This window comes from Stegodyphus dumicola, chromosome 7 (genome assembly GCF_044657685.1).
Source record: "Stegodyphus dumicola isolate Sdum_Otavi_A_Nest chromosome 7, ASM4465768v1".
NCBI classification, from domain to species: Eukaryota; Metazoa; Arthropoda; class Arachnida; order Araneae; family Eresidae; genus Stegodyphus; species Stegodyphus dumicola.
This window is the reverse complement of record NC_140774.1, coordinates 7,718,826-7,790,914: the sequence shown is the minus strand read 5'-3', so window position 1 is coordinate 7,790,914 and position 72,089 is coordinate 7,718,826. Positions and strand designations below refer to the sequence as shown.

Here is a 72,089-nt window from a genome sequence, read left to right as displayed (position 1 = left end):
AAACATCAAGGAGCTGAATCCGTGAATTTTCGCAAGGTGGAATTTCAAAATCCTGTACTGCTTGGGGGTGCAAATCAGAGAGGGAAAATTTCTCAATGACAGGGCGAACTCTTAAAAGAAAAGTAGGAACAGAGGATGGACGTGTTTCAAATAGTGTGTTACATTCATTATCAAGTAAGCACAGCTTATTGGGATGTTCAGGTTGGGATAAAATATTAAAATATTGTAAAAGGGACAATTGCTCACCCCTCAGATAAAGTGATGGTTCGTTAGAGTCAACATATAGGCTGTGTACAGGAGAAGTCCTGAAAGCTCCTGAACAAATCCGCAAACCCTGATGGTGAACAGGATCCAGTTTTAACAAAACAGACTAGCGAGCGGATCCATAAACAGCTGAGCCATAGTCCAGTCTAGAGCGGATAAGCGCTCTGTAAATGCGAAGCATGGAGCAACGCTCTGCACCCGAGGAGGTGTTCGCCAACACTTTTAAAATATTTAGTGTTTTGAGACACTTCTTTCTCAGGTTTAAAACATAAGTTAAAGGAAAGTCAATTTCTGGTCGAACGTCACTCCTAAAAATTTTACTTCGGGCGCAACTGGAATAGTGAGTGAGTGAGTGAGTGAGTGAGTGATTATGGCGCAAAACCAGAGATGATTATGACGCGCCAAACAAAAGATGAGATGATTACAATTGATGACATTAAAATTCAATAAATAAAAACAAGTAGATAAAAGTACCAAATCCAGAGGATGAAGTCATATAAACACAGGTTAAAAGCACATATTAAAATTCAAGAGACAGTCTTCAAAACAAATTACATTTGGTAATAAAAGCCAATATCTTTTAAATAATAAAATAAATTAGAATTGACCTCTCTTCCGATTAAACGGTCGAGAGGTAAGTCACAGCTATTAAAATATTTCTGGCGAAGACTATTAAAACATGGACACTCAATTAAAATATGACGAACAGATAAACAAACATTACAGTTAAAACAAACGGGTTCATTTTCAGCTTTTAACAGGTAGCTATGTGTCACTCTAGTGTGACCAATTCTGAGGCGAGTCAAAAGAATTCCCAGTGCTCAATTATAGGCTTTACATGTCTTAATTTATTTTGAAGCTGAACATCCCAAAGTTGTTGCCATTTTTTTCGGATCTTTTGTTTCACAACACAACAAATGTCTGCAAAAGGGATGAGACGACTGGACAGTTCAACAGCACATTTTGCTGTGATATCTGCCAGCTCATTCCCTTTTATTCCCACATGCCCGGGAACCCAGCAGTACAGGATTTCATATCCACGATTCATTAAGTTTATATGTATTTTGAGAATATCCACTATTACTGGATTTTGAGTATTAGGAAAAGCTTCTAATGATTTAAGAGCACTATACGAATCTGTATAAATTATAAACTTTTTGTAGCAGAGCCTTGAGATGTATAAAAGACTATAATATATCGCAGTTAGTTCAGATGTTAAGACAGAGAAATCATTGTGCAAGCGTCTGCCCTCCATGTGGTCTTTAATTACAAATGCCATCCCGACATGATCTTTTGACTTGGACCCATCTGTATAAACTGGAAGATAACTGCTATATTTGTTCCTGTGCTCAGCGAAGAGTTGTCTGTAAATAATCTCGTTAGTGCTTGCCTTCACATGACACTTAAAAACATCAAGAAGCTGAATCTGTGCATTTTCCCAAGGTGGAATTTCAAAATTCTGTACTGCTTGGGGGTGCATATCAGAGAGGGAAAGTTCCTCAATGACAGGGCGAACTCTTAAATGAAATGTAGGAACACAAGATGGACGTGTTTCAAATAACACGTTACTCACATCATCAAGTAAGCACAGCTTATTGGGATGTTCAGGTTGGGATAGTATATTAAAATATTGCAAAAGGGACAATTGTTCACGCCTCAGATAAAGTGATGGTTCATTACAGTCAACATACAGGCTCTGGACAGGAGAAGTTCTAAAGGCTCCTGAACATATCCTCAAACCTTGATGGTGAACAGGATCCAGTTTTAACAAAACAGATGACCGAGCGGATCCATAAACAGCTGAGCCATAGTCCAGTCTAGAGCGGATAAGCGCTCTGTAAATGCGAAGCATGGAGCAACGCTCTGCACCCCAGGAGGTGTTCGCCAACACTTTTAAAATATTTAGTGTTTTGAGACACTTCTTTCTCAGGTTTAAAACATGAGAAAGGAAAGTCAATTTCTGGTCGAACGTTACTCCTAAAAATTTTACTTCGGGCGCAACTTGAATAATTGTACCATTTAGATATAACTCAGGTTCAGGATGGAGACCTCGCTTCCTACAAAAGTGCACGCACACAGTTTTCTGTTTAGAAAAAGTAAATCCCTGTTTTCTGACCATTCTTGTATCTTATTCAGAGCCATCTGCAATTGCCTCTCTATGTATCTCATGTCTGCTCCTCGACAGCTAATCTGTAAATCATCTACATATAGTGATCCCAAGATGGTATGAGGAAGTTCTTTTAGTACAGAATTTATTTTTAAACTGAACAGCGTTACACTAAGCACTCAGCCTTGAGGCACACCCTCTTCCTGTTGAAAAACATCCGAAAAAACAGAGCCAATCCTTACTTGAAAAGTTCTAGCGTTCAAGAAATTCTGTATGAAAATTGGTAGGTTGCCGCGCAAGCCACTCTCGTGAAGATCCCGGAGTATACCGTATCTCCATGCCTTATCATAAGCTTTCTCAATGTCGAAGAATATTGAGACAAGGTGACTTCTTCTGACAAAGGCTTTTCGAATAGATGTCTCTAATAGAAGCATATTGTCTACGATCGTTCTCCCCTTTCGAAAACCGCTCTGATAAGGCGATATAGTATTATTCTTTTCCAAGAAGTAGACTAGGCGGCTGTTTACCATCTTTTCAAACAGTTTGCAAACACAACTGGTAAGGGCAATTGGCCGATAGTTCGAGGGATTCCTCGGGTCTTTCCCTGGCTTCGCAATAGGAATGACAACAGCTCTCCTCCATGCACTGGGAAATGTACGCTCCTTCCACACTCTATTGTAAAGTGTGAGAAGGGCACTCAGTGACTTATAGGACAGATGCTTTAGCATTTCATAATACAAGCCATCTAGACCAGGACAAGACCTATGTGTCTGCAATAAAGCTCTCCTTAATTCAACCATAGTAAAGTCTCTATTGTACGGCTCAGATTTGGAAGAGTTGAATGCGATGGGATTTATTTCAGAGTGTTGCTTGATAGAGAGAAATGCAGGTGAATAGTTTCTGCTTGATGAAACGGCAGCAAATGTCTCACCAATAGTATTTGCAATTTCTTCTATGGAGCTAATCACTCGGCCATCTTTTTCCAGAAAGGAAAGTGAGTGGTCTTTATACATTCCGCATGCTTTTCGAACTCTTTCCCAAACCCGCTTACTAGGCGTAGAGGATGTTATTGAGGACACATATGAAATCCAGGAATCCCTCTGGCTCTGCCTTCTTACTTTTCGTGCATTTGCTTTGGCTCTTTTAAAGGCTATGAGGTTTCGCAGAGTAGGGTATCTACGAAAAATACCCCATGCTTTTTTCTGTTTTTTCAGTGCTTCATGACAGTCGCGATTCCACCATGGTTTCGTATATTTAAGCATTTTTCCTGATGTTCTAGGAATCGAAAGCATAGCTGCCTGAATAATAGTATTAGTAACAGCTTCCACAGCGTCATCGATATGCCGATCTTCTACCATTTGATCTCTGAGCTCTGCAATGGAAGAGAAGAGTTCCCAGTCTGCCCTGTCCAGTATAAACCGAGGGAGTCTCGACATGGGGTTTGCTCCTCTTCGTGCAAGAGATACAAAAATGGGATAATGATCGCTGTTGTACAGGTCACTTCCGACACTAAAAGTGCAAAATGGCAACAGAGATGGTGAACAGATGGCAAGATCGAGAGCGTGGAATGTCCTTGAAGGCTCATGAAAGTACGTATCTTGCCCATTATTTAGGAGACAAAGGCTGTGATCTTCGATCATCTGCTCAATTTGTCTTCCTCGGCAATTTGTATCTTTGCTACCCCAGAGTAGACTGTGGACTATGGCCGTTAAAATCTCCTATTATGATGAAAGGCTCAGGCAGCTGCTCTAAAAGACCATTTAAATCTTGCTGATCAATATGCTCATTTGGAGGCAAATACAGAGAAACGACTGTAACAACAATATCAAAATTTGTTTGAGTAGCGACAACTTGGAGGGATGTCGTCAAAGAAAGCACATTTGAGGGATAATCCAGTGAGGTGAGGAGACCTACACCTCCACTGGCACGCTCACCTGCAATGTTATCTTTCCTGACGAAAGAAAACCTCCGAAGTTTTGCCTGTTGTTCTGGTTTTAGGTTTGTTTCCTGTATTGCGAAGCATACAGGATGATAAGCATTGATTATGGCTTTGATGTCGAGCAAATTTCGGTGGAAACCGCGACAGTTCCATGAGACGAGGGTGGCCATTATGATTGATGTTTGTTGTTCCTGTGTTCCTTTTCAGTTTTGCGCGGAAGCAGATGATCGGGAACTTCTAGACCGTCTTCCACCTCCATACTGTCTGAATCTGCAGATTCAGGAATAATTTTATTTGCAGAACTATTGCTGGGACTTCTATTTTTGGTTTCTATTATTGGAGGCAGAGTTTTGGGTTTACTCGGGATTGCTATTTCTTTATTTTGTATGGTATGTGTTGGATTTTCTTTGTTCTTGCTTACAGGCTGCTGGTTTTTATTTGGTAGAGTCTGTGTACTTATGGAAGTTTGGGTGGCTATTGTGCGGGTTGATTTCACGGCATTGGCATATGATTTGTTTGATATAGGCTGTGTGCTTTGAACTTGTCTTCTGGCTTCGGCATATGAAATGTTCCTGGATACTTTTATGGTCTGCACTTCCTTTTCTAATTTCCATTTCGGACAGGAACGAGAAAATGCTGGATGGTTGCCCTTGCAATTTATACACAGTGCTGCAGCGGTACAATTTTCGCTATCGTGGCCAACCGACGACCATCGAGCGCGCGTCAGGGTCCCACGACAGGACATTTTGGAATGGCCAAAACGCTGGCACTGGAAGCATCGCATGGGGTTTGGAATATAAGGCCTTACGGGGCAGTTAAGATATCCAGCCTTAATATTTTTCGGCAGATCAGGCGAGTTGAAGGTGAGGATTACGTGTTTAGTGTCAGTCAACTGACCTTCCTTACGCATCTTGATCCGCCGAGCACCACAGACTTTTTGGTCAGCTAACTCGGAAACGAACTCTTCTTCTGAAACGCACAGAAGGTCGATTTCCGAGATCACACCTTTACAATAATTCAGAGTTTTATGCGCTGACACAGTTATAGATACATTTCCGAGTTTGGTTTGTGACAAAAGGGAAGCAGATTGGGTTGGTGTGACAGTATCTATAAGCAGGTCTCCAGAACGGAGACGCTTTATGTTCTTTGGTTCACCTATGCAAGAACGGATATATTTGCTTACAACGAAAGGGGACATCTTTTGCAGTTCACCGGAGGGACTCGAGACTACAAGGAAGCGTGGATTATCAGTGATTACTTTGGCATTTGCATCGGTACGTATTTTCTTAGTAAGAGATTTATCAATTATTTCAATACTTTGGTCGTTTTCATTTGATTTGAGAAGAAACATAGAAGCCATATTTAAGAAAGAAAAGATTCGGGTCCGACGGCCCCGCCCACCACGGAGCCCAACAAGGGAACACAGATTCCTGTGTTAGGGCTAGCCGGACCTATACGCAAACTGAAGCCCCACAGTCGGCTTTCCCGAAAGCAGGTACTCCCGAGAGCTTGACCCCAAGCCACTGACACAAGGAGTAGTGACCAGCCGATTGACACCCGTGAGGACGACTAAGGTGCCTCCCGTTTAGCTGAAGCAGAGGCCAAAGTAGTGTGTTGGGGACAGTACCTCGCCCCTCAACTACCAGGACCCTCCTTTCCAGCGACACGGGTCTCCACGCACGGCAAGCACGTGGGCAGTTTTCTCGCCACTCGAGAACTAGAGACAAGGTCTGTTCCAGTCCCTCGTGACGAGCCCCAAACTCCGTAGAGAGAAACCACGAGGGAGAAGAGAAGGGGAAAAGTTCCAGCAAAGAGGAGAGGAGACGGAAATAAGGATAGATCACTGGGGCTCCAGGATCGTGACACCCGTCTCATCAAGAAGATGATCCCCTGAAGGGCTAGGGTACCTCGGGATTGCCACACCCGTACTCACAAAAGTGAGCCCCCTGAGGGTGCACAACTGGAATAATTGTACCATTTAGATATAACTCAGGTTCAGGATGGAGACCTCGCTTCCTACAAAAGTGCACGCACGCACACAGTTTTATGTTTCGAAAATGTAAATCCCTGTTTGTCTGACCATTCTTCGATCTTATTCAGAGCCATCTGCAATTGCCTCTCTATGTATCTCATGTCTGCTCCTCGACAGCTAATCTGTAAATCATCTACATATAGTGATCCCAAGATGGTATGAGGAAGTTCTTTTAATACAGAATTTATTTTTAAACTGAACAGCGTTACACTAAGCACACAGCCTTGAGGCACACCCTCTTCCTGTTGAAAAACATCCGAAAAAACAGAGCCAATCCTTACTTGAAAAAGTTCTAGCGTTCAAGAAATTCTGTATGAAAATTGGTAGGTTGCCGCGCAAGCCACTCTCGTGAAGATCCCGGAGTATACCGTATCTCCATGCCTTATCATAAGCTTTCTCAATGTCGAAGAATATTGAGACAAGGTGACTTCTTCTGACAAAGGCTTTTGGAATAGATGTCTCTAATAGAAGCATATTGTCTACGGTCGTTCTCCCCTTTCGAAAACCGCTCTGATAAGGCGATATAATATTATTCTTTTCCAAGAAGTAGACTAGGCGGCTGTTTACCATCTTTTCAAACAGTTTCCAAACACAACTGGTAAGGGCAATTGGCCGATAGATGGCAGGATTCCTTGGATCTTTCCCTGGCTTAGCAATAGGAATGACAACAGCTCTCCTCCATGCACTGGGAAAAATACGCTCCTTTCACACTCTATTGTAAAGAGTGAGAAGGGCAGTCAGTGACTTATAGGACAAATGCTTTAGCATTTCGTAATTTATGCCATCAAAACCCGAAGAAGACTTATGTGTCTGCAATAAAGCTCTCTTTAATTCCAGCATAGTAAATGCTCTGTTGTAAGGCTCAGATTTGGTAAAGTTGAATGCGATGGGATTTATTTCAGAGTGCGGCTTGATAGAGAGAAATGCAGGTGAATAGTTTCTGCTGGAAGAAACGGCAGCAAATGTCTCACCAATAGTATTTGCAATTTCTTCTATGGAGCTAATCACTCGGCCATCTTTTTCCAAAAAGGGAAGTGCGTGGTCTTTATATATTCCGCATGCTTTTCGAACTCTTTCCCAAACCCGCTTACTAGGCGTAGAGGATGTTATTGACGACACATATGAAATCCAAGAATTCCTTTGGCTCTGCCTTCTTACTTTGCGTGCATTTGCTTTGGCTCTTTTAAAGGCTATGAGGTTTCGCAGAGTAGGATATCTACGAAAAATACCCCATGCTTTTTTCTGTTATTTCAGTGCTTCATGACAGTCGCGATTCCACCATGGTTTCGAATATTTTAGTAGTTTTCCTGAAGTTCTAGGAATGGAAAGCATAGCTGCCTGAATAATAGTATTAGTAACAGCTTCAACAGCGTCATCGATATGCACATCTTCTACCATTTGATCTGTGAGCTTTGCAATGGAAGAGAAGAGTTATCAGTCTGCCCTGTCCAGTATAAACCGAGGGAGTCTCGACATGGGGTTTGCTCCTCTTCGTGCAAGAGACACAAAAATGGGATAATGATCACTGTTATAAAGATCATTTCCCACACTAAAAGTGCAAAAAGGCAACAGAGATGGTGAACAGATGGCAAGGTCGAGAGCGTGGAATGTCTTTGAAGGCTCATGGAAGTAAGTATCCTGCCCATTATTCAGGAGACAAAGGCTATGATCTTCAATCATCTGCTCAATTTGTCTTCGTCGGCAATTAGTATCTTTACTACCCCAGAGTGGACTATGGCCGTTAAAGTCTCCTATTATTATAAAAGGCTCAGGCAGCTCTATAAGACCATTTAAATCTTCCTGATCAATGTGCTCATTTGGAGGCAAATACAGAGAAACGACTGTAACAACAATATCAAGATTTGTTTGAGCAGCGACAACTTGGAGGGGCGTCGTGCACGCTCACCTGCAAGGTTATCCTTCCTGACGAAAGAAAACCTCCGAAGTTTTGCTTGTTGTTCCGGTTTTAGATTTATTTCCTGTATTGCGAAGCATACAGGATGATGAACATTGATTATAGCTTTGATGTCGAGCAGATTTCGGTGGAAACCGCGACAGTTCCATGATACGAGGGTGGACATTATGAATGATTTTTGTTCTTTCTGTGCTCTTGTTTGATTTTTCGTGGGAGTAGATGCTTGGGAACTTCCAGACCGTCTTCTATTTCCATACCGTCTGAATCCGCAGATTCAGAAACCATTCCATTAAAAGAGCTATTGCTGGAACTTCTATTTTTATTTGTTTCTTTTTGTGTGGTAGTTTTGGGTTTGCTTTGAATTACTATTTCTTTATTTTGTACTGTATGGGTTGGGTTTTCTTTCTTCCTGTTGTTTGTAGTCTGTTGAGTTTTGTTTGGTGGAGTCTGCATACTAACTGATGTTTGGGTGGCAATTGTGCGAGATCTTTTAAGAGCATTTGTGTAAGATGTATTTGGTCGTAGCTGTGTGCTTTGGACTAATCTTCTGGCTTTGGCATATGAGATGATCCTTGTAACCTTTGCAGTCTGCACTTCTTTTTCCAATTTCCATTTTGGGCAGAGGCGTGAAAAAGCTGGGTGCTCACCCTTGCAATTTATACAAAGAGACGCAGTGGTACAATTTTCAGAATCGTGGCCAATCTGTGAGCATCGGGCGCATGTGAGGCTGCCACGACAAGACGTCTTAGAATGGCCGAAACGCTGGCATTGGAAGCATCGCGTAGGGTTGGGAATATAAGGTCTTACAGGACAATTTAAATATCCGGCCTTAATATTCTTAGGCAGATCAGGCGTGTTGAAGGTAAGGATCACGTGTTTTGTATCGATTAGCTTACCTTCCTTACGCATCTTGATCCGTCTAGCACCGCAGACATTTTGGTCGGATAGCTCGGAAGCGACCTCTTCAGAAGCATACAGAAGTTCGAATTCCGATATTACGCCACGACAATAATTCAGTGTCTTATGTGCTGTTACTGTGACGTTCGCTAGTCCAAGTTTGGTTATTTTAAGTAAAGATGCAGACTGAGTTTCCGAAATGGTATCAATAAGGAGGTTTATTTGTGAGTTTGCCATATTGGAAAAGTATAAGATTCGGGACCCGACGGCCCCGCCCACCACGGAGCCCAACAAGGGAACACAGATTCCTGTGTTAGGGCTAGCCGGACCTATACGCAAACTGAAGCCCCACAGTCGGCTTCCCCGAAAGCAGGTACTCCCGAGAGCTTGACCCCAAGCCACTGACACAAGGACTAGTGACCAGCCGATTGACGCCCGTGAGGATGACTAAGGTGCCTCCCGTTTAGCTGAAGCAGAGGCCAAAGCAGTGTGTTGGGGACAGTACCTCGCCCCTCAACTACCAGGACCCTCCTTTCCAGCGACACGGGTCTCCACGCACGGCAAACACGTGGGCAGTTTTCTCGCCACTCGAGAACTAGATGCAAGGGCTGCTCCAGTCTCTCGTGACGAGCCCCAAACTCCGTAGAGAAAAACCACAAGGGAGAAGGGAAGGGAGAAAGTTCCAGCCAAGAGGAGAGGAGATGGAAAAGAGGATAGATCACTGGGGCTCCAGGATCGTGACACCCGTCTCACCAAGATGATCCCCTGAATGGCTAGGGTACCTCGGGATTGCCATACCCGTACTAACAGAAGTGAGCCCCCTGAGGGGCATTAAAAATTTTAATCCACCTACAACCAAAAAAGGCATTAAAATCAGTGTTGGGAATATATAATTACTATAGGAAGTATATTTCGAATTATGCAAAAATAGCTAGGCCATTAACTGATCTTACGAGAAAATCTATACCTTATGATATACCTTGGGGTTCTGAAGCCGAGAAGGCATTCAAAGTATTAAAGGATGCATTGTGTGGGGCATCGTCTTTATATACGCCGGATATACGGAAACCTTTTGAAATTAATACAGTTGCCTCACTAATAGGTATTGGAGCGTGTTTACTGCAACGAGATGGATATGGGAAAGTTAGAACTATAACGTTTGCTAGCCAAAAATTAACTAGTGCTCAGTCCAAATGGAGTACTATAGAAAGAGAAGCGTATGCAATTATTTGGGCATTAAACAAATTTGAAACATATGAAAACAAAATTTTATTACATAAAGACCATAACCCATTAAAGTACTTGACTGAAGGGATACCCTGGAATGCTAGATTACAGAGATGGGCATTAGCTTCATCTAGATTCCAAGTTACTGTATTGCATAAACCAGGAGCTAAAAACTCCGATGCAGACGCATTGTCTAGGATCCCTCACGAATGTATAAGTGAACAACAAAGATGAACTAAAATTTAAAAAAAACGGAAGCTAATGTTTGGTATCATATATATATTTTTTCTTTTTTTTGTGTGTGTGTGTTTGTCATTGTAACATCATAAAAGATAATGTTCACTGCTAATATGTCAAAGAGTACATGGATATTGTAACGTTCATTTTTTTTTGGTATTATTGTGGTTACTCTAGAACAGGTAATATCACTCTAATATGTCATTATTGTTTTATTGTATTATTATGGTAGCTCTAGTAAAAGAATTATTCATTACAGAAGTGTCAGAGAGTTGTTTTCATATTGCAATGTTTTGTTTGTATTGCTATAGAAATTTGGACATGTGCAGTTTTGATGTTTATATGTGTTATTTTTTTGGTTGGTGTTTATAACTGTAGCATGACACTTTTTTTGCTCTCTGGTTACACTGTGTTTACCTGTGCACAGGGATCACCTGGTAAGGTTCCAAGTAATGATGGTTTCAAATTTTTCGACTAAGTCGGAAATATTTATAAACCAGAGGGGAGGTGTGAAGTTCCTTCCCCTAACGGAAGACTTTTCTGAAACATTTTCTCCTCCAGGCTGAAAGACAATTAAAGGAAGTGACATCGCTAACTGGAAAAACCGGTCGAGTCAGACTGGGGGGTGACAAGGGGACTGAAGAACTTTTGGAATGGACCGGCAAGCATGCCGTTTGAAAGGAGATAACTGAAACATGTTTTTCCGCGCTTTATATTGTACATAGTATTTTGTTTTCTTATGGATAACAGTGATTTTGTTTTGTGGAATATTATGTACGGTTATGTGTAATAAATTAGTGGATAAAGTTTCAAAGCTGATGAAGATCATTTTCCTATTATGGTGTATGCACGAAAAGAACCCGCCTCGTGTCTGAACGGGCACGAGGTGTGACAGACATCTAAAATGCATCCCCTGTATCTTCACTCAGTTATCTCAATGGTTTATGCACTACTAAAACTGATTGAAAACACCGACCCAAGTTCTTTGATAGTAATGTGCTGTTTCTAATGAATAACCGTATTTGCACAATAAGTGTTTGTCACGGGTTGATGAATGTTGTCCACATACTCAACAGTAACAATAGCATGTATCCCCTTGTACTTATTTTTAAATATGACATTGATCATCCTATTAAATACATTATAAACAACCTGCTTACATTTTAGTAAGTTGCTTTTAGTAATATCATCTTTTGCTTTGCTTCACAAGGCAGTTTGAGGATCGAATAATGTGTATACATTTTATTATTTTAGGTTATCCAGTAGCTAGTATGAGAGCCACTAGCATGAGTTATGTAGCCGGATACTTAATACGTGCAACTGAAGAAAATATTGATTGTGATGATTGCAAGAATCTGTTATTAGCACAATCAACATCATCTTCGTCATTAGCACTAATTTGAAACTTAGACCGAGGGGCATTATTTTATCCAAAAATCAATTTTGTAAAATTTGTTGTTATGTCTGGATGATATTCTTAAAAGTTATTCTTCCAAAATGATCCAAACGCCACCTATCTACCGAAAAGACGGAACAGTATGATCCAAAATATCAAAATGAAAAAAATATTTTAACAAAGATGAGAGCCCTTTTTTAAGATAAAATGTGCAATAAGCTAATAATGCAGTATAAAGAACTGTCCATACAGCATACCAAAAAGTTAAGTTTTCTTCCTTTTAACACATTCACTGCCAATCACGCGCCAGCGCGTGATGTGGGGTGATACAAGGCCCTCTTGAGGAGAAGGCCCAATCCAAAGGGATTCTCCCCCGCTGTGACGTAACGAGCAAGGGCAATCGTAGTAAGGCCATTTCCAAAACAGTATGTGATTGGTGTCTCTTCATGAGTCATAATTTCAAAGTTGTTTCGTTTTCAAAAATCAGGTTGGGAGAACATTAGAATTTGCAATCAAAACTTCAAGATTTCACAGAACACAGAAATAACTTTTATTAACAATAAACTTAAAGATATAATATATTACTTCCGCCTATAGCGGCCATGAAAACATAATCAAGCATCAAAAAGGTATGACATCGTCATTCTTCATGTTCAAGCGTCAAGTGGAATATTTTTCATCGGCGCACATCAAGAGCGCCACCTATCTACCGAAAAGACGGAACAGTATGAGTATAAGCAGAACGTACCTACGATTAATCTAGAAGGTACGTAGCATTCACTAGTCCTTAACTGTAGTAAATTTAACTTTTAGCAACATGTATCGAAAGTTAAGTATATTTACTAGCTCACTTTAATGTTTTATTTTAATTAATTCTGTTTCACCTGTACTTTTCAAAATTAGGTAATTATTCAAAATAAACACTTTTATGATAAATGAAAGCTAAAGAGATTCCCCATTTTTATTCGTTGTCTAATACATATTTATTACATACGCCATAACACTCATGTTAAATATTATAACAATCTTGTAAATTTCTCTTGTATCTTTCATTTTCAAACTATGCATCAAACACGAATCTCGTAATGCTTTATTGGAATGATTCCTTCTTCTAAATTAGACAAGAATAATAGTATTAAAAAAAAATCTTGAAAGTCAAAAAATATTGAGCTCAAGTTTGTACATATATTTTGTACACTCACTAAACTTTAATAGGAGTGCATTAATAATTATAGTCTACAGTATATTTATTATATAGCATTAAACAATTCACTGTAATTCCTTTCCCTTTAGTTTTTTATTTAATTAAGGTGCATCATACAGTGTTAATTGAATTTTTACAGATGCCGCGAAAATGTAGCGTTCCAGGATGCAAGTTAAATTACTATGCAAACGAAGATCATATTACAACTTTTAAGTTCCCCAAAGATGATATGCTGTGTAAAACATGGATTAGTAAAATTAATAGGAAAGACTTTGTACCTGGATCATGTGCTTGTGTATGCATTTTGTATTTTGATGAACGTTTCATCATAAGAGACGATATTGTAAGAGACGATAGAGCAACACGACCTGATGGGACAGTATTAACAGTTCAAAGAAAAGTGCCAGTTTTATCGAAAGATGCATATCCTACTATTTTTTACGGTCAACCTAAATATTTATCTTGTCTTTTACCACAAAAGAGAAAGACACCAGAAGACAGGACAAGAGAAATAAACGAACGGCATGAAAATAATTTAAAAAAACTGTGTGCTGCAGACAACATTGCCTCCTTTTCAGAATTTTTGAAACTTTACAGCAATAAATTACCAAATACATGGGCAATAATGAAAGCATGTGATTATATACTTTTTTTGCGTATTGAGATGGAAGATTGTCCATCAATCACTGTGTCGTTTAAAGTCGAGCATGATTTAACTGTTTCAGTTTTTCGTGAAGGTTTAAACATAACAAGTATGTTTGAATGGCTTTTGGGAAAAGATCTATTATGAAATAAACGGTCAAAATTTGAAAACCTTTCAAATAATCTGTACAGTTATGAGAAAACCAGTCGAAGAAATGCTGGATTTGGTAACTGAAACTCTTCAGAAGTGTTCTAAAAATACATCAGAACAGATTATGATCTACCGATTAAATTTTTTAGGGAACAGATATCATTACTGAAAGCTAAACGCCCAACCTACACAGCTGAAATGATGATATGGGCTTGCAGATTAATTTATAGCAGCTCTACATGTTATTCTCGAATACGAGAAAGCTCATCCTTGATTTTACCACATCCATCCTACTTAAAAAATTTAGCATTAAATGTTTGGTCGACAACGGGGTTAAATGCAAAGTATTTATCTCCTAAATCTTCACAACTACAAAATCATGAAAAGGTTGTGAATCTTTTACTTGATGAGATTTACATTAAACCTACTGTTGCATATAAGAATGGTAAAATTGAAGGCTTGTCATGTACAGATATGTCTCAAGAAGCTTCTACAATTCAAACCTTTATGATTTCTTCAATCTTATCTTCAAATAAAGAAGTTGTTGCAATGTTTCCTGTCCATAATCTCAAGTCAAACGATTTAAAAATTTAAACTTTACAGGTGTTAAAATCTGTTCATGATTGTGACTTTGAAGTTGTTTCCATAATTTCCGACAACAACTATGTTAACCGAAAAATGTTTGAAATGCTATTCAATGGTCACATAGTCTGCTATTGAAAATGAATTTCGTTTGGGAAAAAAAAGATTTTTTTATTATTTGATTCAGTTCATTTACTGAAATGTATAAGGAATAATTGGCTAAACCAAGCTGAAACCAATCAAACCTTTAATCCATCTTTTGATGATACATATAATAAGTTCTACTGTGCAAGTCTATTGCATCCGAAAAAAATATATAACATAGAGCTACAGCATTCTATAAAAATAGCTCCAGCTCTTTCGAAAAAAGTTCTATATCCAACTTCTTTAGAACGGCAGAATGTTTCTACTGCTGTTAAACTTTTTGATGAAAAGACTGTTGTAGCATTACATGTCGAATTAAAAGAAAACAAAACAGGATATGGAGAAACTGTTAGAGGAACAAAATATTTCATAGAAATAGTTTTGAAATGGTGGAGTATTGTCAATGTTAAACATCCACGCAAAGGACTACATTTAGCAGATCCGAATCGTGAACCAGTATTTTCAATTAATGATGATAAAATTAAATTTCTCGAAACTTTTTGTACGTGGTTGATAAAATGGAATGGTGATGACAGGAAAAAGTCTGGAAAAACTGTTGGTCGACTCACCAGAGAAACATATCATGGCACTGAAACATACAACCACAACTTTTATCCAGCTTTCGGATTACTTATTAAAGAATTTACAATTTCAGTATGTGCTGTATGGAAAATTTCAAACAGACAATTTGGAAGCAAGATTTGGACAACATCGCCAATTGAGTGGTGCAAATTACCATATTTCACTGACTCAGGCTCTAGAATCTGAAAAGAAACTCCAGTTAATTAGCTAGATGAAATTGAATTCTTCAAAAAACGGGGAGTTCACAATAAAGACATTACAAACGGATAATGATGATTTAGACAACAGTATTGAATGTAGCACTGAAAAGTTTAATGAAATTATTTCCTTTTCACAAACATTTAAAATAACGGGAAAAGATATGAGAGTATTAATTTATATAGGTGGATATGTGGCTCGAAAAGTCTCTAATAAAACAAATTGTTCAAAATGCAAAAATATTCTACATTCTGATAAGGTTTTAGAATGTGAAAATAATCTTTCAGATTATTTGGAGTGCATCGATAGAGGGGGGTTATTGTGGCCTACTGAATTTGTTGTATATATTATCGCAGTTACATTACAGATATTTCAGGGACTTATTTCAGAACATTATGAAACTGACTTTTTATGTGCCAACAACCAAAAACATTCATTGATACAGCTTTCTGAAGAAAAACTAGATCTCATGAATATTGGATCTATACAGTTAATATGTTCACGTAAAATGGAAATTGGTAAATTACGACAGTTATGTTTATCCTCAATTTCAAACATTTTATTGAATAATTATACTAAAGTTCGTAATGATCGTTTTAAAAAGCAAGCAAAACCCCAGAAAAGGAAAAACCAATCCTTATTAATACAGTAATTTAATATCAGTAATCTGGAGTCACTTGTTTAACATGCTTCGGTGAGTATACATTAATAAGGTTAATACTATAGTTACAACGTTTTTTCATAACCTATTATAATAAAAATATTAATTATGTTAGGCAAATTATTATTCATTTATATTAACTTCAGTTAAATGTAATATCTGAAATTTATGAAACAAATGTTTTGTTATGAAAATGAGTATTTCTTAACTGTTGCAAATTTTTACATAAATATCTTTCTATATGTGTCTATAAACAAATGCAAAAAGAATCAATATGTTTTTAATATTTATTGAGCACGCGTAAATAAGCTTTAAATTTTTGTATTTAGTGAAAATTATTCAAGGATAAATAACTGGCGTGTGTTTTTATTTTGATATTCAGTATGAAGTAATAAGTATATTAGATTTTAATTTTTTAATAATATACGTATATTTACTATTCTGGAAAACATATATATGTGTGTGTGTGCATATTTCTGCTTGCATTTATGAATGTCATAATTTGAAGAAATGAGAGTGAGTGAGTGAGAGATTATAGCGCGCCAAACACGAGATGGGATGATTACAATTGATGACATTAAAATTCAGTAAACAAACAAGTAGACAAATGTACCAAATCCAGAGGATGAAGTCATATAAAAACAAATTAAAAGCACACATTAAAATTCAAAAGACACAGTCTTCAAAACAAATTACATTTGGTAATAAAAGCCAGTCTCTTTTAAATAATAAAATAAATTACAATTCGCCTCTCTTCCGATTAAATGGTTTTTGAATGGTGCAGTGGTTTCGAATACAGACAGCCAAGCAGCTATCCACTGGATCAACTGTGCCAGATCTTCGACGAAATCCAGACACATGACACGTTTCCATTCCATGAAGGACTTGTTAGAACAACTTTCATTTCATTATCTCACCACCACATGGCTGCACTATGCAGGAAGCAGTTTATTCGTAGTTTCGAGGATGGCTTGCCTCCTAGTATGAATTAGTAGAAAAAATAATAATACATTATAAAATAATGATTTATTGGAAAGATACTGGTTGTAAATTTTGCAAACTAATTTGCAGTTTTTTTTTTTTTTTTTTTTTTTTTTTTTTAAATTTTTCTAACTGTTTATTTAATTGTCTAAGTTTGTAATTTTTCATTCTTGTGTTTTTAACTGTAATTCAACTGTAACTTCGAATAGAAGAGGGAGTCTGTCTGTCTCTGAGATGATATGTTGAGAGTACATGTGGAATATGTGTAAATAAACTCTTGCATTATTTTTGCTGATTTATTTTACTGTAACGGAATCATTATTAATATTGATTAAACGATTAAAATAATTTATCTCCGGATATGGACATTTGATATCGCCAGAACATTCATAACACGGACAGACTTAATAAAAGACAATATGATTAAGTTAAAATATTCACAAACTGATAATATGATAGGAGATTTTCTTACTAAGAGTGTCAGTGAAGAAAAATTAATGTATACATTGAAAATAGTTTCCTTAATTTCTTTAATGTGTTATGTATTGTTTGTATTTCTTTTTTGAATTGAAAAAATGCTGCTCGTAGGAGGGGTGTGTTGGGTAGAAACGAGGAAACGTTTTTCTTATGCGCATGCGTATCAATTATGCTGGCGCGGCTGTCTCTTCTCCCGACACATCCGTCATTCGAGCGTACGGAGATGGTGAGATAATATATGCTGTCTGATCTTTTTATTCATTATTCGTGTAAATGAAGTATGTTGGCCTAAATTGATGGCTTCTTTACTCTAAATATGGGCCTCTGAACCACAGTTTTAATTTTACTTCGATTTTTTCCAGACGAATTTCCATCTCTTCTAAATCCGATTCTGCTTCACTAATATCCACTTTTACAGGCAATTTGAAGTAATCCTTTTGTAATTTAGCTATACATCTTTTGACGGTGCATACAGTTTCTAATTTTACTTCTAATCTGGTTATAATATTTTCACTTATGGGTTCAACCACCGATTCTAAAAAGGTTTCTAAACGGGTGATTTTACCCTTTAGGGTAGTTTTTTTCACGCTTTAACGAATTCATTTTTTTCTTCCATTATTATGAACACAGGTTACACAACACAATTGCTTCGGAAGAAGAGCACACTATCGTTTTCACGAATTTACTATTTATATGTCGCTGATTCGTTTCTAATTCGGGCACCTCGACCCAGATATTCCAAACTATAAAGATAATGAGATAAATTCCGGAAGAGAAGAAGAGGAAAAAGTGGTCCCGTGATCTAGTGACAACAATCTCCGCACGTGCGCTGTTTACGATGGAGTCTATAGCAGATGCACCACTAAAATTAATTGATTTTTCTAATCTAGAAATTGACAGCTATTGTGAAAAAATTTAAAAAGTACTCTTGGAAGTAATTTCTCTTTTCTTGATGTCAATAAAAAGGGTCTTCTCTTGTTCAAGGAAAACCATGTGAATAACATTTATTTTGAAGTAATGTCAGATAGTAAGGTATTTATAGTAAGCTGCGTTAAGGCACAAATGAAGAAAACAGTTAATTATAAAACGTCTGTGCAAATTTCTGCAGAAAATGATTTAAGATTCATAAATTTTCTTTTACGCATAATACCTACCAATATTCATGTTTTACTTTATTAGGAATATTAAGTGTATATCAGTAATTGAAAAATATTCCCGAGACCTTGAATAATGTTTTCCAAGCTTTAAAATGCAAACATAATAATGTAAATATTTGTTAATAGTTTAAGCATAGTTGTTCTAAATTATTGAAATAGTTGAATTCACGCAAGATCTCCTTATTTGCAAAAACATAAACACCAATCCAATTTTCTCTTATTAATTGCAGTGCCATAGAGAACATATTATACCACTGAATTTTTATTAATTTCGTCACGTTGTGTTTTAATAATGTGGCTGTTATAATATAGTTTTAATCAATACGCATAAATGTAGTATTTTTTTAATCGCTTTCTACTATAAAATAAAGAAATATCTATGATCAAAAAATTATTAATTTCATAGCTAGAATTACAGCGAACTCAGTTGTGCAAACCAATACAATTTTCTTTTTGACATTTTTACTGTAATATAAAAAATAAATGTTAATCTGAAGTTCATGCTATCTATAGATTTAGTCAGTTATGAACAATTAAATTTCAAGGGGTACAAAATTATGTATTAATTTTGAACTGTGTATCATATTAGTATCACTACCGTCACATAATTTTAGGGCAACTGTATTTATAATGTTCCAGACATTTGAGTCTAACATTTTTTAAAACCATCTTGTGCTTGTCAGGCTGATAAAATTGTGACTTAAAATTATTATAGTAATTACATTTTTTTTTTTTTTTTTTTTTTTTTTTTTTCAGTGTAGAACAACATACATGAACATTATTTTATGTATTTCCTATTGCAGTATACAGAATTATTGCAAATGATTTATAAGATTTTAAAAAAGTACTGAAAATCATTAAAAAACTATTAAGTTAATTAATACTATTTTAAATCAAGTAGAAATATTCCACATTTTACTGATAAAACTATAAATGTTCAATGTGTGTTGTTCTGGTTTAATGATGTACATAGAAATGAGTATCCCAATCTTCCCAACATGTATTGTAACTTTTTCGACACTGTTTCTTTAGAAATGCTTGGCCATCTAAAGTTGTTGCCTTTACAAAGGCAAGTATTATTCTTAAACTGTCAATACCATCTCATATTCTGGTGGGTTTTTGGAATATACAGTTGCATTGTGGTGCTTTGAAATAATTTTGCATAGTAACAAAAATATAAATGTTGCATATTTCCAAAACACAAAATACAGTGGTGGCCAAAATTGTAGACACTTTTGGAAATTTTTATGTTTTTGAACTTTGTATGCTTATAGAAAATGTTACATTTCGCAAAATGCAAACTTGTATATGTCATTTTAAAGAGAATTTATTACTGAATTCAGTACAAAACACAAAATTCAATTATTTGCAATAAAAAAAATATTATGTACTTTAATATAAATAAAAAACACAATTATGAAGCGGTTTGTAATGTCTAGCTTTCCTGGCCAATCACTGTCCTTGTTTTGAGAACCAATCAAATGTTAGTAACTGCCAGTAGAAGCTGACATCATGTTTACACTTGAAAACAATTCATTATTTTGCTTTGTTCTGTAGAAGGACCTGTTTCTTATACACTGCAATTACAAGAAGCAATGACATCAAATAAAAGAGTAGATTGGACACCTAGAAAGAGATGTAATATTATCGTGTTACGAGAAAGTGGTCTTTTCTGTGATGAAATTGCAAGACAGGTGGGTGGTTCAGTGACTACATCTGGAGTCCGAAAGTTTTGTTTACGATATCAGGAGACAAATTCAATATAAAACAAAGAAGGAAAAGGCCGAAAAAGGTGAACCACATCTATTGATGACAGAAGAAAGAATAAAGGACTATGTCTCCAAGATAGAAAAATGTCATCAGCGGCCATCAGAAGTGATCTGAATGATGCTGGTGTTTCTGTCAGTTCAAGAACAATCAGGACAAGATTAACAGATGTTGGACTGAGAGGTAGAATTCCACGAAAAAAGCCTTATCTTAATTTTCAGTAACGAAAAAAAAAAGACTACAATAGGCAAAGGAACACATTAATTGGACAGATGATCAGTGGTCACAAGTTATATGGAGTCATGAAACTAAGATATCGTTATTCGGTAGTGATGGGCGAAAATATGTAAGACGTAGAATAGGAGAAGAGCTACATCCTGACTGCATTCAAGCAACTGTGAAGAACCCAGTTAGTGTTATGATTTGGCCATGCATGTCAGCAGATGGTATCTATCGGTCGCCTTCATGTCATCTATGGGACACTGAATGCCAGAAAATACATTGACACTATTCTAGAACCAAAACTTCTACCTTTCATCAGAGATCTCTTTTCCAACAATGCTTCGTTTATTTTTAGCAGGATTCTGCTCCTTGCCACACGGCCAAAAATCGAAAGAGTGGTTTCGTACAAAGAGATTAAATTCTTGTCATTGCCAGGAAACAGTCCTGACCTCAATCCTATCGAAAATTTGTGGCACCGTTTGAAAACTCTTGTCCGAATGAGCTGCCCATCAAATAAAAGGGAACTAATTGAGGCTATAATTGTTTCCTGGCATCATGTAATAACGAAAGGAGAGCTTAAAACTCTTTTCAGCTCAATGAAACGTCTATCGAAAATTTGTGGCACCGTTTGAAAACTCTTGTCCGAATGAGGCGCCCATCAAATAAAAGGGAACTAATTGAGGCTATAATTGTTTCCTGGCATCATGTAATAACGAAAGAAGAGCTTAAAACTCTTGTCAGCTCAATGAAACGTCGATGTGAAGCTGTAATCAAAAATAAAGGGTACCCTACTAAGTACTGATAACTCACTGCAATCATCACTATCTAATGGATATCGATAACTATTATCGTTTAACTTTTTTTGTATTGCAAATAACTGAATTTTGTGTTTTGCATTGAATTCAGTAATAACTTCTCTTTAAAATGATATATACAAGTTTGCATTTTGTGAAACGTAACGTTTTCTATAAGCATACAAAGTTCAAAAATATAAAAATTTCCAAAAGTGTCCACGATTTTGGCCACCACTGTACTTCCTCAACATTTTCATAAATGAACACTAATTGGCTGCATGAGATGAACACAAGAATGTCTCTATATGTAAACTTAAATATTTAACTTATCTGCTATTGTTATATGAATGTGTGTGTGATTCATAACTTAAAAATTATTGGACTTTGAAACACACTGAATAAATTGTAACAACTTTGCATAGTTGGTCTCAGAATTTCATTAATTTTCATATATTTTATTATAGATTCAGACTGCTATTTGTGAGTGTCCTGGTGGATCTAATCCTGCAAGTTGCAAGCGTGTTTTTACACTGCTTTATGCACTGGTTGATTATAGTCAAAAAAATTATATGAAGCCCCAACTAAATAGCTACAAAAACGGCATCAACCAAGGCCAAACCTCTTATCACCAAAAAAGAGTTCAGATATATTTAATCCACATGCTTCCAATTATTCAACCACGAATTCTGTTAAGTTTTCAGCACTTTTTGGAGAAAGCTGTAATTTCCCTATATTCTCTGTACTCGAATGTACAGACCATCTATTTAAAGTCGGAACAATTTCCCTACCTGCATTGGTATGTACCAGGCTAAATATTGAAATGCCGACTTCTTAAATATACAAGAGGTGCTTTACTTTCAGTGAAACATAAAGTGAGTGAGTGAGTGAGTGGGGTTTTTGGCGCAAAACCAAAGATGATTATGACGCGCCAAACACAAGGTGAGATGATCAAAATTTATGAAATTAAAATACAATAAATAAAAACAAGTGGACAATTGTACCTAATCCAGAGGATGCAGTCATATAAAAACAAGGTAAAAGCAGACATTAAAATCCAAGACACAATTCTCAAAACAGATTACATTAAGTAATAAAAACCAGTCTCTTTTTAATAATAAAATAAATTACAATTGGCCTCTCTTCCGATTAAACGGTCGAGAGGTAAGTCACAGGTATTAAAATATTTCTGACGAAGATTGTTAAAACAGGGACACTCAACTAAAATATGACGGACAGATAAACAAACATTACAATTTAAACAAACAGGCTCATTCTCAGCTTTTAAAAGGTAGTTATGTGTCACTTTAGTGTGACCAATTCTGAGGAGAGTCAAAAGAACTTCCTCCTGACGATTTCCAGCAAAATCCCAGTGCTCGATTCTGGGCTTTACATTTCGCAACTTGTTGTTCAGCTGAACGTCCCAAATTTGCTGCCAATTTTTTTGGATCTTCCCCTTTATGACACAGCAGATGTCTCTAAAAGGAATAAGGCGACTGGACAGTTCAACAGCAGAATTTACCGCGATGTCTGCAAGCTCGTTTCCCTTCATTCCTGTATGCCAGGGAACCCAGCACTACAGAATTTCATATCCTCGTATCTTTAAGTTTATATGAATTTTCAGAACATCCACCACAACAGGATTTTGAGTGTTGGAAAAAGCTTCCAAAGTTTTAAGGGCACTATACGAGTCTGTATAAACTATGAATTTTTTGTGGCAGAGCTTTGAGATGTACAGAAGACCATAATATATCGCCGTTAGTTCAGATGTTAGAACTGAGAAAGCATGGTGCAGGCATCTGCCCTCTATGTAATCTTCAAATACAAATGCCATCCCGACATGATCATTTGACTTAGATCATTTGTGCCTGTGCTCAGCAAAGAGTTGTCTGTAAACAATCTCGTTAGTGCTTGCCTTCCCGTGATGTTTAAAAACATCAAGAAGCTGAATCCGTGACTTTTCCCAAGGTGGGATTTCAAAATTCTGTACTGCTTGGGAGCGCATATCAGAGAGGGAATGTTCCTCAACAACAGGGCGAACTCTTAAAGCAAAGGTAGGAACACAGGATGGACATGTTTCAAATAATGTGTTGCACGCATTATCAAGTAATCCCAGCTTATAAGGATGTTCAGGTTGCGATAGGATATTAAAATATTGCACAAGGTACAATTGCTCAAGAGTCAGATAAAGTGATGGTTCGTTAGAGCCAGCATACAGGCTCTGGACAGGAGTTCTGAAAGCTCCTGAACAAATCCGCAGAGCTTGATGGTGAACAGGATCCATTTTAACAATACTGTTGACCGGGCGGATCCAAAAACAACTGAGCCATAATCCAGTTTAGAGCGGACAAGCGCTCTGTAAATGCGAAGCATAGAGCAATGCTCTGCACCCCATGAGGTGTTCGCCAACACTTTTAAAATGTTTAGTGTTTTTAGACACTTCTTTCTCAGGTTTAAAACATGAGAAAGGAAAGTCAATTTTCGATCGAACGTCACTCCTAGAAATTTTACTTCGGCCGCAACAGGAAAAATTGTACCATTTAGATATAACTCACGTTCAGGATGGAGACCGCGCTTCCTGCAAAAGTGCACACACAATGTTTTCTGTTTCGAAAAAGTAAATCCCTGATTGTCTGACCATTCTTGGATCTTACTCAGAGCCATCTGCAGTTGCCTCTCTACGTATCTCATGTCTGCCCCTTGACAGCTAATCTGCAGATCATCAACATATAGAGATCCCAAGATGGTGGGAGGAAGTTCTTTTAATACAGAGTTTATTTTAAAATAAACAGGGTTACACTAAGCACGCAGCCTTGAGGCACACCCTCTTCCTGTTCAAAAACATCTGACAAAACAGAGCCAATTCTTACTTGAAAAGTTCTAGCGTTCAAGAAATTCTGAATGACAATTGGTAGGTTGCCGCGCAAGCCACTCTCATGAAGATCCCGAAGTGTACCCTATCTCCATGCCTTATCATAAGCTTTCTCAATATCAAAGAATATCGAGACAAGGTGACTTCTTCTGACAAAAGCTTTTCGAATGGTTGTCTCTAAGAGGAGCATATTATCTACGGTAGTCCTCCCCTTTCGAAAACCACTTTGATAAGGCGATCTAATATTATTCTTTTCCAAGAAGTAGACTAGGCGGCTGTTTACCATTTTTTCAAAGAGCTGTCATAGGCAACTCATAAGGGCAATTGGCCGATTGTTGGCAGTTTTCTCGCCACTCAAAAACTAGAGACAAGGTCTGTTCCAGTCTCTCGTGACAAGCCCCAAACTCCGTAGAGAGAAACCAGGAGGGAGAAGGGAAGGGTAAAAGTTCCAGCCAAGAGGAGATCAGACGGAAAAGAGGATAGATCACTGGGGCTCCAGAATCGTGACACCCGTCTCATCAAGAAGATGATCTTCTGAAGGGCTAGGGTACCTCGGGATTGCCACACCCGTACTCACAAAAGTGAGCCCCATGAGGGTTGTAGTCTGTTGAGTTTTGTTTGGTGGAGTCTGCATACTAACTGATGTTTGGGTGGCAACTGTGCGAGATCTTTTAAGAGCATTGGCGTAAGATGTATTTGGTCGTAGCTGTGTGCTTTGAACTATTTTTCTGGCTTCAGCATAGAGATGTTCCTGGTAACTTTTACAGTCTGCACTTCTTTTTCGGTTTTCCATTTTGGGCACAGGCGTGAAAATGCTGGGTGCTGACCCTTGCAATTTATACACAACGGTGCAGCGGTACAATTTTCAGAATCATGGCCAATCTGTGAGCATCGGGCGCATGTGAGGCTGCCACGACAAGACGTCTTAGAATGGCCGAAACGCTGGCACTGGAAGCATCGCATAGGGTTCGGAATATAAGGTCTTACAGGAATATTTAGATATCCGGCCTCAATATTCTTAGGCAGAGCAGGCGTGTTGAAGGATCACGTGTTTCGTATCTATCAACTTACTTTCTTTACACATCTTGATCCGCCTAACACCGCAGACATTTTGGTCAGACAGCTCGGATGCAATCTCTTCTTCAGAAGCATACAGAAGGTCGAATTCCGATATTACACCGCGACAATAATTCAGTGTCTTATGTGCTGTTACTGTGACATTCGCTTGTCCAAGATGGGTTATTTTAAGTAAAGATGCAGACTGGGTGGGTGTAGTGGTATCAATAAGCAAGTCTCCAGAGCGGAGACGCTTTATATTTCTCGGCGCACCAATACAAGAAAGGATGCACTTATTTATTACAAACGGAGACATCTTTTGCAGCTCGCCAGGACTAGAGACTACAAGGAAGCGTGGACTATCAGTAATTACTTTGGCATCGGCATCGGTACGTATTTTCTTCGTAAGAGATTTATCAATTACCTCAATACTTCGGTCATTTTCATTTGTTTTAATAATAAACATAGAACTGATGATTAAAAAATATAAGATTCGGGTCCGACGGCCCCGTCCGCCATGGAGCCCAACAAGGGAACACAGATTCCTGTGTTAGGGCTAGCCGGACCTATACGCAAACTAAAGCCCCACAGTCGGCTTTCCCGAAAGCAGGTACTCCCGAGAGCTTGACACCAAGCCACTGACACAAGGACTAGTGACCAACCGATTGACACCCGTGAGGACGACTAAGGTGCCCGCCGTTTAGCTGAAGCAGAGGCCAAAGTAGTGTGTTGGGGGTTGGGGGCAGTACCTCGCCCCTCAACTACCAGGACCCTTCTTTCCAGCGACACGGGTCTCCACACACGGCAAACACGTGGGCAGTTTTCTCGCCACTTGAAAACTAGAGACAAGGTCTCTTCCAGTCTCTCGTGACGAGCCTCAAACTCCGTAGAGTGAAACCACAAGGGAGAAGGGAAGGAAAAACGTTCCAGCCAAGAGGAGAGGAGATGGAAAAGAGGAAAGATCACTGGGGCTCCAGGATCGTGACACTCGTCTCATCAAGAAGATGATCCCCTGAAGGGCTAGGGTACCTCGGGATTGCCACACCCGTACTCACAAAAGTGAGCCCCCTGAGCTTTTCACAAAAGTGAGCCCTGAGTTTGAGCTCACAAAAGTGAGCCCCCCAAGCTTTTTTTCCCCTGAGGGAAAAAAAGCTTGACAGGAAAGATAGCTTAAACTTAAACTAAATGTTAGTTAAAATAAATATAAACCCTACAACAGAACTGAAGAGAACTCTCCAAGAAGCTTGGAACTGTTTAAGCCCACAACTCATTCATCATCTCAAGTATGGTAAATGGCTGTGCAATGTGCCTAGCCACACGCCTTATGAAATTGCAGCATCATTAATTTATTTAATGTTTTTTTTTTTTTTTTTTTTTTTTTTTTTCTTTAATGTGTGAACACTTGCTATTCTCAGTTTTCTTTCAAACTGCTACTTTGGATAATAAAATTAATTATTCTCGTTCTTTTGATTTGCTTCCTTATTTTATAACCATTTTACACTCGCATATCACGTTTCCCGCCATTCTGATTTACAGTTCCTTCTTTATTCACATAATTATCAATTATGTTTAACTTTTGGACACCAGTCTATATTGGAGAATTGAAAAATGAACTTTTTTTTCTAGAAAATATTTTTTATATAGATGTTTATAATGAGAAACTAAGTTGCTAGAAAAACCAATTTCAGATGTTATCACCAAAAAATTCATTCAAATTACAGTTAATTTCTATTTATTGTATAATATAAAAAAAATACCTTAGAAATGCAGTTTAATATGATAGAGTTCAAAACAGGGTTAAGTCCAACTTCATATCTTTGCACCAGATTCAATAAATCTAATTATTAATCTAATCAATAAATCTAATTAATAATTTAATTAAATAATCAAGATTATCGCTGAACGCTTTTTAGCAGCCATTTCTGTAAAAAAAAAAAAGGCGGCAAAAAGGGAAGTTTGAGCGGTAACACCACGTGACATCAAATGCCATAATTTATTCGACAACTAACGATATCTGTTGGCCAAAAACGTAAACTAAACTCTAATACTTATACATTTATTTCAATGGTTAAACGGGGAAATAACGGGTTGCACTCCTCAATAAAGGAAGGAAAACACATTCTCGCGGAAATCGCAGGATGAGCAGATTTTGCTACATTTATAGTTGCTTATGGAAATAGCGGAATGAGCAGCCAGAGGGTTAATAATTTTAAAATTAAATGGTTAATTATTATGAAATTAATTAATAGCTATTTAATTAATGTTTATAAATTACTATTTAATCAATATTTATGTAATTATGATTTAATCGATAATTATTAGGTAATTAATTATTATTTATTGCAGTAATTAAATAATGAAAGATTAAAGTAATTAAATAATTAAAATTAAATGTTAAGAGATGAATTAAATTTAATAAGCGATTCATAATATAATTTTATTGCTAAAAATAAAATTTCTACTGAAATCGCTATTCAGTTACATAAAAGAAGTGCCGCAGCCTTCTTGTTTAGAGCTTCCGTGCATTCCGACTAGAATTATGATTTATTTCAAAAACTAAGCACCAGAGCCAGCACCGGTGAGCTCCGACCCAATTTTAGCTCTGATCGTAGGGGAGGAAAGTTTTTTTTACATTACAAAAATTAAATATACTTAAAGAATAGCTGATGAAAATTCATATAATGCTAGAAACAGAATGAGAGCATCAGGGTATGAGTGGGTGGAAACATAAAATGAGGGGAATGTTGGTGTGAGAGACAGCATTCTGTTTGACCGCGGCTCTCAGCTGAAATATTTATAGCCATCAAGCAGATGTGTGTCAGGGGTAAAATGAGTCCTGAATCTGACTCCTAAGGATGAGTGTAAAATTGCTGGTTACACTTCCAACCTCTCTGAAGCTAAATATAATATGAATAAAGAAATTTTGCAAAATCTTAATTTTCACAAATGTCTGCATTTGGTGGTATGGTCGCATATAATTATACTCATAGTTAGTTATTCATAGTCTGTTAAAATTAATATTTACCCTTCCTTAAAATTTTTTTTTTTTTTTTTTTTTTTTTTTTTCCTAGTTACTTCAAAAACAAGCTTCGTTTGCTTTGAACAGCTTGTGAACAGTCTTTTTGGTTTGCTAAAGCTTTGTGTCAACATTTAACAATTTGCCATGGCACTTTATTTTCAAAACAAGTTCTGACATTTCAAACAGTAGAAGAATTTAAGAATTGGAAAAACAGTTATGAAGCTCTAGAAAGTATAAATTTTGTTAAAAAATGGTGAAAAAGAGTGTATTGATAATCAGCAGAAACAGTATTTTTATTGTAACTGTAGTGGTTTCCACTCTGTAAAAAGTGAAAATATTAGAATAAATGCAAAGTCAAGGAAAATTGGGTTGTCTTGTGCTTGTACAATGACAGTAACTTTAAAAAATGATAGTATCTTTCTTATCTATTGAGCTTTTCCCACAACATTATGGTCACCAACAAAATGTAGGTTTGTTATACTTAACAGAAAATGAAAAACAAGTCATAGCATCAAAACTGGAACAAAAAGTTAGTACTGATGAAATTCTTAAAGGCATTCAAGATAAAATACTAATATCTCTTAAGCCTAGTAGATTTCATTTAGTTAACAGACAGAATATATACACTAACTACCAATAAGTATTTGGACACCTGTGATAGAAAAGAAAAACTAACTTTATTCAAATATAGTTGGTAGAGCCCTCACGAGAGGTAATTACAGCGTAGACCCTCCGGGGCAAAATTTCCACAAGTCTTTGTATGACAGCTAGTGGTATTTTCTTCCACTCGGCTTGGAGAAGACATAGAAGTTCCTTCACCGATTTTGCACGGGTAGTGCACCCTGAATTCGGCAATGCAACTCGTCCCAGAGGTTCTCAATAGGGTTCAGGTCTAGACACTGGGCAGGCCAGTCCATTCGATGAACTCCATTGGCACCATACCAAGCCTTGGTTAACGTCGAAACATGACAACTGGCATTGTCGTCCTGAAAGTAACAGGGGTCCAACCCGTAAAACTGCCACAACGTAGTAAGCACATTATCATCCAAAATAGTGCAGTAGGCATCGGAGTTGAGCTTACCATGAATGGGGACCAAGGGTCCCAGCCCATACCAGGAGAAACACCCCCAGACTATAATTCCACCTCCTCCGAACCTGACTGTTGGCAAAATGCATTCTGGCAGGAGACGTTCTCCAGATAGACGCCAGACCCAGACCCTGCCATCCGAACGGTAAAGGGTGAACCTTGATTCGTCACTCCAAAGAACTCGTTTCCACTGATCTACGGTCCAATTTCGATGTGCTTTGCACCACATTAACCGAGCAGCGCGGTTGGACTTTGTGATCAAAGGCTTATGGACAGCAGCACGACCATGAAAACCAAGCAGATGTGCTTCCTTACGGCTGGTATTCATTGAAACAATACTCCCGGATGCCTGCTGAAACTCCTCGCGGATGAGGGCCATCAGTTGGGTGCGGTTCTTCCGAATTTCTCTGGACAGCACTCGTCGGTCTCTATCTCCCACTTTCGTTGGTCTGCCGACTTGGGGCACATTCCGACAATCACCGCTCATCTTCCACTTCTTACTCACATAGGCCACTGTCGATTTTGGATATTTCAGATCGCTAGATATGTCCCCTAAGGATCGGCCACATTTGTGATACCCGATAATTATACCTTTCTCGAAATCAGAGAGCTCCGAACTGCGAGGCATCTTGCATGCGACTAAAGCCGATGCTGTTTCCTATACGATATATGCCGGCGAATCCGCGACGTACCTTAGGACCGCAGAAATCGTCATTTGCATAGGTGTCCAAATACTTATTGGTAGTCAGTGTATAATATTCAAAGTGCAATGAAACTTAGTGATTTTAAAAGGCATGAAAATGATGCAACTGGTGTTGCCCTTCTTCTGAATGAATTGTCAAATGATGAAATGAGTAACCCTGTTCTAGGTTACAAGTTTCAAGGTACTGAAGCAACTGAGAAATTCAAAGATTTAAATACAGATTTTTTTTTTTTTTTTTTTACTTTGCATGCAACATCCAATTCAGCTAGCAATGATAAAACTTTTGAAAAACATATTGTGTGCGTTGATTCAATACATGGTACTAATAAATATAAATTTAATTTAATAACTTTATTAGTTGTAGATGAATATGATGAGGGTTTCCCAGTAGCCTTTTCTATTTGCAATCGAGAAGATAAATCAGTGTTAAAGATTTTTTTTCACTTATTAAAGGAAGAATTTTGGAAAATTTTACCCCTAAAATTTTTATGTCAGATGATGCTCCTGCATTTTACAATGCATGGGTAGACATTTTCGGTGCAGGACCAAAGAAACTGCTTTGTGCATGGCATGTAGAAAAAATTCTGCGCAAAAATACAAGCATTAATCAAAGATAAAGAACTTGCATGTCAAGTGTATAAATCTATTATAGTTTTACTACATGAACAAGATGAAAGAAAGCATTTATCATGTATGTTTGATTCAGTAGCTGATCGTAGAAGAACATACACAAGTGTTAATTCATGGGTGTTGAGTAATGTAATGGCTCTTTAACTGCATCATTTTATATAAACAAATGAACGTCTTCTCGATGCTCTGTAATACTTTATTTATTTTTGTATTACTTTTTTTTTTTATTCCGATATAGTGGGATAGATGTTCTACCATTAGAGACATTTTTATTACTCTTCGATTTTTCCGGCAGATTAGACGAATATTTTGTATCGCTTACACTGTAAAAAAAAATCTGTAAGGTTACTACGAAAAGTCGTGGAAACTGGGATGCCATGGATTATTTGAGTAATCAAAACAGGAATATTCTTAGTAACTTTACAGAGATTATACCTGTAATGTTTACAGATGTTTGGTAGTAGTGAGTGAGTTTTTTGGCGCAAAAACCAATGATGATTATCATGCGCCAAACAAATGGTGTTTGGTAGTAAGAGTAGTAGTAGTAGTAGTAGTGGTAGATTTATGGCGCAAAGCTCTATGGGCTATAAACGCCAAACGCAGGATTCGTATTTCAGCATATAAAGTATAAAAGAAAAAAAAACTAAAGCAACAGCACACTTTTAAAATCGAGGCGAGTGAGTGAGTGATTATGGCGCAAAAACCAGAGATGATTATAACGCGCCAAACACAAGATGGGATGATTACAATTGATGACAATAAAATACAAGACATAAAAACAAGTATATAAATGTACCAAATCCAGAGGATGAAGTCATATAAACACAAGTTAAAAGCACACATTAAAATTCAAGACACAGTCTTCAAAACAAATTACATTAGGTAATAAAAGCCAATCTCTTTTAAATAATAAAATAAATTACAATTGACCTCTCTTCCGATTAAACGGTCGAGAGGTAAGTCACAGCTATTAAAATATTTCTGGCGAAGACTATTAAAACATGGACACTCAATTAAAATATGACGAACAGATAAAAAAACATTACAGTTAAAACAAACAGGTTCATTTTCAGCTTTTAACAGGTAGCTATGTGTCACTCTAGTGTGACCAATTCTGAGGCGAGTCAAAAGAACTTCCTCCTTACGATTTCCAGCAAAATCCCAATGCTCAATTCTAGGCTTGACGTTTCTCAACTTGTTGTGATGCTGAACATCCCAAATTTGCTGCCATTTTTTCCGGACCTTTCCTTTGATGACACTGCAAATATCTCTAAAAGGGATAAGGCGACTGGACAGTTCAACAGCAGATTTGGCTGCGATATCTGCAAGCTCATTTCCCTTTATTCCAGCATGCAGGAACCCAGCAGTACAGGACTCCATAACCTCGAATCGTTAAATTTATATGAATTTTGAGAACATCCACTACCACAGGATTTTGAGTGTTGGGAAAAGCTTCCAAGGATTTAACCTTTTAACTGCCATGCCCGAGATTGGTGTTCGAAAATGTCACGCCCGAGTATTACTCGGGGTAATTTTTTTTTAGTGCATCGTATTGTTATACCCGAATATATATCGGGAGACGTTTATTTCGGCTTCATCTCTTTGTCAAACCCGACTGTATCTCGGGAAAAGTTAATATGCGCTCAATTTAATAGATGACAGCACTTTACTGAAGATTTCAAAGGTTAGAGGTTATAAGTTCTTTGGTGCAAAGTGCACGGGATCTTTTTGTTGTAAAATGACGTCCAATTCTTTGAAACGTTATATAGATGATTTAGATTCTTCAACCGAAGATGAAGGATGTGTGTTTGATGAGCAGTATTCATGATACTTCCATGGTCAGCCTCAAAAATAAAAAAATCGAGATATACTCAAGCCGAAGATTGTTTCTAATTACAGTCTAACTGTGGGTGGTGTAGATCGCTGTGATCAGGAAATATCCTTTCATCCAACAATCCGAAACATCAGAAAAGATATTACAAAAAGATACTTTTACATTTACTAGACAAGGTTGTCTGGAACTCATATTTGCTCTATAAAAATGTAGTAGGGAAACGTATTACATTTTTACAATTTCGAATTCAAGTTGTAGAAGAGCTTTTACATAAATATGATGACGAAGCTTCTGGACAAAAGAATGTTAGCAGAACACCTACAATAGATAACCCTGCCCGTATTACTGAACGACATTTTATATCCCATATTCCTCCTACTCCTGCGAAACGTGCGACTAGAAGACAGTGCAAAGAGTGTTGTTCGAAAAAGGATAAAAATGCGGAAAAGATAAGGAAGGAAACACGATTCTGGTGTAGTGATTGTGGAGTTGGTTTGTGCTTGGAAAAGTGTTTCCAGTTGTACCACACAAGACTGAATTACTGATCTACTAATAGGTATTCACTTATACGAGTATTTATTTATTTTTTAGAAAATAATTGATTTTTTTCATTTTTAGAAAATAATGTTCCACTAGAAGCGAAATTTACAACTGCCATGTTGAGTGGCAGCTGCCTCAAGCAACTATGCAGTGGCTACAAAACTTTAAAAATTTTACCCATGTACTTCAAAATATCAGTTTTGAACTACTTAAGTATATTTTATTTTGTACTAAACATTTGATTTTTGCAATAAAAAAATTTGACAATTTGTGTACCCAAATCATCAAAATAACTTGACAGTTAAAGGGTTAAGAGCACTATCCAAGTTTGTGTAAACTATGAACTTTTTGTGGCAGAGGTTTGAGATGTAGAAAAGACCATAATATATTCAGTCAGTTCAGATGTTAGGACTGAGAAAGCACGGTGCAGGCATCTGCCCTCTATGTAATTTTCAAATACAAAAGCCATTCCGGCATGATCATTTGACTTTGATCCATCTGTGTATATCGGATAATAACTGTTATATTTGTGCCTGTGCTCAGCGAAAAGTTGTCTGTAAACAATCTCGTTAGTGCTTGCCTTCACGTGATGTTTGAAAACATCAAGAATCTGAATCCGTGAATTTTCCCAAGGTGGAATTTCAAAATTCTGTACAGCTTGGGGGCGCATATAAGAGAGGGAATGTTCACAATGACAGGGCGAATTCTTAAAGGAAAGGTAGGAACACAGGATGGAAGTATTTCAAATAAAGTGTTACACACACATTATCGAGTAAGTACAGCTTATTGGGATGTTCAGGTTGGGATAGAATATTAAAATATTGCAAGAGGGACAATTGCTCACGCCTCAGATAAAGTGACGGTTCGTTACAGTCAATGTACAGGCTCTGGACGGGAGAGGTCCTGAAAGCTCCTGAACAAATCCGAAGAGCTTGATGGTGAACTGGATCCAGTTTTAACAATATGGATCCGCTCGGCCATCAGTAAACAACTGAGCCATAGTCCAGTTTAAAGCGGTCAAGCGCTCTGTAAATGCGAAGCATGGAGCAACACTCTGCACCCCAGGAGGTGTTCACCAAAACTTTTAAAATATTTAGTGTTTTGAGACACTTCTTTCTTAGGTTTAAAACATGAGAAAGGAAGGTCAATTTTCTGTCGAATGTCACTCCTAAAAATTTTACTTCGGGCGTAAATGGAATAATTGTACCATATAGACATAACTCAGGTTCAGGATGGAGACCTCGCTTCCTACAAAAGTGCAAGCACACAGTTTTTTGTTTCGAAAAAGTAAATCCCTGTTTGTCTGACCATTCTTGTATCTTATTCAGAGCCATCTGGAATTGCCTCTCTATGTATCTCATGTCTGCTCCTCGACAGCTAATCTGTAAATCATCTACATATACTGATCTCAAGATGGTGGGAGGAAGTTCTTTTAATACAGAATTTATTTTTAAACTGAACAACGTTACACTAAGCACACAGTCTTGAGGCACACGCTCTTCCTGTTCAAAAACATCCGAAAAAACAGAGCCAATCCTTACTTGAAAAGTTCTACTGTGCAAGAAATTCTGAATGAAAATTGGTAGGTTGCCGCGCAAGCCACTCTCGTGAAGATCCCGAAGTATACCGTATCTCCATGCCTTATCATAAGCTGTCTCAATGTCGAAGAATACCGAGACAAGGTGGCTTCTTCTTACAAATGATTTTCGAATAGAAGTCTCTAAGAGGAGTATGTTATCTACGGTTCTTCTCCCCTTTCGAAAACCGCTTTGATAAGGCGATATAATATTATTCTTTTCCAAGAACTAGACTAGGCGGCTGTTTACCATTTTTTCAAACAGCTTGCACGCGCAACTCGTAAGGGCAATGTGTCACCAACAGTATTCGCAATTTCTTCTACAGAGCTAAACACTCAGCCATCTTTTTCCAAAAAGGAAAGTGAGTGGTCTTTATATATTCCGCATGCTTTTCGAATAATTTCCCAAACCTGCTTACTAGGCATAGAGGATGTTATTGATGACACATACGAAATCTAGGAATCCCTCTGGCTCTGCCTCCTTACTTTTCGTGCATTTGCTTTGCTTCTTTTAAATGCTATGAGGTTTCGCAGAGTTGTATATCTACGAAACGTACCCCGTGCTTTTTTCTGTTTTTTCAGTGCTTCATAACAGTCGCGATTCCACCACGGTTTCGAATATTTTAGTATTTTTCCTGATGTTCTAGGAATCGAAAGCATAGCTGCCTGAATAATAATAGTATTAGCAACAGCTTCAACAGCGTCATCGATATGCACATCTTCTCCCATTTTCTCTCTCAGCTCTGCAACGGAAGAGAAGAGTTCCCAGTCTGCCTGTCCAGAATAAACCGAGGGGCTCTCGACACGGGGTTTACTCCTCTTCGTTCAAGTGATACAAAAATGGGATAACGATAGCTATTGTACAGGTCATTTCCGACACTAAAAGTGCAAAAAAGCGACAGAGATGGTGAACAGATAGCAAGGTCGAGAGTGTAGAATGTCCTTGAAGGCTCATGGAAGTAAGTATCCTGCCCATTATTCAGGAAACAAAGGCTATGATCTTCGATCATCTCCTCTATTTGTCTTCCTCGGGAATTTGTATCTTTACTTCCCCAGAGTGGACTATAGCCGTTAAAATCTCCTATTAGGATAAAAGGCTCAGGCAGCTGCTCTATTAGATTATTTAAATCTTGCTGATCAATGTGCTCATTAGGAGGCAAATAAAGAGAAAAGACTGAAACTACAATATCAAAATTTACTTGTACAGCGACAACTTTGAGAGATGTCATCAGAGGAAAGAAACTTGAATTATAGTCCAGTGAGGTGAGGAGACATACACCTCCACTGGCACGCTCACCTGCAAGGTTATCCTTCCTGACGAGAGAAAACCTCCGAAGTTTTGCATGTTGATCAGGTTCCAGGTTCATCTCTTGTATTGCCAAGCACACAGGATGATAAGCATTGATAAGCTTTGATGTCAAGGAAATTTCGGTGGAAACCGCGACAGTTCGATGACACGAGGATGGCCATTATGAATGGTTTTTGTTTTTTCGGTGCTGTTCTTTTGTTTTTCGTGGAAGTAGATGCCTGGGAAATTCCAGACCCTCTTCTACTTCCATAAAGTCTGAATTCGCAGATTCAAAAATCATCTCATCGAGAGAGCTATTGCTGTTACTTATATTTTTATTTCATATTTTTTGTGTGGCAGTTTTGGGCTTACTTTGAATAACTGTTTCTTTTTTTCTTGTACTATATGGGTTGCATTTCCTTCTTTCTTGTTGGATGCAGACGGTTGGGTTTTATTTGGTAGGTTCTGTGTGCCTATTGATGTTTGGGTGGCAACTGTACGAGATGATTTAACAGCACTGGCGTATTATGTATTTGGTCGAAGCTGTGTGCCCTGGCATAATCTTCTGGCTTCCGCGTAAGAGATGTTCCTAGTAACTTTTGTAGTCTGGATTTCATTTTCCGATTTCCATTTTGGGTACAAGCGAGAAAATGCTGGGTGGTCACCTTTGCAATTTATACACAAAGGCGCAGCGGTACAATTATCAGAATCGTGGCCAATCTGTGAGCATCGGGCGCATGTGAGGCTGCCACGACAACACGTCTTAGAATGGCCGAAACGCTGGCATTGGAAACATCGCATAGGGTTTGGAATATAAGGTCTTACAGGAATATTTAGATATCCGGCCTTAATATTCTTAGGCAGATCAGCCGTGTTGAAAGTAAGGATCACGTGTTTCGTGTCTATCAACTTACCTTCTTTACGCATCTTGATCTGCCTTGCACCGCAGACATTTTGGTCGGATAGCTCAGAAGTGATCTCTTCTTCAGAAACATACAGAAGGTCAAATTCCGAGATTACACCACGACAATAGATCAGTGACTTATGTGGTGTTACAGTGACATTCGCTTGCCCAAGTTTAGTTATCTGGAGTAAAGAAGCAGAATGGGTGGCTGAGGTTGTATCAATAAGCAAGTCTGCGAAGCGGAGACGCTTTGTATTTCTCGGCTGACCAATACAAGACTGGATGTATTTGTTTATTACGAAAGGAGACATCTTATGCATTTCGCCAGAAGGGGGGTGAGTGAGTGATTATGGCGCAAAAACCAAAGATGATTATGATGCGCCAAACACAATGGTTTGATGGGATGATTACAATTGATGACATTAAAATTCAATAAATAAAAACAAGTAGACAAATGTACCAGATCCAGAGGATGAAGTCATATAAACAAAAGTTAAAAGCACACATTAAAATTCAAGACACAGTTTTCAAAACAAATTACATTTGGTAATAAAAGACAAGTCTCTTTTAAATAATGAAATAAATTACAATTGACCTCTCTTCCGATTAAACAGTCGAGAGGTAAGTCACAGCTATTAAAATATTTCTGGCGAAGACTATTAAAACATGGACACTCAATTAAATTATGACTAACAGATAAGCAAACATTACAATTAAAACAAACAGGCTCATTTTCAGATTTGAGAAGATAGTTATGTGTAACTCTAGTGTGACCAATTCTGAGGCAAGTCAAAAGTACGTCCTCCTTACGATTTCCAGCAAAATCCCAATGCTCAATTCTACGCTTCATGTTTCTTAACTTCTTGTGATGCTGAACATCCCAAATTTGCTGCCATTTTTTCCGTATCTTCCCCTTGATGACACAGCAGATGTCTCTAGGCGAGTGGATGGTTCAACAGCATATTTGGCTGCGATGTCTGCAAGCTCATTTCCCTTTATTCCATCATGTCCAGGAACCCAGCAGTGCAGGACTTCATATCCTCGAATCATTAAATTTATATGAATTTTGAGAACATCCACTACCACAGGATTCTGAGTGTTGGGAAAAGCTTCCAAGGATTTAAGAGCACTATACGAGTCTGTATAAACTATGAACTTTTTGTGGCAGAGTTTTGAGATGTACAAAAGACCGTAATATATTGCAGTTAGTTCAGATGTTAGGACTAAGAAAGCATGGTGCAGTCATCTGCCCTCAATGTAATCTTCAAATACAAAAGCCATCCCGACATAATCATTTGACTTTGATCCATCTGTGTATATCGGATAAAAACTGCTATACCTGTGCCTGTGCTCAGCGAAGAGTTGTCTGTAAACGATCTCGTTAGTGCTCGCCTTTACATGATGTTTGAAAACATCAACAAGCAGGATCCGTGAATTTTCCCAAGGTGGAATTTCAAAATTCTGTACTGCTTGGGAGTGCATATCAGAAAAGAAAAGTAGGAACACAGAATGGACGTGTTTCAAATAATGCGTTACACTCATTATCAAGTAAGCACAGCTTATTGGGATGTTCAGGTTGGGATAGAATATTAAAATATTGCAAAAGGGACAATTGCTCATGCCTCAGATAAGATGATGGTTCGTTAGAGTCAACATATAGGCTTTGTACAGGAGAAGCCCTGAAAGCTCCTGAACAAATCTGCAGACCTTGATGGTGAACAGGATCCAGTTTTAACAAACCAGATGACCGAGCGGATCCATAAACAACTGAGCCATAGTCCAGTCTAGAGCGGATAAGCACTCTGTAAATGCGAAGCATGGAGCAACGCTCTGCACCCCACGAGGTGTTTGCCAAATCTTTTAAAATATTTAGTGTTTTTAGACACCTCATTCTCAGGTTTAAAACATGAGAAAGGAAACTCAATATTCGATCGAACGTCACTCCTAAAAATTTTACTTCCGGCGCAACTGGAATAATTGTACCATTCAGATATAACTCAGGTTCAGGATGGAGACCGCGCTTCCTACAAAAGTGCACAATGTTTTCTGTTTCGAAAATATAAATCGCTGTTTGTCTGACCATTCTTGGATCTTATTCAGAGCCATCTGCAGTTGCCTCTCTACGTATCTCATGTCTGCCCCTCGACAGCTAATCTGTAAATCATCTACATGTAGTGATCCCAAGATGGTGGGAGGAAGTTCTTTTATTACAGAATTTATTTTTAAACTGAACAGCGTTACACTAAGCACACAGCCTTGTGGCACACCCTCTTCCTGTTGAAAAACATCCGAAAAAACCAAGCCAATCCTTACTTGAAAAGTTCTAGTATTCAAGAAATTCTGAATGAAAATTGGTAGGCTGCCGCGCAAGCCACTCTCGTGAAGATCCCGAAGTATACCGTATCTCCATGCCTTCTCATAAGCTTTCTCAATATCGAAGAATACCGAGACAAGGTGGCTTCTTCTTACAAATGCTTTTTGAATGGATGTCTCTAAGAGGAGCATGTTATCTACGTTGTTCTCCCCTTTCGAAAACCACTTTGATAAGGCGATATAATATTATTCTTTTCCAAGAAGTAGACTAGGCGGCTGTTTACCATCTTTTCAAACAGTTTGCATACACAAATGGTAAGGGCAATTGGCCGATAGTTGGAGGGGTTCCTTGGATCTTACCCTGGCTTCGCAACAGGAATTACAATAACTCTCCTCCATGCACTGGGGAAAATATGATCCTTCCACACTCTATTGTAAAGCGTGAGAAGGGCATTCAGTAACTTATAGAACAGATGTTTTAGCATTTCATTATTCACACCATCAAGACTCAGAGAAGACCTATGTGTCTGTAACAAACCTCACTTTAACTCTAGCACCGTAAAATCTCTACTATAAGGCTCAAAGTTGGAAGAGTTGAAAGCGATGGGATTTTTCTCAGAGCGTTGCTTGATAGAAAGAAATGCAGGTGAGTAATTTCGGCTGGAAGAAATGGCAGCAAATGTCTCACCAATAGTATTCGCAATTTCTTCTATAGAGCTAATCACTCGGCCATCTTTTTCCAAAAAGGAAAGTGAGTGGTCCGTATACAGTCAAAAGTCGTTAATTCGGACACCCATAATTCGGAATGATCTATAATCCGGACCTCAAAACTAAAAACTTTCTGCGCATGCGCCGCGTTGACACATGCGCATAGGCGTTTACGTGTGCGCGTAAGACCTTTTACGACTGCGCATATGAGTGTGCGCAAGTGCAGAATACGTTTTTGCGTGCACGTTTTATGTATAATGGACATATAAGCTAAAATTATCTATTTCAGTTAATGTTGATGATTGCGTTGTTCCTTAATTTTCGAATTGGATCCAGCTTATTATTTTTTGCAGACTGTAAGAGCAATTTTATAAAAGTAAGCTTAAACTTTCGATTATATCAAATAGAATTTCCGATATATATTTGTTAACATGTAAAGGATCTAAAGCGAAAGTATGTTTTGAAATCCGAAATCTGTTTATCAATTTAACGCTGCTCGGCGGGGGGAACGCCGCGCGTAATGAATTGGAAGTTGATTTGTCAGCACTATCCTTATCTTGCGCAGATGTTTTTATTTGGCTTATTATTCCTTACCAAATGTAGTATTTCATCTCGATATGCTCCATCTTTGATATGATTTAAAACAAGTTCCTCATCATTATAATTCGCTTTCGATAGCGAAGAAAAGTAACAGAGGTTGTTGGAAACGAAAAAATTTCGATTGACAAATTAGTCGGTGTTCTTAACACAGCAATTATAGGACTTGAACAGCGGAACTTTGTAACTGAACAAGAAATTATGTCTGTTTAATAGAATTAAAGAGAAAGTATTATCACATGAAACGAAGCAAAACTTAAAACAACTTACATTGAAAGAAATGTTTAATAAAGTAAACAAATAAATATTAAGCTTTTTCTTTTTGCAAATTTTGATACCCTTTAGATCATAATTGTTCTTTATTTCATAAATTACGGTTTCATATTTTTAATTTTAGAATTTCTGCATGCCATTTTACGAGATTTAAACTGATGATCTGTAATCCGGAAAAATCGATAACCGGAATCGCCGAAGTCCCGACGAGTCCGGATTAACGACTTTTGACTGTATATACCGCATGCTTTTCTGACTCTCTCCCAAACCCGCTTACTAGGCGTAGAGAATGTTATTAATGACACATACGAAATCTAGGAATCCCTCTGGCTCTGCCTCCTTACTTTTCGTGCATTTGCTTTGGCTCTTTTAAATGCCATCAGGTTTCGTAGAGTTGGGTACCTACGAAAAATTCCCCATGCTCTTTTCTGTTTTTTCAGTGCTTCATGACAGTCGCGATTCCACCACGGTTTCGAATATTTCATTAATTTTCCTGATGTTCTAGAAATGGAGAGCATAGCTGCCTGAGTAATAATGAGCTGGCAGATATCACAGCGAAATGTGCTGTTGAACTGTCCAGTCGCCTCATCCCTTTTGGAGACATCTGTTGTGTTGTGAAACAGAAGATCCGAAAAAAATGGCAGCAACTTTGGGATATTCAGCTTCAAAATAAATTAAGACATGTAAAACCTAGAATTGAGCACTGGGAATTAACCAAAAATCGTAAGGACGAAGTTCTTTTGACTCGCCTCAGAATTGGTCACACTAGAGTGACACATAGCTACCTTTGCAAAATGCACCAAACTGGCTCATAATCTCCAGTTTTACTATTGGAACTCTTACCAGGTACCTGCATGAATTTTATCGAAAACATACTGAACACCATACAACAAATTTTTTAAAGGATTTTGTGAATTTCAATCTCTTCATGACCTAGTGCATACAGCAGATAAAATATTCCAATTTATATAGATGGCACAAAATAACCTTTTAAGTCACATGCCAAAAATTCTACAGCTACCACCACTCATTCATGAGTCAGATTACTTTTAGTACAGTAATCATTATGAATTATTAATCCGGACTCGTCGGGACTTCAGCGATTCTGGATTATGGGGTTTTCCGGATTATAGATCAGCAATTTAAATCTGGTAAGATGGCAAGCAGAAATTATAAAATTAAAAATATGAAACCGTAATTTATGAAATAAAGAGCAATTATGATCTGAAGGGTATCAAAACTTACAAAAAAAAAGCTTAGTATTTATTTACTTTATTAAACATTTCTTTCAATGCAAGTTGTTTAAAGTGCTTCCAGGAAAAATTCAAGAAATTCCTTTTTCTTTTCTCTTGTGTCATCCAATGCCATACTCCTCGCATAATTTTAAGATGGATATGCCTTGCAGCATATCCATTTTTTGCAGCAATTTCACTTTTTGTTTGATATACATCGAAACATGCTTTTGCTTTGCAAATCCGGTACAGCTTGAGTATAGGACCCCATTGGCGATTTTCAGCTTGGCACACTTGTGGCGCACTGTTTTTCTGGTAACCCAGTAAATTCTAGAATACTCCACTACGGAAACCCTGTCGCATTCCCGCATGTTTTAAACTGGAAAGTGCCATTTTCTTTGCTGGAGCAGAAGAAGTTGACTGAGTAAACTGGTTGTACTGATTTTTTTTTTCCCCTATTATTTCTATTTTATTTCTCTATATTTTTAGATTAAGATGCCATCTGTGTTAAGCGTTGTAGAGAAGTTTCAGAGAGTATTAAAGGGGAATTTAAAATTTGAATTTTCAAATTTAAGGATGACCTTAGGAAAGCGTGGTGTAGCCAATAGATTGTTTCTTGTGCATTTATGTCAAAATCAGCAATTATTCTTAGACTTTTTTAAAGGAAGCAGGCTTGATAAAGGGGGGATTTATATGTGAGAAATGTAATTCCGAAATGAAATTTAAAGCTAAAAAGTCAAAGTCAAATGGTTTTATGTGGATGTGTAGGAAAGTGACGGCAGGAAAGGAATGTGGATCTCAGAAGTCAATTAGATATGGATCATGGTTTTGTAACAGTAAGCTGAGGATAGATGATTTTTTTTTTTTTTTTTTTTAACATACGAAATACTTAGAGGGAATAAAACTGCAGCTATTGAAGAAGAGTACTTTTTGGCTTCTAATACATTAGCAGACTGGAGGCAATTTAGAAACGAAACTATTTTAGATTATATAGAACTATCATCGGAAAAAATAGGTGGTATTGGCAAAATAGTAGAAGTAGATGAAAGTAAATTTGGAAAACGGAAACACAATAGAGGGCATGCAGTTGAGGGGCAGTGGGTTTTTGGAGGGGTTGAGAGAGATTCTGGCAAACTATTTTTGGTAGCTGTCCACGATAGGAGTGAGAGAACATTATTGGGCATTATTAAGGAGTGGATTAAGCCAGGGACCATAATTTATTCTGATAGTTGGAAAAGCTATGATTGTTTAAGTAGAGAGGGTTTTGAGCATTTGAAAGTAAATCATAGTTTGCATTTTGTTGATTCAGAAACGGGGTGCCATACAAACACAATAGAAAATACATGGAGACATGTAAAAAGCTCCTTGCCAACACATAATCGGCAAACAGATTTTAAATTTTATTTGGCTTTTTATATTTTCACTAAATCTTGCAAGGAGCAAAATATTGATATATTCAACAAATTTCTAGAAATTGTAAGGGACATAAATTGGACAGAGAGTAGGATTTCTTTGTAAATTTACCATGATTTTGTAAACTTTACTAAATTTCCAGCATTTCTTTTATTTTTAATTTAAACATGTATGCTGAACTCCTGTTTATGCTGAGTTTTACAACTCAAAACTTGCATTTTCAATACTGCTGCTTAAAATATGCCTCCATGTACTTGTGTATTTTCAAACTTTTCTTTACTTTTAATTTAAACAGGCATTCTTAACTCCTATTTTCATGTTTTTAATTTAAACATGTACTCTAAGCTCCTATTTTCAATTTTACAGCTTGTAATTTGTATTTTCAGTATGACTGCTAAAAATATGCCTGTTTATTTATTTATTTTCAGTTTCACTGTTTAAATATATATTCTAAATTTGCATTTAAAATTTTTCTTGTTAAAATGTGCATTCTAACATCTATTTTCAATTTCAACTGCTTTTACAAGGCTAAACTTTTATTTTCAATATTACTACTTACCCTCAGGGGGCTAACTTTTGTGAGTACGGGTGTGGCAATCCCGAGGTACCCTAGCCCTTCAGGGGATCATCTTGATGAGACGGGTGTCACGATCCTGGAGCCCCAGTGATCTATCCTCTTTTCTGTCTCCTCTCCTCTTGGCTGGAACTTTTTCCCTTCCCTTCTCCCTTGTGGTTTCTCTCTACGGAGTTTCGGGCTCGTCACGAGAGGCTGGAACAGATCTTGTTTCTAGTTTTTGAGTGGCGAGAAAACTGCCCTCGTGTTTGCCGTGCGTGGAGACCCGTGTCGCTGGAATGAAGGGTCCTGGTAGTTGAGGGGCGAGGTACTGTCCCCAACACACTACTTTGGCCTCTGCTTCAGCTAAACGAGAGGCACCTTAGTCGTCCTCACGGGTGTCAATCAGCTGGTCACTAGTCCTTGTGTCAGTGGCTTGGGGTCAAGCTCTCGGGAGTACCTGCTTTCGGAAAAGCCAACTGTGGGGCTTCAGTTTGCGTATAGGTCCGGCTAGCCCTAACACAGGAATCTGTGTTCACATGTTGGGCTCCGTGGTGGGCGGGGCCGTCGGACCCGAATCTTTATTCTTTCACTATGGCTTCTCATATCTACTTAATAAAAGATTTTGAGGTAACTCCTGTCACTCAACCTAGTTCTGAAACTTCTACTGCTAAACCAGTCACTCAACCTAGTTCTGAAACATCTACTGCTAAACCAGTCACTCAACCTAGTTCTAAAACGTCTACTGCTAAACCAGTCACTCAACCTAGTTTTGAAACGTCTACTGCAAAAAAATTACGTACAGATTCAAATGAAAAAAATCATAACAATAGTCCCTGTTTCCTAGTCATCTCTAGTCCTTCTGGCAAAATGCATAAGATGTCTCCTTTCGTGATAAACAAATATATCCAGTCTTGTATTGATGAGCCGAGAAATATAAAGCGTCTCCGCTCCGCAGACTTGCTTATTGATACAACCTCAGCCACCCATTCTGCTTCTTTACTCCAGATAACTAAACTTGGGCAAGCGAATGTCACTGTAACACCACATAAGTCACTGATCTATTGTCGTGGTGTAATCTCGGAATTTGACCTTCTGTATGTTTCTGAAGAAGAGATCACTTCTGAGCTATCCGACCAAAATGTCTGCGGTGCAAGGCGGATCAAGATGCGTAAAGAAGGTAAGTTGATAGACACGAAACACGTGATCCTTACTTTCAACACGGCTGATCTGCCTAAGAATATTAAGGCCGGATATCTAAATATTCCTGTAAGACCTTATATTCCAAACCCTATGCGATGTTTCCAATGCCAGCGTTTCGGCCATTCTAAGACGTCTTGTCGTGGCAACCTCACATGCGCCCGGTGCTCACAGATTGGCCACGATTCTGAAAATTGTACTGCTGCGCCTCTTTGTATAAATTGCAAGGGTGAGCACCCAGCATTTTCACGCCTCTGCCCAAAATGGAAATTGGAAAAAGAAGTGCAGACTGCAAAGGTTACGAGAAACATCTCATATGCCGAAGCCAGGAGATTAGTCCAGAGCACACAGCTTTGACCAAATACATCATACGCCAGTGCTGTAAAATCACCTGGTACAGTTGCCACTCAAACATCAATAGGCACACAGACCCTACCAAATAAAACCCAACCGTCTACATCCAACAAGAAAAAAGAAAATGCAACCCATATAGTACAAAAGAAAGAAAATTATTCAAAGTAAGCCCAAAACTACTACACATAAAATATCCAATAAAAATAGAAGTCACAGCAATAGCTCTTTTGATGAGAGGATTTCTGAATCTGCGGATTCAGACTTTATGGAAGTAGAAGAGGGTCTAGAAGTTCCCAGGCATCTACTTCCAGCACAGAAAAAACAAAAACCATTCATAATGGCCACCCTCATGTCATGGAACTGTCGCGGTTTCCACCGAAATTTGCTTGACATCAAATCTATAATAAATGTTTATCATCCTGTGTCCTTAGCAATACAGGAAACAAATCTGAAACCAGAACACCATGCAAAACTTTGGAGGTTTTCTTTCGTCAGGAAGGATAACCTTGCAGGTGAGCGTGCCAGTGGAGGTGTAGGTCTCCTCTCCTCACTGGATTATCCCTCAAATGTACTTTATTTGACGACATCCCTCAAGTTGTCGCTACTCAAATAAATTTTGATATTCTTGTTTCATTCGTTTCTTTATATTTATTTGCCTCCAAACGAGCACATTTATCAGCAAGATTTAAAAAATCTAATAGAGCAGCTGCCTGAGCCTTTTATCATAATAGGAGATTTTAACGGCCATAGTCCACTCTGGGGAAGTAAAGATACAAATTGCTGAGGAAGACAAATTGAGCAGTTGATCGAAGATCATAGCCTTCGTCTCCTAAATAATGGGCAAGATACGTATTTCCATGAGCCTTGAAGCACATTCCACGCTCTCGATCTTGCCATCTGTTCACCATCTCTGTTGCCATTTTGCACTTTTAGTGTCGGAAATGACCTGTACAACAGCGATCATTATCCCATTTTTGTGTCTCTTGCACGAAGAGGAGCAAACCCCATGTCGAGACGCCCTCTGTTTATACTGGACAGGGCAGACTGGGAACTCTTCTCTTCCTCCGCAGAGCTGACAGAGGAAATGGTGGAAGATGTGCATATCGATGACGCTGTGGAAGCTGTTACTAATACTATTATTCAGGCAGCTATGCTTTCGATTCCTAGAACATCAGGAAAAATACTAAAATATTCGAAACCGTGGTGGAATAGCGACTGTCATGAAGCAATGAAAAAACAGAAAAAAGCATGGGGTATTTTTCGTAGATATCCTACTCTGCGAAACCTCATAGCCTTTAAAAGAGCCAAAGCAAATGCACGAAAAGTAAGAACGCAGAGCCAAAGGAATTCTTGGATTTCATATGTGTCATCAATAACATCCTCTACGCCTAGTAAGCGGGTTTGGGAAAGAGTTCGAAAAGCATGCGGAATATATAAAGACCACGCACTTCCCTTTTTGGAAAAAGATGGCCGAGTGATTAGCTCCATAGAAGAAACTGCAAATACTATTGGTGAGACATTTGCTGCCGTTTCTTCCAGCAGAAACTATTCACCTGCATTTCTCTCTATCAAGCAGCACTCTGAAATAAATCCCATCGCATTCAACTCTACCAAATCTGAGCCTTACAACAGAGCATTTACTATGCTGGAATTAAAGAGAGCTTTATTGCAGACACATAAGTCTTCTCCGGGTTTTGATGGCATAAATTACGAAATGCTAAAGCATTTGTCCTATAAGTCACTGACTGCCCTTCTCACTCTTTACAATAGAGTGTGAGAGGAGCGTATTTTTCCCAGTGCATAGAGGAGAGCTGTTGTCATTCCTATTGCTAAGCCAGGGAAAGATCCAAGGAATCCTGCCTACTATCGGCCAATTGCACTTACCAGTTGCGTATGCAAACTGTTTGAAAAGATGGTAAACAGCCGCCTAGTCTATTTCTTGGAAAAGAATAATATTATATCGCTTTATCAAAGCGGTTTTTGAAAGGGGAGAACAACCGTAGATAATATGCTCCTCTTAGAGACATCCATTCGAAAAGCTTTTGTAAGAAGAAATCACCTTGTCTCAATTTTCTTCGATATAGAGAAAGCTTAAGATAAGGCATGCAGTTACAGTATTCTTCGCGATCTTCACGACAGTGGCTTGCGCGGCAACCTACCAATTTTCATTCAGAATTTCCTGAACGCTAGAACTTTTCAAGTAAGAATTGGGTCCGTTTTGTCAGATATTTTTGAACAGGAAGAGGGTGTGCCTCAATGCTGTGTGCTCAGTGTAACCCTGTTTATTTTAAAAATAAACTCTGTATTAAAAGAACTTCCTCCCACCATCTTTCGAAATCTATATGCTGATGATCTGCAGATTAGCTGTCAAGGGGCAGACATGAGATATCTAGAGAGGCAACTGCAGATGGCTCTGAATAAGATCCAGGAATGGTCAAACAAACAGGGATTTACTTTTTCCAAACAAAAAACTGTGTGTGTGCACTTTTGTAGGAAGCGAGGTCTCCATCCTGAACCTGAGTTATATCTAAATGGTTCAATTATTCCAGTTGCGCCCGAAGTAAAATTTTTAGGAGTGACGTTCGACCGGAAGTTGACTTTCCTTCCTCATGTTTTAAACCTGAGAAAGAAGTGTTAAAAACATTAAATATTTTAAAAGTGTTGGCGAACACCTCCTGAGGTGCAGAACATTCCACTATGCTTCGCATTTACAGAGCCCTTGTTCGCTCTAGACTGGACTATGGCTCAGTTGTTTATGGATCCGCTCGGTCATCAATTTTGTTAAAACTCGATCCTGTTCACCATCAAGCTCTGCGGATTTGTTCAGGAGCTTTCAGGACTTCTCTTGTCCATAGCCTGTATGTTGTCTCTAACGAACCATCACTTTATCTGAGGCGTGAGCAATTGTCCCTTTTGCAATATTTGAATATTCTATCACAACCTGAACATCCCAATAAGCTGAGCTTACTCGATAATGTATGTAACACTTTATTTGAAACACGTCCATCCTGTGTCCATGCTTTAAGACTTCGCCCTATCGTTGAGGAACATTCCCTCTCTGATATGCGCCCCCAAGCAGTACAGAACTTTGAAATCCCACCTTGGGAAACTTCACGGATTCAGCTTCTTGATGTTTTCAAACATCACGTGAAGGCAAGCACTAACGAGATTGTTTACAGACAACTCTTTGCTGAGCACAGGCAGAAATATAGCAGTTATTATTCGATATACACAGATGGATCAAAGTCAAATGAACATGTCGGGATGGCTTTTCTATTTGAAGATTACATTGAGGGCAGTTGCCTGCACCATGCTTGCTCAGTCATAACATCTGAATTAACTGCAATATATTATGGTCTTTTGTACATATCAAAGCTCTGCCACAGAAAGTTCATAGTTTATACAGACTCATATAGTGCTCTTAAATCCTTGGAAGCTTTTCCCAACACTCAGAATCCTGTGGTTGTGGATGTTCTAAAAATTCATATAAATTTAACGATTCGAGGATATGAAGTCCTGTACTGCTGCGTTCTTGGACACGCTGGAATAAAGGGAAATGAGTCTGCAGACATCACAGCCAAATCTGCTATTGAACCGTCCAGTCACCTTATCACTTTTAGAGACATCTGCTGTGTCATCAAGGGAAAGGTCTGAAAAAAATGGCAGCAAATTTGGGATGTTTAGCATCACAACAAGTTGAGAAACGTCAAGCCTAGAATTGAGCATTCGGATTTTGCTGGAAATCGTAAGGAGGACGTTCTTTTGACTCGCCTCAGAATTGGTCACACTAGAGTCACACATAACAATCTTCTCAAAGCTGAAAATGAGCCTGTTTGTTTTAATTGTAATGTTTGTTTATCTGTTCATCATATTTTAATTGATTGTCCATGTTTTAATAGTCTTCGCCAGAAATATTTTAATAGCTGTGACTTGCCTCTCGACCGTTTAATCGGAAGAGAGGTCAATTGTAATTTAATTTATTATTTAAAAGAGACTGGCTTTTATTACCTAATGTTATTTGTTTTGAAGACTGTGTTTGGAATTTTAATGTGTGCTTTTAACTTGTGTTTATATGACTTCATCCTCTGGATTTGGTAAATTTATCTACTTGTTATTTATTGAATTTTAATGTCATCAATTGTCATCATCCCATCTTGTGTTTGGCGCGTCATAATCATCTCTGGTTTTTGCGCCATAATCACTCACTCACTCAATATTACTACTTAACCCCTTAACTGGTTTGCCCGTACAGTGTACGGGCTACTGATCATTGGGCACATCTGGTTTGCCGGTACGGTGTACGTGCATCGATATTTCCCCCTTTCTCATTTTGATTTGTTCGTATTTTTAATATATTGAAAGAGAGGCTTTAGTATTAGAAGATTTCAATAGATGGCGTAGCTTGTCCATACTATTTAAAATCATTCTAACCAGTTTTTTCTTTTGTTACCGGAAGTCGAAAATATTTTGCATTCTTGGTTCTTGAAAGTTTTGCTACACGGTTTTTTGGTTGTGAATTCAAAGCTTTTTAGTTATGAATGATACAATAGATGATGATACTCTATTGTTAGATGCTTCTGATGATTCGGACACAAATTCAGAACTGTCTTGTAATGTTCTGGATAATTCTTCAGATGACACGTGTGAGATCAGCTCCGATGAAGACTTGACTTCTGCTAGAAATTTTATTGAAATTGATGTAGAAAACCCGCCTCTTCCGTGTCCCAGGTTCAATTTTACTGGTGTTCCAGCAGTAAATATACAAATTGATGATACTTCTGATGAACTACAATTTTATGAAGCATTTATTGATTCTTCTTTGATGAATAAAATTGTGGAAGAAACAAACAGATATGCGACAGAGTGCATCCAGTCAAGAACTGCAAAAAAATTCTCAAGAAGTAAATTTTAGGAACAAACAACTCAGAAAGAGATGCATAAATTTTTGCTCTGGTTATACTGCAAGGAATTATAAGGAAGCCCACAGTTGATCAGTACTGGAGTAAGAGACATTCCACGTACACGCCTTTTTTTCCCCAAACAATGACTCATCGTCGATTTCACCTTTTGCAACGATACTTACATTTTTCGGATAATTCAGCATTTGATGCACAAAGTCACGAATGCCCAAAATTAGTGAAATTGTGGCCAGTTTTGAAACATCTGAATGAGAAGTTTCGCTCGACGGTGACACCACAACGTGATGTAACTATAGAAGAAAGCCTTATGCTTTTCAAAGGAAGATTAGGGTGGAAGCAGTATATTCCCCTAAAAAGAGCAAGATTTGGAATAAAATGCTTCATGCTGTGCGAATCGATTTCTGGTTATGTATGCTCTGTAATATATACAAAGGCAAAAACACGATTCTGAAACCAGAGTCTTCAAATCTATGTATTTCGTCACAAGTTGTTATGACAATCCTGCATCCGTTACTGCATAAAGGATATTGTCTTACGACGGATAACTATTATTCGTCACCAGAATTAGCTGATAAATTAATTTCGTGTCGAACGGATACATATGGCACCCTGAATCTAAAGAGAAAAGAAGTCCCAAAGGAAATGCAAAAGAGAAAACTAAAAAAAGGAGAAATCATTGCATTTCAGAGAGGAAAAGTTACTGTTATGAAGTGGATGGACAAAAAGAATGTTTCATTGCTGTCTACTATTCATAATACTGCAAAGGTAGAAATACAGGTCCGCTCTGAAACGAAACAGAAACCAAAAATTGTTATGGATTACAATAACACAATGGGAGGAGTAGACCGCATGGACCAAAATTTGAAAATTTTTGAAGTCATTAGAAAGAGAGGAAAAAAATATTACAGAAAAATTTTTTTCCACATTTTTGATATTGCCGTATGGAACTCGTATGTCGTATATTGTAAAAAAGGTGGAAAGAAAACTCAGTTACAGTTCAGACTTGATCTTGTTGACAGAATTCTCGAGAAATACCATTCTGGGATGACTTGCAAATATGGGCGACCTGGTTCTGAGCCTAATCCTTTGAGACTGACCGAGAGACACTTCATAGAAGTTATTGCTCCAACAGAAAGACACTTAGACCTGCCAGAGAATGTGTTGTATGCTGTTCCAGGAGGAATGAAAGTGGAAAGAGAATCCGAAAGGAAACACAGTATTTCTGTCCTGATTGTGATGTAGGACTTTGTCTTACACCGTGTTTTAAATTGTATCACACAAAAAAGGACTACTCAACAATGGTATTGGAAGTATGAATTTTTTACGTATGGCAAGTTTTCTTTTAGATTCGCAGTTTGTGAGATCTGTATAATAGGCTTCACTGCATAAACTCCGAGATTACAAAAAGCCAACATGTTGTGTTACAAAGTTATAAAATAAAAAAATGCTTAAATTCATTATTTATCAAATTGTTAAAAAAAATTCTTTCATTTTCCTTTTATACTAAGTTAGGCCTTTAATTATATGCAATAAAAAAATATGCTTTTTTTTGGAACATTTCTGGAAAAAAATTGACCAGTTAAGGGGTTGAAATATGCCCCTACTTACTTATGTAACTTCAAATTTGCTGTTTAAACATATATTCTAAAATTGCTTCTGGTTAAAACGTGCTTTCTAACTTCTGTTTTCAATCGCCAAGCCAAAAAATCGCCAATGGAGTCCTACAAAGCTGTTCCACAGATCCTTTAGCAGCTCCAGAATCGGAAACTCTTTTCGACATAATTAAAAGTTCAAGCTTACTTTTTATAAAATTTCTCTAACAGTCTGCAAAAAATAATAAGCCGGATCCAATTAGATGATTAAGGAACAACGCAATCTGCAACATTAACTGAAACAGATAACTAGATAAGGTGCTACTTTGGTAGACGGTTGCACGGATTTTGGCGATTTTTCTTTTGGCGAGTAATACAACTTATGGTAAACCCATTGCAAGTTATTTATGGTAACCGATACTTTGTCCTCATTTTATTAAAAAAATAATGCATTTTATTATGCATAACTTCTGTGTTTTAAATATTATTTATGGCTTCTAAATATTAAAAATCAATTTGATTTTACATTTTTATTTGAAATAAAAATTTTGTTGTTTATAATATTTTATATAATTTTATGTTGTGGATGATGTAATCAATGACGTCACCTTACTTAAAAAGTAATTGGTTTTATTAATATCTATAAATTTAATCTAATGTTTTAAAGATTATTTATGGCTGTTAAATTTTAAAGTATAATTTAATTTTGCATTTGTTTTAAAAATGATTTTATTATGAATGATTATTTAAATAATTTTAATTCTATGCGTGATGTAATCAGCTTCCTGATTGGTTACTGAATATTTGTGCATTACCACGCCATTTTAAAATTTTATTATTCATCTCTTCGAATTCGTCAGATTTCAAATGGAATGGATATCTCTGTTTCGAAGATGAATGTTGTTATTGGTAATTACACCAAGAATTATTGGTATCGGAATAAAAAAATTGCCTTTTGAAACCTTATTTTGGCCAACCTGTCTTTCCTAATCAAAGATTTATTTATAAATTGTTAATAGCGTCAGAGGAAATTTATTTAAATTTTTGGAGGAAACCTCGCTAATTGATTCTTCAATGAAGTGCGAGATATGTGGATAACAGATGAAGATGGTTAAAAGAGCCGATTCAATTATGATTTCGATTTTTTGTCGTACTTATCACTAAACAAGAGGTTAAATTACTCAAAAAAAATGTAAGTACATATTTTTTTTTTATTTTATAATTGTATACTTCAATTTTTGTTAAAAAAATTTAATACAGTATTTTCAAAATTTGCTGAGATAATTATTGTCGCATATGTTTTAATGTTAATTATATTTTATATAACGTATTTTAAAGTATTTGAATGTAATAATATTCTAATTCTTTTAAATGTTGGTAGGATGGTTTTTAATTCGATATTCAATTTCAGTAATAGTTTAATCGAATTTAACGTTGGTACAATGTTTTTATAGCGGTGTTTTTATTCTCTTTTTTGCTATATGAAATAAATAATAGCTTTACTTTAGTATTTTATACTCATAGTAAATGTATTTATTTACACTTGCCTGCCATCTTAAAAAACGACATTTTCAACAAAAAATTAATCCATTACTTTTACGATATTTATTTTTTTTTAAGTTTTGAATACTTTACTATGCGTAAAAACAGCGTTTTTCAAAATGGCTGACGATTGTAAAAATCGCGCCAACAATTGCTCCAACGTAAATCGCCAAAAATCCGTGCAACCGTCTACCAAACTAGCACCCTAGATAATTTTAGCCTAGCTTATACTGTCCGTTATACATTAAACGCATATGTGCACGCATAAAGGTATTATGCACATGCATAAATGCATATGCGCATGCGTTTACACATGCACAGAAAGTTTGTAGGGCTGATCTTTGGAATATGGTAACTGGTAGTTTGGCGACATTTTGGAGGCGATAAAGGTTACTATAATGTGAGAAATACTCAGTTCCGATTACGCATTATTTTGTGTGAGGGAAATGAGAGATCATCAGATATGTCATGTGACATTAATGGACGAATTACAGTTCTTTAATCGGAAAAGGGGGGAATTTGGAAAACTGTAGCACTATATTATTTTGTATTAAGCTTCATTGTGTGTTGTGTGAAATAGTGGAAGTGTGCATGCCTTGTAATGAAGATTCTGAAGAATAGGTAAGTTAGTATTTTTAATCATTTGAGGATATTATTTTTATGCATTGTTCTAAATGTAAGGAGTAAATAAATTAATATGATATTATTGGAAAATTGTTATTAGCAATGATTTAGTTTAAAGTAATTAGGATTGTAATCTAATTTTTATTAATTTAATGTACGTACTTATTTATATTTTAAGTAGTGTTTTTTAATTTAATTATATTTTAATTTAATGATCGTGATTTTGTAAGTTATATGTTTGTAGTATTTTGGAATACGTTGAGTATTTTCATGCATTTTCATGAAATTTTTCTAATTTATGAGAAAAAAGCAGTGTACATGGATATAGTGAAGAGTGTGCGCAATGCCATTTTTGTGCAATTTTGGTATGTTTTTTTAAGTAAAAATAAGTCGACGTGTACATGGTTTAGTGATATTTTAATTAAATGAGTTATTTTGTGAATTTTATGTTTTGTAGGAATTTGGTATACGTTTCAATTTTGCAGTTAATATTTGTCATGATTAAGCATTTTTGTTACATAAAATTTCTAGCATAAGTGTAATTCGGCTAGTAGATTGTTGGAAAAAGTCTTCAGTAAATAAAAAGAAAAGAAACATGTCTGTACTTCGTGAAGACAAAATGGCGGCGGGGAAAAAAAAATAGAGGGTTGCTGTAGCAGAGTTGGTCGCCAAATTTTCGCCAAAAAATCGCCAAGTTACCATAATCCAAAGATCAACCGTTTGTAGCTTCGAGGTCCGGATTATAGATCATTCCTGATTATGGACATCTGGATTAAAGACTTTGTACTGTATTATTTCAAACAGCAAAAGAAGTTTTATCCTTTTTCAGATGAAAGATATGTAACTAACAAAAAGAATGCGTGTTTCAAGAATCAATCATGTATGGCATTTCTCTTGGATTTTATTAGAATATACTTGTTAGTATGTTTGAAATATGCATTGCTCTGAATTCTACCCCCGCTCTTTACTGTATTAAAATGTTAATTACTGTATATGTGGGTGCTCAAGAACAGTTACTATGCCAAGTGCTCATAAATTATGCACACGAATTCAATCTTTAGGAGGTATTTCTAATTATCTCAGTCAAGACCTGCTCTTGGATATATCATGAAAACATTTCCCAACAAACTTGCAATCTTGTAGATAGCTTTATGAAGTGTTATATGTCTACTTATTTTCCAAAGGAAGGTCCATTATCCCTGTTAATAGCATCCATAGACTGGACCAAGTTCTACAGAAGAAGGGATGGTACTTGCACATACATATGTATAATGAAGAAATAGATTTGTGAATACAGTCCCGATAACAGACGAGTACCAAAGAGACTACACTACTCAATTAATTGTACACTCTTCTAAGAATTGTAGTAATAACAGACAGCTTCACTGCTTTAATAAGACAGCTTAAAAATAACAAGAATAATATAAGTTCTTGGTAAAATCCTAGTATATGGTGCAGTTCTTTACTATTTCATTGTTAAAAACACGACTCAGCAGATTAAGCTACTCATTTCAGTATTATTTGCATTGAGCGGTTACATTTCCAAGTCCATCTTCATTACAACATAAGCAATAACACAAATTATGCATCGGAATCTATAACACATAACGCACAAAAAGCATTATAGAATCTTTGTACTGATCACTACCACCAATGTTTACGCAAAAAGCATTATGGAATCTTTATGCTGATCGCTATCACCACAATGTTAGCAGACATTAGCAGCATCAAACCGCAATGTTCTTTGCTACACTACTGAACATTTATGTTCCCTGAAATGATTATTTATAGATGGGACTTGTGAAGATCATTCAGTGTCTTTGATAAGCCATGTTACTGCCTTTCATCCAGTAGTTTATCAGCATTCTGATATTTCACTGTTCCCCTTAAACTGTCAAATGTTAAATTCACAATCTATATGTTCTCATTCTTATCCATGTTATTTCAGTTCTGACTCTTATCAATTGATTTGTAATAAACAGAACAGCAATTATGTTGCACGTAACAATGCATACACTGTTATTCGAAAGTTGCCAGCATTCCTTGGAAGCGAACATTTGTTAGGCACTTACTTGTTAACATAAATGTGGGAAAATATATTTCTCACATTATGAAATACAGTAATTCACTACCTGCGAATTTATAAATTCATAATCTTCTTCTTTAAGATGCGAAATACATTTACTGTCGTTTAGATTACTTTTCTTTAAATCCGGAATATAATTTTAAAACACCACGGAATGCGAAGCCTCGCATCTGCCACAAGCACGAACCCATTAACTCATTCATGCAATGTCTTCATTTCAGCGTTCATAAGTCTTTTGAATTCACTTATAACTTCAGAGTTTTTAAAAAGTATAATGAAACAAAAATACGATACAGCTGAAATCTATCTGTTTCACTCAACACAGTCTAACGGTAAAATTCCAAAATTATTGGCAACTGTGTTGCCATTTCGTTTAAATTATCTTTACAGCGATCGGAGATTATGATTCGTTAAACGGTGTTCGACCAAGGCCAACTAGATATCTACAGGCCTGCTCCACCGATTTGTGACGTCACAATCGAAGGCGATTGTTCCCCGGTGCGTATTTCCAAACCCTACCCCACTTTTCGAATTTTTGACGTCATGGACAAATCGACTAGTTTCGCCTGGATGGTAATTCTTGAGCATGCGCTGAAGGGTGAGAAGTAACATAAACAGAACTTTGGCTTGCGCTTGTAAACAGTATTAAGTATATTGTCTGAAAGTGTATTCGTTTATGTAATTGCATAATTTTACTGTTTCTGTAATAAGAAAACTTCATTCAGATAAAATTTATTTTAATATTAATATTATCCGGTTATATGATTATACGAAATGCTGAATACTCTAGGTACTATCGTAATCTTCGCATAACCTTTCACATTGGATTTTGCATTATCATTTTAAAATATATTGTATTATAAAGATTAAATCAAAGCAAATTACTTTGTTAGAGATGTGAATGTTCTAACTGAATTTTCGGAACAGCTTTGGTATTGGTCCTTCTGGCGATATTTTTGATTTGGCGACAAACTTCGGTCGCCAATGTATACCGGCTTTCAACATCGGAAAAATATGGCGGATTGTCAACAAAATCCGATCTAGACTAAATACTAACTGTACTAGACTAACTGTACATCTAAACATTAAAAGAGAATAAAAGTATATCTTAACTTAATAAGAATATATCTAAACTTTATAATAATAACATTTAAAGACATTGAAATCAGTACCTAAGTCAAATTTTTTTATATAAATTGTACTCTTACTTTTATTATAGAATTTTTATTACAAAAAATTCAGATTTGTGTTAGATAAAATGTTTAAGTAATGTAGAAAATTGGCATAAAATTTAAAATAAAAAGTCGACTGTTATGTCAACATACTATTAATAAAAGTAATAATACTCAGTGAAGGTTATTCGGTTGATCTTTACATTATGGTAATTTGGCGTTTTTTTGGCGACCAACTCTCCTACAGCAACCCTCTATTTTTTTTCCCGCCGCCATTTTGTCTTCACGAAGTAAAGACATGTTTCTTTTCTTTTTATCTACTGAACACTTCTTCCAACAATCTACTAGCCGAATTACACTTATGCTAGAAATTTTATCTAACAAAACTGCTTAATCATGACAAATATTCACTGCAAAATTGGGAAAAAGTGCACAATACCATACTTCTTACGCGTTTCTCAAAATAACACATACACATAAACCATGTACACGCCGACTTATTTTTACTTTAAAAAACATCCCAGAATTACACAAAAATGGCTTGCGCACACTCTTCACTATATCCATGTACACTGCTTTTTTCTCATCAATTAGAAAAATTTCACGAAAATACATGACAATTTTCTGAATCTTTAAACCCGGTAAAAAGAACATATATGAAATTACCTGATCGCGAAAAAGTATATACCCTTTCCAAATATGAACATTTCCCCGTATAAAATAAATAAAATATCCAAAAACTTTTACCTCTACATTATCTATTATATTACAAACGTCACTAACTAATTCATACCGCAAACATTACAAATGGTTACAAACACTTAGTGTCAAATATTTAAATTATTTCCATGCACGTTTACGCAAATTACTTTACTTCCACCTTACATTTAGAACAATGCATAAAAATAATATCCTCAAATAATTAAAAATACTAACTTATCTATTCTTCTTCAGAATCTTGATTACGTGTCCGATAAACTTTTCTTATTTCTGCTTCAGGATCTTTCAAATCATACTTATAGTTCACACCAAGGTACCAGGTAAAATAAATAACTGGCTGATCTTTAGAATATGGTAACTGGTAGTTTGGCGACATTTTGGAGGCGATAAAGGTTACTACCTGGGACTTTGGTGATAATGTGAGCAGTACTCAGTTCCGATTACGCATTATTTTGTGTGAGGAAAATGAGAGATCATGGGATATGTCATGTGATATTAATGGACGAATTACGGTTCTTTAATCGGAAAAGGGGGGAAATTTTATATTTGGCTTTAATCTGTGTTGTGTGAAACAGTGTTCGTTAATTTTTGGATCCCATGGCCCTAACTAAAGTGAATTCGAAATGGGTATTTAGTGGGATTGAAAGGGGTAGTAATAAGTGTTTCTTTAAGGTTGTGCGAGATAAAAGTAAAAATGTTTTATTAAGTTATTTGGTTGATCTTTAGATTACGGTAACTTGGCGATTTTTTGGCGAAAATTTGGTGACCAACTCTCCTACTGCAACCCTCTATTTTTTTTCCCGCCGCCATTTTGTCTTCACGAAGTAAAGACATGTTTCTTTTCTTTTTATCTACTGAACACTTCTTCCAACAATCTACTAGTCGAATTACACTTATGCTAGAAATTTTATCTAACAAAACTGCTTAATCATGACAAATATTCACTGCAAAATTGGGAAAAAGTGCACAATACCATACTTTTTATGCGTTTCTCAAAATAACACATACACATAAACCATGTACACGCCGACTTATTTTTACTTAAAAAATCATCCCAGAATTACACAAAAATGGCATTGCGCACACTCTTCACTATATCCATGTACACTGCTTTTTCCCCATCAATTACCTGAATGCGAAAAAGTATATACCCTTTCCAAATATGAACATTTCCACATATAAAATAAATAAAATATCCAAAAACTTTTACCTCTAAATCATCTCTTATATCATAAACGTCACCAACGAATTCATACTGCAAGCATTACAAATACTTAGTGTCAAATATTTAAATTATTTCCATGCACGTTTACTTCAACTAAAACGTATACCAAATTCCTACAAACATAAAATTCACAAAATAACTATCATTTAATTAAAATATCACTAAACCATGTACACGTCGACTTATTTTTACTTAAAAAAAAATCCCAGAATTGCACAAAAATGGCATTGCGCACACTCTTCACCATATCCATGTACACTCCTTTTTTCTCATAAATTAGAAAAATTTCACGAAAATGCATGACAATTTTCTGAATCTTTAAACCCGTTAAAAAGAACATATATGAAATTACCTAATAACGAAAAAGTATATACCCTTTCCAAATATGAACAAACTAATCTATCCTGTATGTGCGATTAATTCGTTTTGCAATTTTTGTCACACAATTACTAACACCTTTTTTTTTTTAATATTACATTGCTGTTACTTGAATTTTTTATATATATAAGAACTGCTCAGTTTAAATATTCTTCCTTCTCAAAAGATTTTATTCTGTGAAAATAATTAAAATATAGTAATATTTTCACAGTGTAAGTACTAAAGTAAAAATAATCAGTGTAGGTCTCTTGCAGTTGAAGTCCTTGTCAAACAAGCGTTTCGACACATTTTAAATAGAAAACTAATAATAATCAATATCTCTTTTACAATATAAAAATAAGAATGCTATGAACAGTATTTTTATTTTGTTGTTGTTGTTAAATTTGCAAAGAAACAATGATTTTTTAATACTATAATAGGTTACAAAAGTACTATTCCATGAATAAACCCTCAGTCTTATAGGATTGTTACTTTATAGCATAATACAATAATAATGCAGTATAATTCTACTAACAAGCCCACCAGCTGCCGAGCGGTAGTTTGGTCCGAGGTTTGAATCCCGGGAACGAGCTAGCCGGCGTTTTTGTGGCTTTCCACATGTGTAACTTGTATACGAGCCAGTTTCCCTTAGAAAGTCCTCACTTAGAAACCAGTTTTAAAACGTAATAAAATTACACACAAAATAATAATAATAATAAATAAATAAATAAATCTGAAAGCCTTCAGATTTTATATTACTTCCAAAGGGCCATTATTTAATGTTTTGCGTGTTATCTTTATTTATTAAATATCATGTTTTCCGCACTTAAACCATAAAATTCAATTCAACAGCAATATAATATAATTTAAAAAAAGCATATCTTTAGAATTTCCGATACATAATCTCCCGCGCTAGAGATGAAAATGTTTTATTCTGTACAATGTTTCTATTGCTCGCTTTGAAATCGTTGGGTTTCTTAATCAAAAACTCATAAATGCTTTACAAAATATGAAATAGATAATAAAATAAATTCTCAGTTCCAAATTTGGGCCTCCAGATGCCTATATTAGGATGGAGGATTACGTTATTCAGAATTTCATGGCTCTAGGTAGCGTTGTTTTATCACTGTGCGAGAAACATTCAAACATTCTGCAGATTCCTCATTATTTAATTTCTTTAAATATAATAGAGTGCGATAATACTTGGTGGCAACGATTTGAAAAGTGAAACGCCACAAAATGGCAAAACGAAATTAATAATTAATAGCCCCTCTGAGCTAAAACTTATTTTTGAAAGTATCACATTAGTAGTAGTACAGCTACTGAAAAAGATATTATAAAGCTATTTTATAGTTTTATAATTTTTTTTAATTTTTATTTTACAGTAGTGTGAATTTCGCGTAATAATGAACGACATTCCTTTTTGTGTTCACAGTATTATTGGTAAGGTATTCAACTGTTAGATTTTAAAGTAAACGTAATTCTTGCTGTACATAAATCGAGTAGAAGCTTATCGGATGTCTATATTTGTGTTAAATAAAGAAAGTTTATGTGCTTGATAAAATTATCATCTTCTACATTTTTAAAGCATACAATTACAATTTATATCTATAATTTCTGGAATAGTATAACTTTTCTTTCAGTAGAAATTGCGTTCTTGTTTTCTGAATGTGGCTTCAAATACTCTCTCAGTTCATCGCAAATTAAAATGACTATAAATTTTGGCAATCTGAAATACGCAATGAAAACATCTTTTGGCAGAGCAAAAGCATCAATATATTTTCTATAAATTCGCCACCGATTCAGAGATCTACGACCGTATTCTTCGTTTAAATATGAAAAAATCAGCAGCGAAAACACATACAAAGCCATTGTCTACTTAGTACGTCAACTGCACAACCCTGATTGACGGCGCGGCAACACTTTTTCACGCGCTTTCGACAACTTCCGTACTCAGAGAATATAGGATGTCGGGCAGACCTGTTTTTTACTAGCAGCGACATCTGGCGGCCCACAACTTGCTGTCGACTCTCGTAGCGTAGAATAACCGTCCAGGTGAAACTAGTCGATATTTCCGTGACGTCAAAAATTCGAAAAGTGGGGTAGGGTTTGGAAATACGCTCCCCGGTAGACGCAGCCGACTGATTCATTTATGTAGTACGCAGCGTTTTATTTCAAACACAAATCAAGTTGAATTAATTTTTACAACTAATATTTCGAATTTTAGGAATAATAACGTACTATGTTACATCGTAATGATGGATATTTAAATACTAAATACCGTTCTACCGATTTATCAAACAGAAAATAAAAATAAGATTCGAATGATATTGTAAATATAGCAGAGCTGATTTAAATAAATTGAAACATATCTGAACTTTTATACAGAAATAAAATGGACACAAAATTATTTATAAAAATTATACGGTATGTTAATATCAATGAAAATATAACATATGTAATGAACTAAACATGAGATGTTTTCATTTTGTAATAAAAATAAAAAATATGTTAAGGCTCTCAGATGATTTTATATTGCTTAAATTATGAAGACTGATTTATACTGCTTGAATACTAAACAAACATATATAGTATTTCATAATAAAATTAATATCAATTCATTAATTCTAAATTGCTTTATAATTATTTTTCGGTGCAATGATATTGAAGCAAAATGAACTCTTTCTTTTCTTCATTCCCATAAAAATTTTTCAAGATTCAATCAGAGATCCTAAGATGCTTTTTAATAATAAATACACATGTGGACATTAAGTGAAATACATAAATCTTATTAATATATTAAAAGTATATCTGAAGTTTAGTCTACATATTGAAAAAAAGGTTCATTCTAAAGATGTTTTATAGCAAAAACATTACACAGAATATTCAAAAATATATTTCAAATTCTCTTAAAAAAAAAGCAAGATTATAACTATGCAATCAATCCCAATGAGCATCATATCATGCTCCAAAAAATTCGAATGAAAGAAAATCTGATTAAAAATACACTCTTAATACATCTCATTAAAAATCACAATATTAAGCAATGAAAAATCCTGCGAGTCATTACGATAGTATAAGATACTGATTAGCCAGTTGAAATTATCATTTCACATCTGCAATAAGTTGTCATTTGAATTTTTTAAATATTAATAATGGAACATTATTATTGTTGATTCTGATGTGAGGTCCACAAAAATAAACTTGAAACTTGAATAAGTTTCTACGACTCACTGATATTACAATATATCATCTATATCATTCTATATGCCAACATGGATATAGTTTACAGATGCTTAGTATTCAATTAATTTAGACATTCTTCTTTTTTTTCTTTTAAAAATATTTAAACTCTTTGTACACCACATACTACTACATTAATTTGTATTGCTTAAATTAATTAGATTGATTTATACTGCTTAAATATTAAAAAGATATGTGATATTTCATAACAAAATTCATAAACATATTAATTTAAATAAAATTTTGATTCACATTTATGATTTTACATGCAATCCTATTGAAGCAAAAGCCAATTTTTTTTCTTTCTCATAAGGATGTTTCAACATTCAATCCAATATCTTAAGGTACTTTTTAATTATAAACGTACAAGTGAACATTTTGGGAAATATATGAGAAAAAAGTTTTATTTTAAAGATGTTTTAAAGCATGAACATTATACGAGAAAGCGGTTAATCTTTGGATTATGGTAACTTGGCGATTTTTTGGCGAAACTTTGGCGACCAACCCTGCTACAGCAACCTACTAGTTTTGTCTTGGATGCCATTTTGTTTTCACAAAATAAAGGCATGTTTTTTTTTTTTTTTTTTTCAACATTTAATTACGCTTATATTAGAACTTTTATGGAACAAAAGTGCTTAATCATGATGAAGATTAGGTGCGAAATTGGGAGAAAGTGCAGAATCGCCAACTGCATGCCGCGTTTTTAGAATTGCATATGCACGGTATCCATGTACACGTCGGCCTATTTTCACTTAAAAAAACATCCCAGAATTGCACAAAAATGCCATTCGCACACTCTTGACTTTATCCACGTACACTGCTAAAGTCCTATCTAGTAACCTTTATCGCCTTACCAAAATGTCGCCAAACTACCTGTTACCATATTCCAAAGATTAGCCGAGAAATCTTGTTGCATATCCAAAAATATATTATAAAATTCCCTGAAAATAAAGTGAGATCATAACTATGCAATCTACTCCAATGAGCACCGTATCATGCTATAAAAAATTCTTATGAAAGAACATCTGATTAAATATACACTGTAAATTTATTTAATAATAGACAAATAGTAAAAGATGCATGCAGTATTAAGCAATGGAAAATCCAGCAAATCATTACAATGTTATAAGATATTAATTATTAAGTTAAACATCATTAATTCACATCAACAAGAAGTTTGCCATTCAAATTTTTGAAATATGAATGCCAAAACAGGCTTATCATTGTAGCCCCTGATTTGAGGTCTACAAAAATAAACATGATTTAGCCAGTTGTCTTGGCTTACGGCAAATGATTTCGATTAATGTGTCTTGAACTACTACTTTGTTTTGGTTTTTTTTATCCAATCTATTAATGCTTGGCAGTCTGAATCTGATTTAAATCCAGGTGGTTGTTCCATGTAAATTGGTTTATTCAAGTATCCATTTAAATATGCAGTTTTTACATCAAAAATCTTATTTTGTAGTTTTCGTAAACATCGTAATTTTCTTATTGGTGGATCTTTCAACTAATTTCCAGACTTCATGAGCCTCCATTGAACTTAGTTCCTCTATCATTTCATACATCATACTACATAATCTTTTTTCATTGTTCTCACTCGTCTTTTCTTTTGCTTTAGTTTTGGTAAAAATTACTTTTAAATCATGATCTACAATTTGTTTATCTTAAAGCTTGTCTAACTAAAGCTATATCTTTCTCTTTATTGCTTTTGATAATTTTAACAACAATCCTTTAACGTCCTTCTAGTATGCAGTAAATTAATTTTTTATCTCTTATTTCATCTCCAACTTGAATGCTCTAACTTTTCAGAATTACAGCTGTATTCATGTAAGCATCTACAGATTCGTTTTGACTCATTTTCAGTTGAGCTAATTCTTTCTACATTTGATATGAATATCTTCTGTTCTTGCCACCATTTCATTTTTTATTTTCTCCCATCATTTCTTTGTATTCTGTTCATTCACATATTTTAACGCTTATGGAGCTGTCATAGTTTGATTCATTAGATTTCTTGCTATCACATTTTATCATCTCATATTTCCCAAGTTTTTATTTCACTTTTAAAATTAACATCTTCCTTTTTGTTGGTTTTGGTGGTTCATCAGCTTCTATCACACTTCTCCATATTTTCAAACTTAATTCACTTTCGTGTGTGTGTAAATATGGCAAAGCCTCGAGGGCTATCTGCCTAAGAGGAGGGATGCCTTCGTGGAGGACTTTCTAAGGGAAACTGGCTCGTATACACGTTACACATGGGGAAAACCACGAAAACGCCCATGCAGCCAGCCCGTTCGCGGGATTTGAGCCTCGGACCGAACTACCAGTGTTCAGCGACTTTACCGCTCGGCCGCTGGTGGGCTAATTCACTTTCGATTCTATTTGATAATATAAGGTAATTATCAACTCTATTTGCTCATATGAGGTAATTATCAGCTAGTCCGTTCACCGAGATTGGAACTCCAGAACAAACTAGAATAAACTATCAGTTTTCAGTTATTTTACCACACAGCCACTGGTAGGCAGCAACGAGTTTCTATGGCTCAGTTATGCACAGTTTGCAAATACTAATTATTTAACTTTAAAATTACGTAAAAAATTTACCTAAATTCCAGAATTATTTAATTTACTCATTTTTCTTTTTTGGTCATTGGTTTCCTTTAAATTGTTATTTTTAACCTTACAGTAATTATTCAGCAATATATTGGAAATGCATGTGGCACAACTTTTCAACAAATCATGCAATGGTTTGTCACACTCACAAATACTATTATCCCAAATAATCCTGTTTTCAACTTTCTCTGCGATGAGACTTATTAATATAGAACGTTGATTTTTTTAATGAAATATATAATTTCTCATACATTTCAGATATTAAGATTGAAAATATTTTAAATGCAGAGGTATTAATGAAAAGCACGAATCCTGTTGGCCAAAATAAACCACCTCGATCAATAGCAGCTAAGTACGCAAAATCTTCACAATATTCAACTATTAATTCTTTGTCAAGAATTAATTTCTTCCTGCAAAGATTACAATTTATATGCTTCAATACAGATCTACAAACATATCCAGAAATGTAAATTAGACACATTATATCTTTTTCTGTAACATTAACATCATTGGATTGATGCAAAACATCAACAAATTCCTTATCAATAAGTTGATCATCATTAAAATCTTCAATATCATTACAAGAAAAATGTTGTAAAATAAATGAACCTTTCTCAGAAGACTGCATTTTAAGCAAACTAATTAATTTTAGTTTTCTTTCCGACTCTATAATCTGCTGTAAGGATACATTATAATTACAGCCACTCATTTGTCGAAATTGACCAAAACGTCCCTCAAGGTTATTTGTCTGAAATTTTCCTAAAAGAATAAAAGGTAATTTAAATTCTTTTAACAAATACTTTGAAAGTTCATTCAATGTTGCTGTTGTATGGAGAAGAGCAACTTGGGTTTCTTTTGACAGTTTCCCAATTTGTGACTTACAGTTTTTTGTTGTTGGGCAAAAATCGTTCCATGATATAAGCCACGAACAAAACTGTGATAAATATTCTAAGCATTTATCTTCTGGTGTCCTTATAGGCTGCATAAATACATCCCGAAACTGTAAGGCCTTTTTAGAGTGTTTAACATTCACAATTTTCCACCACTTTAAAATTATATCAATAAAATGTTTAGTTTCTAAGACATCTTTTCCATACCCAGTTCTATTATTCTGTGATTCAATTTGCAGGTCAGCTAAAGTCTTTTCATCAAAAAGTTAAATAGCAGTACTTACATTCTGCTTCTCTATAGAAGACGGAAATAAAACTTTTTCTTGATAAAGTTGGAGGCATTTTAATATTATCATTTTTTTCTATTTCATACAATTTTTTTTTAATGTAGAACACTGGAATTGTAAACAATATTTGAGTTTTCAAAAGACGGTATAAAAAAGTGAGTGAGTGAGTGATTATGGAGCAAAACCAAACATGATTATAACGCGCCAAACACAAGATGGGATGATGACAATTGATGACATTAAAATTCAATAAATAAAAACAAGTAGACAAATGTACCACATCCAGAGGATGAAGTCATATAAACACAAGTTAAAAGCACACATTAAAATTCAAGACACAGTCTTCAAAACAAATTAAATTAAGTAATAAAAGCCAGTCTCTTTTAAATAGTAAAATAAATTACAATTGACCTCTCTTCCGCTTAAACGGTCGAGAGGTAAGTCACAGCTATTAAAATATTTCTGGCGAAGACTATTAAAACATGGACACTCGATTAAAATATGACGAACAGATAAACAAACATTACATTTAAAACAAACAGGCTCATCCCCTCAGGGGGCTCACTTTTGTGAGTACGGGTGTGGCAATCCCGAGGTACCCTAGCCCTTCAGGAGATCATCTTCTTGGTGAAACGGGTGTCACGATCCTGGAGCCCCAGTGATCTATCCTCTTTTCCGTCTCCTGTCCTCTTGGCTGGAACTTTTTCCCTTCCCTTCTCCATCGTGGTTTCTCTCTACGGAGTTTGGGGCTCGTCACGAGAGACTGGAGCATCCCTTGCCTCTAGTTTTCAAATGGCGAGAAAACTGCCCACGTGTTTGCCGTGCGTGGAGACCCGTGTCGCTGGAAAGGAGGGTACTGGTAGTTGAGGGGCGAGGTACTGTCCCCAACACACTACTTTGGCCTCTGCTTCAGCTAAACGGGAGGCACCTTAGTCGTCCTCACGGGTGTCAATCGGCCGGTCACTAGTTCTTGTGTCAGTGGCTTGGGGTCAAGCTCTCGGGAGTACCTGCTTTCGGGAAAGGCGACTGTGGGGCTTCAGTTTGCGTATAGGTCCGGCTGGCCCTAACACAGGAATCTGTGTTCCCTTGTTGGGCTCCGTGGTGGGCGGGGCCGTCGGACCCGAATCTTTCTTCTCTTCAATATGGCTTCTTCACATATATATTTAATTAAAGATTTCGAGGTCACTCCAGTTACTCAAGTCACTCCAGTCACTCAACCTAGTTCTGAAACATCTACTGCTAAACCAGTCACTCAACCTAGTTCTGAAACATCTACTGCTAAACCAGTCATTCAACCTATTTCTGAAACGTCTACTGCTAAACCAGTCACTCAACCTAGTTCTGAAAAGTCTACTGCAAAAAAATTACGTACAGATACAAATGAAAAAAATCATAACAATAGTCCCCGTTTCCTAGTCATCTCTGTCCTTCTGGCGAAATGCATAAGATGTCTCCTTTCGTAATAAACAAATACATCCAGTCTTGTATTGGTGAGCCGAGAAATATAAAGCGTCTCCGCTCCGGAGTCTTGCTTATTGATGCAACCTCAGCCACCCAGTCTGCTTCTTTACTTCAGATAACTAAACTTGGGCAAGCGAATGTCACTGTAACACCACATAAGTCACTGAACTGTTGTCATGGTATAATCTCAGAATTCGACCTTCTGTATGTTTCTGAAGAAGAGATCGCTTCTGAGCTATCCGAACAAAATGTCTGCGGTGCAAGGCGGATCAAGATGCGTAAAGAAGGTAAGTTGATAGACACGAAACACGTGATCCTTACCTTCAGCACGCCTGATCTGCCTAAGAATATTAAGGCCGGATATCTAAATATTCCTGTAAGATCTTATATTCCAAACCCAATGCGATGTTTCCATTGCCAGCGTTTCGGCCATTCTAAGACGTCATGTCGTGGCAGCCTCACATGCGCCCTATGCTCACAGATTGGCCACGATTCTGATAATTGTACCGCTGCGCCTTTGTGTATAAATTGCAAGGGTGACCACCCAGCATTTTCTCGCTTGTGCCCAAAATGGAAATCTGAAAAAGAAATCCAGACTACAGAAGTTACAGGGAACATCTCTTACGCCGAAGCCAGAACACTAGTCCAGAGCACAGCTTCGACCAAATACATCATACGCCAGTGCCGTTAAATCATCTCGTACAGTTGCCACCCAAACATCAATAGGCACACAGACCCTACCAAATAATACCCAACCGTCTACATCCAGCAAGAAAAAAGAAAATGCCACCCATATAGTATAAAAAAAGAAACAGTTATTCAAAATAAGCCCAAAACTGCCACACAAAAAATATCAAATAAAAATAGAAGTCGCAGAAATAGCTCTCTTGATGAGATGATTTCTGAATCTGCGGATTCAGACTTTATGGAAGTGGAAGAGGGTCTAGAAGTTCCCAGGCATCTACTTCCACGAAAAACAAAAGAACAGCACAGGAAAAACAAAAACCATTCATAATGGCCACCCTCGTGTCATGGAACTGTCGCGGTTTCCACCGAAATTTGCTAGACATCAATTCTATAATAAATGTGTATCATCCTGTATGCTTCGCAATACAGGAAACAAATCTAAAACCAGAACAGCATGCAAAACTTCGGAGGTTTTCTTTCGTCCGGAAGGATAACCTTGCAGGTGAGCGTGCCAGTGGAGGTGTAGGTCTCCTCTCCTCACTGGATTATCCCTCAAATGTACTTTCTTTGACAACATCCCTCCAAGTTGTCGCTACTCAAATAAATTTTGATTTTGTTGTTTCATTTGTTTCTTTGTATTTGCCTCCAAATGAGCAAATTTATCAGAAAGATTTAAATAATCTAATAGAGCAGCTGCTTGAGCCTTTTATCCTAATAGGAGGTTTTAACGGCTATAGTCCGCTCTGGGGTAGTAAAGATACAAATTCCCGAGGAAGACAAATAGAGCAGATGATCGAAGATCATAGCCTTTGTTTCCTGAATAATGGGCAGGATACTTACTTCCATGAGCCTTCAAGGACATTCCATGCTCTCGATCTTGCCATCTGTTCACCATCTCTGTTGCCATTTTGCACCTTTAGTATCGGAAATGATCTGTACAACAGCGATCATTATCCCATTTTTGTGTCTCTTGCACGAAGAAGAGCAAACCCCATGTCGAGACTCCCTCGGTTTATACTGGACAGCGCAGACTGGGAACTTTTCTCTTCCGTAGCACAGCTTACAGATGAAATGGTACAACATGCGCATATCGATGTTGCTGTTGAAGCTGTTACTAATACTATTATTCAGGCAGCTATGCTTTCGATTCCTAGAACATCAGGAAAAATACTAAAATATTCGAAACCGTGATGGAATCGCGACTGTCATGAAGCACTGAAAAAACAGAAAAAAGCATGGGGAATTTTTCGTAGATATCCTACTCTGCAAAAGCTCATAGCCTTTAAAAGAGCCAAAGCAAATGCACGAAAAGTAAGAAAGCAGAGCCAGAGTGATTCCTGGATTTCATATGTGTCATCTATAACTTCCTCTACGCCTATTAAGCGGGTTTGGGAAAGAGTTCGAAAAGCATGCGGAATATATAAAGACCACTCACTTTCCTTTCTGGAAAAAGATGGCCGAGTGATTAGGTCCATAGAAGAAATTGCTAATACTATTGGTGAGACATTTGCTGCCGTTTCTTCAAGCAGAAGCTATTCACCTGCTTTCTCTCTATCAAGCAACACTCAGAAATAAATCCCATCGCATTCAACTCTTCCAAATCTGAGCCGTACAATAGAGACTTTACTATGGTTAAATTAAGGAGAGCTTTGTTGCAGACACATAGGTCCTGTCCGGGTCTGGATGGCGAGTATTATGAAATGCTAAAGCATCTGCCCTATAAGTCACTGAGTGCTCTTTTTACACTTTACAATAGAGTGTGGAAGAAGCGTACATTTCCCAGTGCATGGAGGAGAGCTGTAGTAATTCCTATTGCGAAGCCAGGGAAAGACCAGAGGAATCCCTCGAACTATCGGCCAATTGCTCTTACCAGTTGTGTTTGCAAACTGTTTGAAAAGATGGTAAACAGCCTCCTAGTCTACTTCTTGGAAAAGAATAATATTATATCGCCCTATGAAAGTGGTTTTCGAAAGGGGAGAACAACTGTAGATAATATGCTCCTCTTAGAGACTTCCATTCGGAAAGCTTTTGTAAGAAAAAATCACCTTGTCTCAATTTTCTTCGATATAGAGAAAGCTTATGATAAGGCATGGAGATACGGTATACTTCGCGATCTTCACGAGAGTGGCTTGCGCGGCAACCTACCAATTTTCATTCAGATTTTCTTAAACACTAGAACTTTTCAAGTAAGGATTGGCTCTGTTTTTTCGGATGTTTTTGAACAGGAAGAGGGTGTGTCTCAAGGCTGTGTGCTTAGTGTAACCCTGTTTAGTTTAAATATAAACTCTGTATTAAAAGAACTGCCTCCTACCATCTCGGGATCTCTATATGTTGATGATCTGCAGATTAGAATTCGAGGGGCAGACATGAGATACGTAGAGAAGACTCTGCAGATGGCTCTCAATAAGATCCAAGAATGGTCAAAAAAACAGGGATTTACTTTTTCCAAAAAGAAAATTGTGTGTGTTCACTTTTGTAGGAAGCGAGGTCTCCATCCTGAGCCTTTGTTATATCTGTATGGTACAATTATTCCAGTTACGCCCGAAGTAAAATTTTTAGGAGTGACGTTCGACGGAAAATTGACCTTCCTTTCTCATGTTTCAGACCTGAAAAGAGATGTCTAAAAACACTAAATATTTTAAAGGTGTTGGCGAATACCTCCTGGGGTGCAGAGCGTTGCTCCATGCTTCGCATTTACAGAGCGCTTATTCGCTCTAGACTGGACTATGGCTCAGTTGTTTATGGATCCGCTCGCTCATCTGTTTTGTTAAAACTGGATCCTGTTCACCATCAAGGTTTGCAGATTTCTTCAGGAGCTTTCAGGACTTCTCCTGTACAGAGCCTATATGTTGACTCTAACGAACCATCACTTTGTCTGAGGCGTGAGCAATTGTCCCTTTTACAATATTTTAATATTTTATCCCAACCTGAACATCCCAATAAGCTGAG

General features: G+C 36.6%; 1 long non-coding RNA gene across 1 annotated transcript; it reads right to left on the bottom strand.

Annotated features, from left to right (window-relative positions):
* Positions 1-16,788: 16,788 nt before the first annotated feature.
* LOC146996090 (uncharacterized) lies at positions 16,789-44,541 on the bottom strand. The gene is made up of 2 exons (XR_015041938.1): positions 44,178-44,541; positions 16,789-17,156 (listed from the first exon to the last, which is right to left on the bottom strand). It is a non-coding gene; the product is annotated as an uncharacterized LOC146996090 (long non-coding RNA).
* Positions 44,542-72,089: the final 27,548 nt, after the last annotated feature.